The sequence below is a fragment of the Macrotis lagotis genome, chromosome 1, assembly GCF_037893015.1.
Source record: "Macrotis lagotis isolate mMagLag1 chromosome 1, bilby.v1.9.chrom.fasta, whole genome shotgun sequence".
Classification (NCBI taxonomy): Eukaryota; Metazoa; Chordata; class Mammalia; order Peramelemorphia; family Peramelidae; genus Macrotis; species Macrotis lagotis.
In genome coordinates, this window is record NC_133658.1 from 45,059,889 (window position 1) to 45,131,149 (window position 71,261).

A 71,261-nucleotide genomic window follows, 5' to 3' on the forward strand; every position below is an offset into this window, starting at 1 on the left:
GGACTTACCATAAAGAATGTAATCCACCCGCGACAGAGCTGGAGGCACTGGAACACAGACTGAAGCACATTTTTTTATTATTATTTTTTTGGGGGGGGTTGCAGGGCAAATGGGGCTGGGTGGCTTTCCTGGGGCCGCACAGCTGGGTGATTGTTGGGTGTCTGAGGCTGGATTTGGACCCGGGTGCTCCTGGCTCCAGGGCCCGTTCTCTATCCACTGTGCCACCTTGGCTGCACCTATTATTATTATTATTATTTTAATTTTAATTTTTTTCCCTTTCCTTTACTTTATCGCTCATACGGGTCTATATTTTTTTGGGGAGGGGGTATTATGTTTACTCTTAAGCAAGAATATTTTAGTAATGTATAAAAACATCATTTGTGCAAAAATAAGAATAAATAAAAAATAAATAAATAAACAAAGAAGTCTTCTGATACCCTCACCATCTGGATGGTGAGGTAATATTTTATGAAAACCTTTTATTCTTCTCTTTGTTGCTGGGTAGATTTTTCACGTAAAGATTGTAACTCTGAAAACCTTAATCAATCAGATTGGAATAAAGGGGGCTAGGGAGGGAGGAATTGTGCTAAGTCATATAATCTTGCTTGACTGTCACCTTGGGGCAGCTCCTTGATCTTCACTACCTTTGTGAGACTTGGAGTGTGCCCTTTTCTTGAGAAAAGCCAAAATAGGGGTGGCTAGGTGGCACAGTGGATTGAACAGTGGCCTTGGAGTCAGGAGTACCTGAGTTCAAATCCAACCTCAGACACTTAATAATGACCTAGCTGTGTGGCCTTGGGCAAGCCACTTAACCCCATTGCCTTGCAAAAACTAAAAAAAAAAAGCCAAAATAAACTTTCCTTTTTGCTCAGAGGAGTCTCTATATATTTTTTTAAAGTGGATTCTCATCCCACATAGTTTATGGTGGGTTGGCCGGGTATCTTATCCCCCTCCCTGAGACTCTCTTGGGCATAAGCACAAGCAGGTACTATGCTGGAATGTTACCAGCAGTTTGTGATTTAGTGCCCAGGCAGATCCCTTGAGGAGTGAAGGAAAGAACCCTAAGAGAGACTTAGCTTGAGCAAAACCAAAAGCCAGAAGACCTCTGGAGGCAAGACTCCTAGGGGACAGCATAGGAACAGATCTGAGGATGGCACCAGGTTCTATAAGTTTGTGTTCAGGAGCCTAGCAGGTACTAGGTGACTCTATTCTTGTCGCTTCCAATAAGGGATCCAAATCTGCAGGTTGGGTTCATTTGGGGCAGAAAAAAGGACAAGAGTGGAAATATTCCTTTTGAACTCAGGTACTCCTGACTGCAGGGCTGGTGCTCTATCCACTGTGCCACCTAGCTTCCGAGGTCTTCTATTTAAGAAGAAATTATATACGTAAATGTAACACAAGCATGAATAAAAAATGTACACTGGGATTTTGAAATTATATGTATAATATATATATATATATATATGTATATATATATGAAATTCATGGAGAATCTTATTTTCTTTGTTTTGAAAATAGAAGTGTATTTGGAAGAAGAGATAATAAGCTTATAAAGCACAGATTTAGAAGAGATTTGTGTGTAAAAGATACCTAATTATAATTTTAACTTTACAAAACCCATTGTTTTGTTTTGCTTTAAGAGAATGAGATGTCAGCATGAAAACTTTATGTTTCACACAGGTTAAGGATTTTTTTTTTTTTAGGTTTTTGCAAGGCAAATGGGGTTAAGTGGCTTGCCCAAGGCCACACAGCTAGGTCATTATTAAGTGTCTGAGGTTAAGGATTTAATGTTTAAATTTTAAAGAAGTAAAATTGCAGATTTCCTCCCCCATGTTAAATGCACATTCAGAAGGATAGTGTAACTGCAAGATACCCTTTCCAATAATGTTGTATAAATGTGAGGGAAATGGAAATGGAAAATGATTAGGAAATTAAAAATTATGTAACCCTCATTAGATGACTTATCAATAAAGTTGTTGAAAAGTGTTATCAAATGTCATCTACTTTTGGAAATACAAATTATTTTACTGTAATGTAGTAAAACCTGGAATTTATGGTTGATTGCTTTGTAGGAATAATGAGGGAAGCTATCAAAGACCCTCTGGTTCCCTGAAATATTTAAATAATGTGTCAGACCTTGCTCTAGAAGGTCCAGGTATAAATGAAATAATGGAAAGATTGTTTTGTGAAATCTAGTTCTTAATGTGTTACACTTATCACAATTTTGCTAAATTTAAAGATATTCTAATGGTTGAATGAATTCTGAAAAATAATAATTTGTATTTCACACATGGCTAATAATTAAACAGGTTTATTATAGAGAATTGTTTGCATAAGAACTTGACAATTATATACATACATAAATTGGAATTTTTGCGGTAATGTGTATATAAATATATATATATATTTATATTTATATTTATAATCTCAAAGTTGTGGTTGTTTGCTTTGAAGTAAAAGCACCTAAGCAACATGGGAAAGAAAATAATGATAATAATTTATGATATTTTGGTGACGGTCTCTGGCTAAATGTGAGAATTCTTAGAATAATCTCCTAGTTGGGGTGGCTAGGTGGCCCAGTGGATAGAGCACTGGCCCTGGAGTCAGGAGTACCTGAGTTCAAATCTGGCCTCAGACACTTAATAATTACCTAGCTGTAAGGCCTTGGGCAAGCCACTTAACCCCAATTTGCCTTGCAAAAACCTAAAAAAAAATCATCTCCTAGTCAAAGGGGGTGTTTATTTGTTGTAATACAGCAGGCTAGCCAAGAGACCTCTAATATACGATCTTTGTCCAGTAATAAAACAGATATGATTTCAGACAAAAGGATGTGGGTCTGCAGATTAGAAATTAGTGCCACCAGGAGGATAGACCTTCTAGCTGAATTATGAAACATATTTGTGGAGAAGTGTGTTTTTTTTTTTTTGTATGTCAAGGATACTTCAGATGCTGGGGGAACTCAACTGCTTTTTGAATGTTTAGAAAGTCACTTTATTTAATGTATCCTGATGACAGGGACACTCAGAGTAGATAAAGATGATATATGTGTAGGGAAGGGGACTGATTGATTGTGACCCCTCCTTCCCCAATCTAGATTAGAATTAGCATTTAGCCCTTGTAAAGTTGATTCACTTGGAGATCTAATTAGATGGAATTACTATTTTAGATCATGGGACTTTTGATTGGCTTTTGTTTTGTGTCTTACATCAGGTATGATCAGCAAGGGAAGTGCTGTTGAGTCAATGCTCTTTTGAAGTCTGGAAGCCCGAAGGAGGTTTGGACACTATACAGGTGAAGCCGAAGGGGCGACTTTTCAGTGTGACCTGAGGTTGGACCCTTTTGACTTCACTTCCCGAAATGTGACATTTGAATAATTTCTCACCAGATAAGATCTGACTATGATTTGACTTAAGGCATTTGACTATCCATGTGATCTCTGTCTGGAAATTGACATTCAAAATTATGTCTATAAAGGAATTTTCCTTTGATTTCCCAGATCTTTATAGTAAATCATTAAAGTCAATCTGATATAGAAATTTTAGGGCAAATGAAAGTTAATAACTAGATAGGCCAGCATGCAGTTTTAACCTCTGCTTTTAGCTGTATGTTTTGAGAAGAATTAAGATTCTTTTATTTTATTTTGTGCAAGGGAAAGGATAATTAGGTAAGAAGAATAAAGAAGGTTATATAATCTCAAGATAGTAGCAGTTTCAAGTTCTAATTTGAGAAGGGAATGTAAGTCAGTTGAGTATATCAGGAGAAGAATCACCTATAGTTTAGTTAAGAGACATTTTGGGAAGAAAGAAGAATTTATTTTAGTTAAGGATACTTGAGTTATTATTTTAATGAAGAGCAAGAGATTAAGGCTATTTGTATGTCCCTTGCTGGACACTCTGTACAAAGATGGTCATCTAATACAAATGGTATAAGCTCAAGTTAACTTGATAATATTTTTTATTAAAGATATTATTTGAGTTTTACAATTTCCCCCCCAATCTTACTCCCCCACCCACGTAAAGCAATCTGACAGTCTTTATTTTGTTTCCGTGTTGTACATTAATCTAAATTGAGTGTGGTGAGAGAGAAATCATATCCTTAAGTAAAAGACAAAAAGTCTAAGAGATAACAAGATCAGACAATAAGATATCTGTTTTTTTCTAAATTAAAGGGAATTAACTTGATAATTTTCAACATATTCATTTGTGAAGCAAAAAATTACGGAAGTTGCATTTTTGTAAAGTATGTATATCAATGTGAAATGTGAATTTTAATAGCTTTAGAATTTTATAGTCTGATGATGAAAATATGAATCTGTTTGATAAGATGTTGTGTTAAGAAGTTCCTTTACAAGAGGAGGAGATCCCAACAAGTCATCCAAATTGGAGATTGGAATGGACTCTGCAGATACAGAAAGATATTGAATGTATCCAGGGGGAAAAAGAGAGAAACCCAATGAGTTCATCTTCCTCCCTTGTGTCTATGATATGTGTGTATGGGTTGTTTGGTCAGGGTTACAAAAAGAAGATGGGTCGCAAGTGGACAGGAAGAGAGAGAATAGAACCTGAGAGGAAGTCCTCTCAGGGTTAAAAATCATTAAAACAAAGACAGACTATTACTCTTAGACTATTATTAGAAGAGGGAGAGAGGCCTTGCACTTGCAGTCAGACACCCTCCTGTTTCTGCTAGGGAGTGAAACAGTGGACTCTTTCCAGAAAGACCTTGCACTGAGTCTGTTAGGGAGGGAAATAGTGGAATACTTCCAGAGAAGAGACCTTGCAGTCTTAGTTAGCCACCTGTTTGATAGTAGACTGTGAGAACAGTAGCCTGTCTTCTCTTATTTGATAAGTGCTAGTAGAGTCCCTTAGAAGGCCTTGCATACTCAGACATTAATTCAACAGAAGGTCATTAGAAATCTTCTGATACCCTCACCATCTGGATGGTGAGGTAATATTTTATGAAAACCGTTTATTCTTCTCTTTGTTTACATAAAATTGTAACTCTGAAAACCTTAACCAATCAGGTTGGAAGAAAGGGGGCTAGGGAGGGGGGAATGGTACTAAGTCATATAATCTTGCTTGACTGTCACCTTGGGGCAGCTCCTTGATCTTCACTACCTTTGTGAGACTTGGGGGTGTCCTTTTCTCGAGAAAAGCCAAAATAAACTTTCCTTTTTGCTCATATGAGTCTCTATATTTTTTTCAAAGTGGATTCTTATCCCACACACTATATGCATATTTTGTTCTTTGCTTCATTGCCCATATATTTGTTCTCTTTATTCTTTATGGAATTAAAATTTGTTGTCAGGGGCAGCTAGGTGGCACAGTAGATAGAGCACCAGCCCTGGAGTCAGGAGTACCTGAGTTCCAATGTGACTTCAGACACTTAATAATTACCTAGCTGTGTGGCCTTGGGCAAACTGCTTGACCCCATTGCCTTGCAAAAAACCCCCCCAAAAAACTTTGTTGTCATTGTTTATCTCTCACAACTTCTGTTATTACTTTCAGATCCCATCCCTTGTTTTCCCACCCCTGGGAATATCAATTCCTTCTGGAGATAAAGAGGATTCTTCCTCTGTCCCTGATTGTTTAGTTCATTATTGATCTTTGCCCTACTCTTGGTCATTTTATCTTAATTTGCCCCAAAGTTTCTTCCTTGGGTCCATGGCTTCCCAATCTTTCAGATGTCAGTTCTCTGAGCTCGGATTTCCTTACTCCTGACCCAGGATGAATGGCCAGAGCACCAAATCCTTGCAAATAATATCCTTTGTAAATGGATAAAATTCCTACTCTTCTCCCGTAGCCCTCCTTGGTGATATTCCCTCCCACTACTGAAACAAAGTTTCCCACATTTCTTAAATCCTCCCTTTGCCTCCTTGTCCATTCTCCTGTAAGGTTTCTCCTGAAAAACCAGAACAGTTATTTGCCTTTGATGATTAGGGAACAGCTTTATCTCCTTTCTCTTTCTTTTTATATGCCCTCTCATTTTGTTATTAATTCCCCACTCCTAACCCCCCCCCCCAAAGACATTGTTTGCCTGTAGGTAGGGTATTGTAAGGTTTAATTTATAACATTTATAACATTTAGTTTATAACATTTCAGGATGGTTTCTCCATCACTTCTCTGACTTCTGTTTTCATCCTTGTCGCCTCCTGTTCATTTAGAAAGAAGTCTCCTCATGATCACTCCTTTGTTGTTATTTTTGGTTGCTGTATTTGTTTACACTTCTTATATTTTATATTTTAAAAACAAATAATCTCTTTAGGTCTATTTTCTTACTAAGAGTGTTTCAAATTTCCATTTATTATTGAACATTAATCTTCTAAAAAAATTATGATTAAGCTCAGATTTGAAGGATAGGTCACTGTGGGCTGCATCTTGAGATCCACTATTCTTTGGAACACACTATTCACCTTATTTTTTTTTTAGGTTTTTTTTTTTTTTGCCAGGCAAATGGGGTTAAGTGGCTTGCCCAAGACCACACAGCTAGGTAATTATTAAGTGTCTGAGGCCAGATTTGAACTCAGGTACTCCTGACTCCAGGGCCGGTGCTCTATCCACTGCACCACCTAGCCACTCCTGGAACACACTATTCCATTCCTTTGGCAGCTAGATGGTGCAGTGCCAGCCCAATTTGACCTCAGACACTTACTAGCTGTGAAACCCTGGGCAAGTCACTTAACCATTTGCTTCAGTTTTCTCATCTGTAAAATAAGCTGGAGAAAAAAAAATGTCAAATCACTCTAGTATCTTTGCTAAGAAAACACCAAATGGGATCATGAAGAATCAGACACAAATAAAAACTACTGTTACAACATTCTAGTCCCTCATTTTTTTTAGAGAGTGCAGAATAGAATTTGAACTTCTTTTCCTTTACATTTGAAGGTCTTTCTCCTAGTTTGAAGAATCTGTTGTTTTTCAATGGAACTATTAAATTTTGCCTTGTTTTGTTTCTTTGAGTCTATAGCCTTGGTTTTTTATTTTATTTGATGATGTTGATTTATGGTTGGCACTTTATTTTCTGTGTTCAGAAATTCTTGGAAGTTTTCCTGTATGATTTCTTGTACTATGGGGTTAAGATTTTTGGATATGCCACATTCTTCCAGGAGACCTTAAATCCTTAAATTTGCTTGTATAAATTGCTTTCTTTTCTTGTTAGTGTTTTTTTTTTTGCAAGGCAATGAGATTAAATGACTTGCCCAAGGTCACACAGCTAGGTCATTATTAAGTGTTTGAGGTCACATTTGAGCTCAGGTCCTCCTGACTCCAGGGTAAGTTCTCTATCCATTGCACCCCTACTTTCCTTCAATGCTTTTTGCTTCTATTCTTTCCGATTTTCTTTCACTTATACGTTTGCATTCCCTATCAGTTGCACTTTCTTTTGTTTCTTTTGTGAGATTTAACACTATGGATTCAAGATTTTCTATTATGCCAGTTATTTTTGTTGTGTTGGCCTTAAATTTTACTCTTAAAAATTTTCATTTCTTTCAAACAATTCATCAGTGCTATGCAGTGTTTCCACAGCCCTTTCAACATCCACATGGTCCTCTACCAAATTTTCAGGTACCCTGAACACTTTTACTAGTGTTTTACTAGATCTGGAGGCTATATTTCCTTCTGCTAGTAGAATTTTCCTTGTTAGTTTATCTGCTTATGCTCAAGGTCTTTTGAGTTTTCTTTCTCCTAAGATCTTTGATAATTTGTCTTTTTTTCCCCCCATTAATTTTTTTCTATTGTTCATTTTCTTACTCCCTCCCTCCCTGCCTCTGTTGGTAGTTTCCCTGCAGGGGTGAGTGGGGAATCTCAGAGCATCACAGTTTCTTCCTCCTTCCTTCCAGTCAATTTATGAATATCTCAGCTCTCACTGTTCTCACTTCCATCACCCCAACCATATCCTGCACAGTTCCCTCTGTTCCTCAGTTCTCTGGCTCAGTGGCAGAGTACTGCCAAGCCGTTACTAGAAATATATCCCATTGTGAAATTTAATCCTCCCTGTCATCAGAAGGATGAGGCAAGAGGGGTAGGGATCTGAGCTTCCTTATAAGCAGGTGCCCTGTTCTTTTTCTCTACTCTGGCTAAGTTCTTTTGTGGCCAAGAATCCTGCCATGGAGTTACCATCTGGGCAAATTTCTGCATTTGGAGTTTGGCTCCCTGAAGCACCGAGAAGAAGGGAGTGGGGTGGGAAGAGTTGTATAGTTTCAAACACATGGGTCAACTTATGCAGTTCACTTGCTAGGAGAGGAAGTCTGGTAGTCAGTGGGGCAGGGGAAGTTGAATGGCATTTGTTAGGAATTAGGGGATGTTGACCTTCACTGATGGAGTTTTTAGATTAGTGTTTAGATTGTTTAGATTATTTAGTGTCTTAGATTGTAGAAAACAGAAGCGATTGTTTTATTTCTGGCATACAGTTTCTATTTTGGAGAAGGATGAGAGATTAGGAGGATCAGAAAAATGTCAAGCCCTTTATCTTTTTGGTCATGTAACTTGGGCATCCCTAATATCTTCTTTTAATGTTTTATTTCTTTTTTGAACCTTTTTTTAAACTTTTTAGTTGTTGTTTTGTCATCTACAAGGAGTCTAGAGAATCTTCTTTTTAAAATTGGTTCATTTTCCTTCATAGTGTAATACAGGTTCGGTGTTCTGGCTTTACTTTATATCTGTATGTGTTCTCCATGCTGCTGGGTGACAGAAAATGGCTCCCCAGTTTCATTTAATCACTTAATGTCAATTAGCTTTGTTTTTTTGGGTTTTTTTTTTGTTTTTTTCAAGGCAAATGGGGTTAAGTAGCTTGCCCAAGGCCACACAGCTAGGTAATTATTAAGTGAGTGAGACCGGATTTGAACCCAGGTTCTCCTGACTCCAAGGCTGGTGCTTTATCCACTACGCCACCTAGCCGCCCCATGTCAATTAGCTTTGAAGTGGGTATTCAATTCAAAGTTATAGCAAGAACAAAAGTACAAACATCTTGACCCAAGAACTCCAGGGCAGGCCCTACTTGGAGAGTGGGATTAACAGATTTAATCTGTAAAACCAAAGCAATGGTTTTACTACAATCATGTCCAAATGTGGCACTGCTTCCAGATAAGTCTTCATCTTAACTACCACTGGACTGGCTGGAAAAAACAACATGAATTTAATTCCTGGAGCCTGGACACAGACTCTTGGTCAGCTTGTTCTTCTGACCTTTGGAAACTTGCAAGTTCAGAGGATCCAATTTCTTTCACCTAATGAGATGACTCACAAAGCCACAGACCTCCTTTATTTTAGGACTGAATGCTGAAGAGAAAGAAGTCAAGCCAAGAGAGAAATGGATGCCCATATTTGCTCATTTTTCCCAGCCGATTTCTTGATTTTCCACACTAAATGGAGCTCTGCTTCCCAAGTGGATGGGGTCACAAGCTTCAGGTTTTTTGGTGCAGGTATTTTCAGTGATAATTCTGGGCACCTACAAGTTTTCAGTTCTTCTAAGATGGTATGATCTAGGGTAGAGCCTGTGCTCTGGTCTTCAACTATAAACACTCTTTTTCCTGGAACTGTAACAGGGGTGCCCACTCCCCTGTGGTTACAAGTGCTCCTTGCCCTGGGACTGAGAACCAGGACTGTAGAGCAGATTCAAATATGGGCAAAGCAACAGAGTCCTGCTCTTGGTGCCAGTGAAGAAACCCCTGTAATCTCCTTCTGACCAGTTGTCTGACAATCATTTGAGCCACATGTGGACGGAGAGGTCCAGAAACTGCTACTGCCACCACTGACTCAGTGTTCCCTGAGTGTACTGTTAGTTTGCTGGGGCATGGCCTGCAATGGACTGAGCTCCACTCTCACCTTGAAGCAACAGGCTTTTCCTGCTGACCTAAGTTATTTTGGGCTGGAAAATTGTTTCACACCATTCTTATGAGTTCTGCCACTTCAGAATTTGTTTTAGGCAATATTTAAAGTTTTTTGGAGGGGTTTGGGGGAGAGCTCAGATGAGTCTCTGCTTTTTCTCTACATTGACTTTGCCCCTATAAAGTTGTAGTTGTCAGCTAAATCCTTTTGAATACCTCCTAGGTTCTGATTTTTGTAACTACAACCCCAAAAGAAGCTGCCATTCAACACCTGGGATTGTTGATAGATTGGAACCAGTTCTAGATCTGTGCTGATGCTCCAAAGTTTCTTCTGTATGTTCAATGATTATGTGCTTCACTCTTTGGTTCCTTTCCAATTTGGTTTGATGCACAAATCAATCAAGCCTTTATTAGGAGCCTACTAAACTAGTGATTGGGATAAAAGTATGAAGAATAAAACAATCTCTACTCAGAGTTTACATCCTAATGGGGGAGATAACAAACACAAACAAAATTATATATATAATATAAAATAATTATAGTTAATAAATACAGATATGGTAAATATAAGGCAGTGTAGGAGGGAGGGAACTAGTAGTTGGGTGAATCAGGAAAGACTCATCTATAGAGATGACAATGATGCTTGTCTTGCTTCTTGAAGAGAAATAAGAAGGCAAATGTAATACCATAGAGTGCAGGATGGGGATAATGTCCAGTGATGCTGGAAAGACAGGTTGGTCAGGTCTTGAAGGACTTTGAAAGTAAACCATTTATAGTTAATCATAGAGGCAGAGTTGATTAAATCAAGGTAGTTGAAGGAAAACTTTGACAACAGTGTGAAGAATAGAATGGAGGGAGGGGAGACTTGAGGCAGGGACAGGTGAATTAGTAACTCTTATCTAGGCCAGAATTACTGAGGGCCCAAACTACAGTTGGTAGCTGTGTAAGAGGAGAGATGGGGTCAGATTGGGAGAGATTTATGAAGATTTATGAAGTTAGAAACAGCAAGATTTAGGAAACATTTAAATATGTAGGGAAAGGGAGATTGCAGAATTCAGAATAATGCTGTCATTCAAAGTTGTTTTTCAGTGATGTCCAACTCTTTGTGACCCCTTTTAGAGCTTTCTTGGCACAGATACTGGAGTGATTTGTCATTTCCTTCTCCAACTCACTTGACAGAAAGGAAACAGATGAACAGGGTTAAATGACTTGCCCAGGGTCACACAGTCAGGAAGTGTGTGAGGTTGGATTTGAACTCAGAAGGATGAGTCTTCTAGACTCCAGGTCCAGTGTTCTGGCCATTCAGCCTTCTAATTATCCCATGCTGAGTTTACAAATCTGGAAAACTGAAATTAAGATGATTGATACCTTGGATAGCAAGAGACAAGTTTGGAAGAGAGGTTGCTCTAGGACAAATTATAATACATTTGGTTTTAGCAAATCCTTTTCCTTTCTCTAATTTTTTAGTTGCATGTTTAGTTCATTGATTTCCTCTTTCTCTAATTTATTCATGTAAGCATTTAAAGATATATTATACACCCTGACAACTGCTTTGGCTGTATCCCATAAGTTTTGTTATGCTGTTTCATTATTGTCATTATATAGGATGACATCATTTTTTCTATAATTTGTTGTTTGATCCATTCATTCTTTTCTTTTTTTTTGAAAGGTGATGGGATTAAGTGACTTGTGGCAATTATTAAGTGTCTGAGGTCAGATTTGAACTCAGGTACTACAGGGTCAGTGCTCTATCCTCTGCACCACCTCTGTGCCACCTAGCTGCCCCCCCCCAATTCTTTAAAATGAAGTTATTTTAGTTTCCAATTAGTTTTAGGTCTATCTCTCTCTGGCCCATTATTTCATGTGATTTTTATTGGATTATGATCTAAAAAGGATGTATTCACTATTTCTGCCTTTCTGCATTTGATTATTAGGTTTTTATGCCCTAGTATATGGTTAATTTTTGTGTAAGTGCCATGTACTGCAGAAAAAAAATGCTTCATTATCTATGTAGACAAATCTTTTTTCACAGGCACATGTAACTTCTAGTTGCCTCTTTGCTATGCTGCCTCTTTCTTTCACATTCACACTCTTCGGTTGTTCTCCCTTTCATTCTCAAGGACTGGCAGAATCTATCAGGTGAGGGAAGGTTTAAGCTAGGCCACTCACCCCAGATCAGGAGGCAATTCTTGGTGGGTTGGTTGTTTGTGTTCACTGCTGAGTGATTTCTAAAGTAAGAACCCTAAATGGAAGCTCTAAGTCTTCAAGTTTGCCTCTAGTGTTGTGATGTTGTATGATATGATATTATATGGTATCTAGTGATATTATATTTGGGTTTTACGTTACATTATTGTTGACTTCTTATCCTGTGGATCCAGCTTTGGTATTCTACAAATTATACATAATTTCTTTTTGTGAAATAGATTGGAGATGACTTAGAAAAGTGACTGCTATTTTCTCCTGTTTGCTTAAAAATTATTTCAAAACATGTGGCCATTTTTGTATGACAATGCAAGTTACTCTGAGTCACAGCATCCTCCATTTTGCATGGTGACTGCAGAAGAGCAGTCACTATTATCCTATTCATTTGATAATTGGTATACAATGGATACTTTGTATTTTCAACTTTTTTAAATTTTAGAAAGGTTTTATTTATTTTATGATTTACAATTGTCCCCCCAATCTTGCTTCCCTCCCCCCAACTCCCAGAGAAGGCAGTTTGTTAGTCTTTACATCATTCCTATAGTATGCATTGATCTAAGTTCAATGTGATGAGAGAGAAATCATATCCTTAAAGGAAGAAACATATAGTATGAGATATAGCACAATTACCTAATGAGACAATTTTTTTTAAAATTAAAGGTACATAGAAAGTCTTTGTTCAAACTCCACAATTCTTTCTCAGGATACAGATGGTATTCTCTGTGGCGGATATCCCAAAATTGTGCCTGATTGTTGCCCTGTTGGTATGAGCAAGTCCATCAAGGTTGATCATCACTCCCATGTTGCTGTTAGGGTACAATGTTCTTCTGGTTCTGCTCATCTCACTCAGCATCAGTTCATGCAAATCCTTCCAGGCTTCCCTGAATTCCCATCCCTCCTGGTTTCTAATAGAACAATAGTGTTCCATGACATACATATATTACAGTTTGTTAAGCCATTCCCCAATTGATGGACATTTCCTCAGTTTCCATTTCTTTGCTACCACAAACAGGGCTGCTATGAACATTTTTGTACAGGTGATTTTTTTTTTTTGAAAGGCAAATGGTGTTAAGTGGTTTGCTCAAGGCCACACAGCTAGGTAATTATTAAGTGTCTGAGGCCAGATTTGCAGTCAGGTACTCCTGACTTCAGGGCCAGTGCTCTATCTACTGCGCCACCTAGCCACCCCACAGGTGATGTTTTTACCCTTTTTCATAATCTCTTCAGGGTATAGATCCAGTAGTAGTATTGCTGAATTAAAGGGTATACACATTTTTGTTGTCTTTTGGGCATAATTCCGAATTGCTCTCCAGAAAGGCTGGATGAGTTTACAGCTCTACCAACAATCTATTAGTGTCCCAGATTTCCCACATCCCTTCCAACATTAATCATTGTCCTTTCTGGTCATATTGGCCAGTCTGAGAGGTGTGAGGTGGTACCTCAGAGATGTTTTAATTTGAATTTCTCTAATGATTAGTGATTATGACTATGGATTGCTTTGATTTCCTCATCTGTAAATTGCCTTTGCACATCCTTTGACCATTTGTCAATTGGGAAATGGCTTGTCTTTTTAAAAAAAAATATGACTCAGTTCTCTGTATATTTTAGAGATGAGTCGTTTGTCAGAAACACTAGTGGTAAAAATTGTTTCCCAATTTGCTACATTTCTTTTGATATTGGTTACAGTGGTTTTGACGGTGCAAAAGTTTTTTTTAATGTAATCAAAATTATCTAGTTTATTTTTAATGGTGTTCTCCATCTCTTCCTTGGTCATAAATTGTTTCCCTTTCCATAAATCTGACAGGTAAACTAGTCCTTGTTCTTCTAGTTTGCTTACAGTATCATTTTTTTATGTCTAGATCCTGTATCTATTTTGATCTTATCTTGGTATAAGGCGGGAGGTGTTGGTCTAATTTAAGTTTCTTCCATACTAACTTCCAATTTTCCCAACAGTTTTCATCTAAGAGAGAGTTTTTATCCCAATAGTTGGACTCTGGGTTTATCAAACATTAGATTACTATAATCATTTCCTGCTATTGCACCTAGTCTATTACACTGATCCACCACTCTATTTCTTTTTTTTTTAAATTTAATATTTATTTATTCTTATTTTGTACAAATAATGTTTTTTATACATTAATAAAAATTCTTGTTTAAGAGTAAACAAAATACCCCCTCCCCCCCAAAATATAGACTTGCTTGAGAGATAAAGTAAAGGGGAGAGAAAAAAATTAAAATTAAAAAGAAAAAATAATAGTAATAATTGTAGGTATGGCCAGGTGGCGCAGTGGATGGAGTACCAGCCCTGGAGCCAGGAGCACCTGAGTCCATATGGATCTGGCCCTGTATACCCAACAATCACCCAGCCGTGTGACATGTAAGCCACCCCAACCCCAATGCCTGGCAAAAACCAAAAAAAAAAAAAAAATAAAATAAAATAGTAACAATAGTAGGGGTGGTTGGGTGGCGGACAGAGCATTGGCTCTTGAGCCTGGAGCACCCAGGTCCAAATCCAGCCTCAGACACCCAATGGTCACCCTGCTATGCGGCCCTAGGCAGGCCACCCAGCCCCATTTGCCCTGCAGCCCCCCAAATAATAATGATACTAATAAAAAATGTGCTTCAGTCTTCGTTCCAACACCACCAACTCTGTCGCGGGTGGATCATATTCTTTATGATAAGTCCATCACAGAAGTTACTTCCACATTTTTCCACCATTGCCATTGCTGATCACAATTCCCTCCTTTCATATTTCTCCACTACCATGTACTATATTTTCTCTCTCCTTTCACTCTGACTCTGCTGTAGGGTCGCTGAGTGGCACAGCAGACAGATCCCTGGTCCTGGGGCCAAGAGGCCCTGAGCCCCCATACCACCCCTTAGGCCCAGCATCCACCTGGCCCTATAGTCCTGGACAGGCCTTCCAATCCCAGCCCCTTGTAAGAAGTAAAAAAGAAAATGTGTTATATCTGACCACTCTCCCCCCATGGTCCATCCTCTCCTCCTTTATTCATATCCCCACCCCTTCCCCCTGCTCCCCCCTCCTTCTTACTCCAGATGCCTATACTCCACTGAGTATATATGCTGTTTCCTCTCCTAGCCACCTCTGATGAGAGCGAAGATTCCCTCATTCCCCCTTGCCTTCCCCCTTTCCATATCATTGCAATAGCTCATTGTAATAAAGAAAAATCTTATTATATGAAATATCTTAGCCTATTCCTCCTCTCCTTTTTCTTTCTCCCATTACATTTCCCTTTTATCTATTGACTCCATTTTTACACCACAATATATCTTCAAATTCAGTTTTCTCCTGTGCTTCAGCTATAAAAGCTCCTTCTACCTGCTCTGTTAATTGAGAAGGTTCATACGAGTATTATCAGTGTTATTTTTCTATGCAGGAATACATGCAGTTCAGCATTATTTAGTCCCTCATATTTTCTCCTTCTCCTCCACTCTCTATGCTTCACCTGAGTCCTGTATTTGAAGATAAAACCTTCTGTTCAGCTCTGGCCATTCCAACAGGAACATTTGAAATTCCCCTGGTTCATCGAAAGTCCATCTTTTTCCCTGGAAGAGGACATTCAGTTTTGCTGGGTAGTTGATTCTCGGTTGCATTCTAAGCTCTTTTGCCTTCCAGTATAGTATATTCCAAGCCCTTTGAGTTTTTAATGTAGTTGCTGCTAAATCCTATGAGATCCTGATTGCAGCTTCTGGCTGCTTGTAATATTTTCTCTTTGACTTGGGAATTCTGGAACTTGGCTATAATATTCCTGGGGGTTGGTTTTTTGGGATCTCTTTCTCGGGGTAATCGATGGATTCTCTCCATTTCTATTTTGCCCCCTGCTTCTAGGATATCAGGGAAATTTTCCTGTAGTAATTCTCTGAAAATGATGTCAAGGCTCTTTTCCTGATCATGATTTTCAGGTATTCCAATAATTTTTAGATTATGTTTTCTAAATCTGTTTTCCATATCCATTGTTTTTTCAATGAGATGTTTTGCATTTTCTTCTTATTTTTCATTCTTTTGGTTTTGAAGTACTGAGTCCTGATTTCTTGTAAATTCAGCAATCTCCCTGAGTTCTATTCTTTATCTGAAGGATTTGTTTTCCTCAGAGAGCTTTCTTATCTTTTTTTCCATCCGGCCAATTGTGCTTTTTAAAGCATTCTTCTCCTCAATAACTTTTTGAACTGTTTTATCCATTTGACCTAAGCTGGATTTTAGCATGCTATTTTCTTCAGCATTTTTTTGGATTTCCTTGACTAAGCTGCTGACTTCATTTTCATGTTTTTCCTGCATCTCTCTCATTTCTTTTCCCAGTTTTTCTTCTATCTCCCTCATTTGATTTTCAAAGTCTTTTTTGAGCTCTGTCATAGCCTGAGCCCAATTTCTGTTTTTCTTGGAGTCTTTAGATGCAGGAGCTTGTGCTTCCTCATCTTCAGACTGAGTGTTTTGATCCTTGGACTCACAGGCAAAATATTTCTCAATGGTGTTCCTCTTGTTTCTCTGCTTGCTCATTTTCCCCAGCCTTAGCCTGTTTTTGGGGGTGCTTCCTGAACTTTTGGGACACTCCCACAAGGATCTCAGTGTGTGAGGCCTTGTCCTCCCTCCTGGTCTGTGAATGACCATAAGCGCACCACCTCTGCCATGGGGCTGAGGTGGGGGGGCCCTGCTGTTCTATGGGGGGGCCTAGACTGTGATCAGGTCCGAATGTGGTCAGAACCCCAGCATCCTATTCCAGGGACAGAGGACAGAGCTTGGCAGTCTCTCTCCACTCCCCTCCCTAGGTTCAATGGGTTCATGCCCTGGGGGCTCCTGCTTACCGGCTCCACCTGCTTCTGTTTCTTGGATCTGAACTGCTGCAAGACCACACCATCTTGCTCTCTGTGTGCCTTGAGGGCTCGGCTCCATGTGCTCACTCTGACCGAGGTCCCCCGCTGTTCCCCCAATTTATGCGCTGTTCCCCCAATTTGTGCCCGGTGCTCCCCAGGGCGTAGCTCAGGAAACTGCCCTGCTGCTGTGAGCTGCTGGCTCCCAACGCCCTGGGGCTGCCTCCAGGAGGCTGAAGTTCTTTCGCTCTGGAGGGCCACCCCCTCTGGTGGGTCGCCCCTCCAACCCCAGGGAGTAGAGCCTTTCTTCTCTTTTCCAGGTTACCTTGAGCAGGAGAACTGCCTCACGGGCTCCCTCTGTGGGTTTTGTCTCTCCCACCACTCTATTTCTTAGCCAGGTTTTGATGACTGATGCTTTATAATTTTAGATCTGGTAAGGCTAAGCCACCTTCTTTTGCACTTTTTTTTCATTAAATCTCGAGATTCTTGACTTTTTATTTCTCCATCTAAATTTGCTTACAATTTTTTCTAACTCTAAATTTTTGGAATTTTGATTGGTAGGGCACTAAATAGGTAGTTTAATTTTGGTAGAATTGTCATTTTTATTATATTTACTCAACCTATCCATGAGCAGTTGATATTTGCCCAGTTATTTAAGTCTGAGAAGTGTTAAGTGTGAGAAATGTTTTGTAGTTGTTTTGAAAAGGTTTCTGAGTCTGCCTTGGCAGGTAGACTCCCAGATATTTTATATTGTCTGAAGTTACTTTGAATGGGATTTCTCCGTCTTTCTGCTGCATCTTGCTAGTCATATATAGAAATCTTGAGGATTTATGAGGGTTTATTTTATATCCTGCGACTTTGCTGAAGTTCAAAATTATTTCTAGTAGTTTTTTAGATGATTTTTTTTTGGATTCTCTAGGTATACAATCATGTCATCTGCAAAGAGTGAGAGTTTTGTTTCTTCCTTCCCTGGTCTAATTCCTTCAATTTCTTTTTCTTCTCTTATTGCTGAAGCTAACATTTCTAATATGATATTGAATAGTAGTGGTGATAGTGGGCATCCTTGTTTCACCCCTGATCTTACTGGGAATGCCTCTAGCTTATCCCCATTGCATATAATGTTGTTGATGGTTTCAGATAGGTACTGCTTATTATTCTAAGGAACAATCCTTTTATTCCCTACACTATTTAGTGTTTTTAGTAGAAATGGGCACAGTGTATGTCAGGCTGAGAATCTTCTTTCTGGGGCAGGCACAGAATCTTTGAAACTGTGGAAATTGTTCAGATCATGTCCCCCTCCTTCTGTCTCTTATCCCTTGAACTGCCCAGAATTTGTACTGCCCATCTGTTGGCTGTCATACCTGGCCTAGAAGAGCACTACCTGTCCCCTGAATCCTCACTATTCTAGAACAGACCTGCAGAGCACCTGGAGTTTTCTTTTTCTTGATGAGGAAACATAGGTGGGGCAGCCAGGTGGCACAGTGGATAGAGTACTGGCCCTGGAGTCAGGAGGACCTGAATTCAAATCAGGCCTCTGATACTTAATAATTACCTAACCACGTGACCTTAGGCAAATCACTTAAGCCCATTGCCTTAAATAAAAATAAAAAAAAGATGAGGGACCATAGGAAGGTGGTGAGAACAGTGTAAGAACTCTGATGACAGAGCTCTGGTGGCCCCATGTTAGGTTGCAGCATTCATTCACCAATTCTGGGGTGCTCTTCTCCATAAACACCAGATAGGAATCCAAGAGATGGACGGGGGGCACTTTCAAGACACAAAAGCTCAATTGTACAAATGTTTACTAGTACCTCCCTTGTAGGAAGCAGTATCATAAGAAATGACTTTTAAGTCATTCATAAAGTGCTTTCAAGGTTCCTAGGTGCCTCACAATTATTCTAGGAAGCAGAGGGATTAACCCCATGTTACAGATGAGGAAAATGAAGTTCAGAGGAAGTGAAATGACTGATTGGTCCAGGGTGAGACTGGAGCTAAGTATCAGGGCTAAAGGGCCAGTTCTGTGTGATACTAAACAGTCTAACTGGCTTCCAAGTAGGAAGAGTCGGTGCCTCAGGAGTGACTGGGTCTCCATACAAAAACCTTTCTTGGTCTGTTTTTCCATGATTCAACAAAGCTAGCAGGAAAACTGGATAGCAGTATCAAAAAAAAAGTTGTATCTATACTTATTATCAAAGACTCTTAACTGAGTCAACAATATAAACATTAAAATATTTTTTAAAGCATTAAGGCCAGACATTCTCTAGGTCCCTAGTTATGCTGACTATAGGCTCAGATATAATTCCTTTATTTGTGGGTGTAATAAACTTGTTCTACATTCCACATTCATGTTCTCTACCCAGATGATTCTCAAATCTTTTTATCCAGTACTAAGGTCTCCCCTTATAATTAGACATCTGGAACTAGATGTCCTATAAACATCTTAAACTCAACCTACCTACCAAACTGATCTCGTTCTCTTTTTCCTAAAACACCCCCCCCCTTCCATATCTATTATTGTCAAGAGTAACACCATCCTCTCAGCACCCAAGACTCACAATCTAGATGCCATTCTTGGCTCTTCCCTCATTCTCAGACCTCACATCTAACTGGCTGCCAAAATCTGTTGATTTTACCTTTCTACTATCACCCTTTTTTCTCCCTTGGACACCATCACTACCCTGGTACAGGCCCTAACCTCACACCTCACACCTTCATAACCTGGGTCCATTCCACCTTTCTCATATTAATATTTATTATCTTTTATATACTCTGTGATACCACGACCCCAACCTTTGTTGTTCTTTGCTCACAACGTGCCCATCTCTATATTGTGCTTCCTCTGGCTGTTCCCCAATTCTGGAATGCTCTCCTTTGTCTCTACCTTCTGACATCTGTGGTTACCTTGACTCCTATGATTTCCTTCAAGTTTCAGCTAAACATCTGTTACAAGAAGTCTTTCCTGGTCTCCCTTATTGATGAGTCCTTCTGGGATCAACTTAGATTTGTGCTAAATGTACAAAGTTCTGTGCATGTCACCATTACCTTGTGAGCTCCTTAAGGGCAGGATCTGCTTCTGCTTTTCTTTATAAGTCTAATAATTAAGGGTAATAGTGCCTACACATAGTAGGTGTGCAGTAAATTCTAACTGACTTGAAGCCAATGCCTTGAGAGAGCCTCAGAAACTTTTAAGGGAACTGAATAATCAGCAGGAAGGAATAGAAAGGAGTTAAATTCAGATAATCCCAGGGTATGAGTTCTGGGGAATATAAACCACAGAAATTACAATTTGAAAAACCTTCAGGACTAATCTGATCAATGTGATCTCAGAGTTATGGGTTGAGCCTTGAGTTACCACATTATTTTGCCTTTTACTTTTGCATCTGAAAAGAGATCTAATTGAAGAACTTGAATGCTTAGAGATGTTGGCTCCCTGATCCCAAGATGTTTATAATTGTTCCTTTTTTGGGCAAGTTTTTAGCTAACACCAGAATATCTCCTTCCCAATGGAAACCACCTGCCACAAGAATGACTGCCTCACAATATGGTCTTTTTTTTTTGCCAGGCAATGGGGTTAAGTGGTTTGCCCAAGGCCACACAGCTAGGTATTAAGTGTCTGAGGTCGGATTTAAACTCAGGTACTCCTGACTCCAGGGCTGGTGCTCTATCCATTGTACCACCTAGCCACCCCCTGAGGTCAGATTTGAACTCAGGTCCTCCTGACTCCAGGACCAGTGCTCTATTCACTGTGCCACCTAGCTGCCCCTACTATGTGGTCTTGATAATGAAGAAGACACATGCTGACTTCCTCTGTGACATGTCTTTGATAGTTGCTTATGTCATAAAGCAAACCAGAATGACCCAAGTTTGAGGGAGAACACTTCACTTTTCCATGAACAAAACATAGCCATGAGGCCATATGGACTGAGAGCCAGGACATATTCATCGACTACATGGAGAAAAAGGTGATTAAGATAAAGCTAAAACTGACCAGTTATAGCTGAGATTGGGTACTCTTAGTTCTCTTGTGGTAGAGCAGAATTAAGAAGCAAGGAAGAATCCAGAAGGGATTCAGAGGGACTAGGAATGAGTAATTAGTGCCTTGTTCCAAGGGAGAGGGAGTGATCTGGGAAGTTGTGATCAGATATGGCTGGGTTCAGATGTTCTCAGCCAGTTCAACACAAAATCTCTGGGGGAAGGGGATAGAGAAAGGGTGAGGGTAAGGATATTGACCTTGACATTTGAGAGAACATGTCTTTTTGGACCTGACAGGTTTTCTAAATTCTGTAGATTTTTTCTGGAAAACAAGACAACACTATTCTTCTTTCTGGCATTGCCATCAGCAATCATCATCCTGTTCTTCCAACTCCCTGGCAATGGCAGAAGTCTGAAGAAACCAGGAGAGGTGCAGGTACTGATCCTGTCTTCATGGCGCTCTGGGTCCTCCCTTATGGGGAAACTCTTCAGTCAGCACCCAGATGTCTTCTATTTGATGGAACCCTCCTGGCACGTGTGGCAGACTTTCTCTAGGAGCAGCACTGCTGCACTGCAGGAGCTTGTGCAGAGCCTGGTCCGTTCCATCTTCCTCTGTGATATGACTGTCCTTGGGAGCTACTTGACCCCTGGGTCCAGGGGACAATCTGACCTTTTCATGTGGGAGACTAGTAGGGCCTTGTGTTCTCCCCCTGCCTGTGGTGCCTTTCAACGTGGAGCCATCACTTCTGAGTTTGAATGTAGGGCTTTGTGCAATAAGCAGCCCTTCAGTGTGGTAGAGAAGGCCTGCAATTCCTACAGCCATATAGTGCTCAAGGAGGTTCGATTTTTCAACCTCAGGGGCCTCTATCCCCTGCTGACTGACCCTGCACTCAACCTGCACATTGTTCACCTGGTCCGTGATCCCCGGGCTGTGTTCTATTTCCGAGAGCGCACAAAAGGTAAACTGATGTTGGATGATCGTATTTTACTGGGGCAGCAAAGGCACAGGTTGAAGGCCAAAGACCAGCCCTATTACTTGATGAAGATAATTTGTGAAAGCCAAAAGGAGATCTATGAGGCCGTAAAGCAACTCGATGGCTATCTGCAGAGACGCTACCTCTTAATGCGCTATGAGGATCTAGTCCAGGAGCCCCTGGTCCAGGCCTCCCAGCTATACAATTTTTCACAATTACAAGTCTTGCCTCACCTCCACACCTGGATTCAGTTCATTACTCGTGGGCGGGGTTTGGAAAAAGATTTCTTCTACCCAGATTCCAGGGATGGCCATGTTTCCCAGGCATGGCGCTGGTCACTGCCCTATGAAAAGGTGACCCAACTGCAGGTCATCTGTGGTGATTTTATGAGACTGATGGGCTACCAACCAGTTCTGTCTGAGCAGGAGCTCAGGAACTTGTCCCTGGAACTTCTATCTTCCCTGAGACATGCCCAAGAACTGAATGAAAACCCAATTCTATAGAGCAGCCTCAACCTCAGCTAACTGGATGCTTCACAGGCTGCAAGAGTCCATGGATAAATGATATAGAACACCACACCACAGAGAGGTATGGTAAACAAATTGGACCTTTCCACAAGATAGACTCCTTGTATCCACATGTACCAGGCATTTATTTTTTGAAACCCAATCATTTTCTTTAAAATTTTTTTTTACAAGAAATCAAAAAAATCCCCGCAAAATTCAGGTATGCCTTTATGAACTAACATGTTTCTAAAAAAATACATCTCAGGCTATATTCATATCCTATTTTGCTCTTTTACTTTCTGTAACCTTCAACTTGGGATACAGGAGGACAGGGGAGCCTACAGACCTTTGGAGTTCCCCGCATCAAATCCTTCCAGTTCTCAATGCCTTGGGAGAGTGGAGACTTCTGAAAAGATAGACTGGAACATAGGGTTTCATTTTGCTATTAAGTTGTTATGGTCTAGGCAGACTTGGGGGGGCAGAAGAGAGGGGGTTACAAATAATAGGTAGCATTTAAATAACCCTATTTTGCAAATATTTTCTTCTTTGATCCTTCCAACAACCTAGGGAAACAGATGCTCTTGGCAAATAGAAGTGACTTGTCCAGGATCACACAGCTAGGAAGTGTCCATTGTCAGATATGAACTTGAGTCTTCCTGACTCAGGTCCAATGTTCTACCCACCTTGGTAGAGCATGATAAGGTTAATCTGTAAAAGTGTGGTATAGCAAGTGAGGAGCTAGTTATGATTAGATAGCTGTCTAGATCGATAGATATGTTTGTCATGAATTCATTTAGCAAGGGGTAGAACTTTCTCCAGAAGGGTTCAACAGCATATATGTAGGATTAGTCAAATGATGACTGTAAACCAGGTCTGGTGTTTGTTGGGCATGACTAACAAATGGACAAGAGAGCCAAAGAATACCTCGCATCCAAGCTCACCCTCAGCTGACCAAAGGCAGACATTGATTACTGGAAATCAAAGGATAAGGGATGTGGCTGATTAACTAGATCAGAGATTGCTGAGAGCTGATTGATAGGAGGAAGCACTAGGCTACAGAAAATTCCTCCTGCTCTATATTCCTAGGTTTGATCATACTTTGGAAAATGATGTTATAGTGGCTTTATTTATCTTAGTTTGGAGGCCAGTTATCCACTGTGTCATTCTACCTCCTAAAAGTGCATAGATATGTAAATAGACATTTACAGCAATAAGATTCCACTTGTGAGCCATAGTGATAACACAGAAACAAACAGATGGCATTAGGTCCTTCTTTCCTTTTTTCTTGACCTTCTGCCCTCTCTGAACTTAGAAATAACAAGAAGTAACTGGGCTTCTGGAAGCAGAATTTCTACTGACTCAACACTTTACTGAATGCCCATGACCTCTGCTGTCAACCTCCATGCCTTGGAGGGGGAGTGAAGGACTCACCTGACTTGGCTGATAAGAAATTCTGGGCAAAGAAGCCTTGGGCTTGCTTATTTAAGAGTCAGAAGAACTTGAAGCAGTCTCCTTCTCAGTCTCTGGCTCTAGATGGGTAGCCTATGTCCCAATTACAAATTAGCAATCCCCACCTTAGCAAATTACACCTGTTAATAACAGCTGGTCTGACCTTAAAGATAGAAATATCACCCGGGCCTAAGTCATGTCATGCCCTTCAAGCTAGGAAAGTGCCAGAAAAGGGGTTTTCTAGAGCCCTTTCAGTTTCTAAAGTTCACAGACAAATAGGGTTTGAGCCTGAGGTGCTTTCTGCTCAGTCCTTTTAATGAATGGTCTGGCTTCCAGATTGCATAATCTAGTGTCCTCTACTACAATATTCATAAAATATATACTGGGATTATTTTTTTAATCTTAAACAATTTTACTTGGAGTTTCTCCTCTTCCTGTAAGGCGATTGTCTTTTTTCTTTGATTCCCATATATTTAATGCTATATTCTTCCTTCCAAAACCGTAGTTTTCTTCTATATCTATCTACTATTCATGTATATTTAGGGAAATAGTTTTCTCTCTAGAAAATACCAGTGTTTTCATAATCTTTTTTTATACAAAGGAGGAATTCAGTTTTGTATTAAAGGCTATATCCTTCTTCATACAAACAACAACTGCTACCATGTGTTTGTCACTTACCCTTCTCCTACTCCCTTGGCAGCTAAGTAGTACCATAGTGCCCAGAATGCTGGTCCTGGAGACAGAAAATTGGAGTTCAAATACAGCTTCAGATAGTGACTAGCCATGGGATCCTAGGCAAGGGGCATGATCCCTCAATGGTAAAATGGACATATGACAGTTCCTACCTCCCAAGGTTGTGGGGAAGGATCAAAAGAGCTGAAATTTGCACTGTGTCTGATATACACTAGGCACTTCATAAATGCTTGCTTGGGTTCTTCTTTCATTCCTATCTCCCTGCTCTATGAGGATGAAACTTGGAGATGATGTAAAGTAGGTGAAGTTCTGCCCTATGAAAGCAGAATCTGACTGATTTTGAATGGCTCTTGGGAGCAGAGCGAGGACATCACCAATGGAGGCAATGGGAAAAGCTTCCTGCCTGTCAAGACTGCCCAGAAGTGGGGCGGTTTTCTCTGGAGCTGCTAAGGTCTTCAAACAGAGGCTGGAGCTCATTTGATGGGGATGCTATTCTGGGAATTCTTATTTCGAGAAGGGTAGGTCACTGTCTCTGAAATTTGGGGATTCAGAATTTCAGATAAAAATATTTATTAAAATATGTAATAAAACTTTATCCTATGATGAAACTAATACATTACAACCAATTAAAATGTAAAATGACATCTGCTGATTTACCAATATACATCAATGAGAAAAAAAAATATCACTGGTGGGAAAAATTTTAAACACACCCTAAAACTTCAATTCAGATGCCTTGTGACTGCTCTGTTGGTGCTCAAACTGGAGCTGCTGGCTCCCTCACACTTGGTGTTGCATTTCCAGTCCCTAGGCCTCTGCTCCAGCTCTTGGACAGATTCCCTCTGACCTCTGCCTCATGGATCATGAGGCTCCTTCCAGGTGTGGCCTGGGTACTATCTCTACCAGAAAGCATTTTGCCTTCTAGTAGAACAAACCTCCATCCCTTATGGTTGGCCTTTGTATCACCAGGCCCCCAGCACAGGCCATGAAATAGGGATTCAAGAACTTCTTGATGAAGTGAACTGGATTGATTTGGAATGGATGCTTGAGGACAATCCTGCCCTGTCTCAACCAAGGCCCAGAGAATGGAGATCTTACCTGAGGCTGTCACACTGCAAGGAATAGATCCGGCCTCTATAGCCAGGCTCCAAATATCTTCCTTTTTCTACCTTGCCCCAACTCCTGGTGGATGTACTCTGCTTTCTTGAATTTTGAAAGGCAGCATTGCATTCCCAGTCATACCTCTTTATAAAAAAAGGACCACTGGTCCTTCACGAGTCTAAGAGAGCACTGAATTGACTGGAATGAGGCCTTCCAAGGTTGGGGGGAAATGAAGTAGAGCAGAAAAAGACAGACAGGATTTACTGGGGGTTGAGATGCAGGAAGCCGTTCCCAAGGGGTGCTTCATATCAGTAACATCTTCTAGAACAGGACCCTGGAATTTATCTTTGAAGAAAGAGTCTGCTTCTTTCTTGTCCTTGTATCCCCTAGCACAATATTCATCCATCCTAAGCGCTTAATACATATTTGGGGTATGGCCTGTATGTGAATTTTTTTTCCAAGGTCAGGAAAGATAGCCAAGTCACATGGGTTACACACTAGCTGAAGGTGACAAGAGACTGTCCTTCTGGCAAACCAGTGATGGCTGGATTCTCTCTCTTGTTTTCTGGTTTCATAGCAGGAAAGAGAAGAACCTCCTAGAGGAGAGAAATGTGTGCTCTACTTAGGAAGCTGTGTGTAAACTCTTCCACTATTACCATCCCAGCTTAACATTTGTCTCCTCCTGAGAGGAAGGCTTCCCAGGGGAGGGGCCCAGAGACCAGACCTTAGCAGAAAACAAAAATAACCCAATTTTTCAGTCTGTGGCTGTTACTCTAGAAGGTTGGTACTATCCTGAATCAGAAATTGTCACAAAGTGGAAAGGACAATTTTTTTTCTTGTTATTATGCTGCTTTATAACTAGGGAAATAGAGAACTTAAGTTTCTTAAATCTCACTTAGGGCAAAAAAAAAACCCCAACCCATAGAAAATTTGTCCTTTTTCAGGAATATAAGGCTCTCTAGAATAAGATAAAAAGGGGCAGCTAGGTGGCACAGTGGATAGAGCCCCTGGAGTCAGGAGGACTTACATACTTATAATTAACCTAGCTGTGTGACCATGGGCAAGTCATTTATAAGCCCAATGTCTTGCAAAAAACAAAACAAAACAAAAAGTAAGATGGAGACAGTCAGCTATTTACCTTAATATTATTGGAGTTCGTAAGGAGCATAGCAAGTCTGTCAATGCCCATTCCCCAGCCAGCTGTTGGTGGGAGCCCATACTCTAGAGCAGTGCAGAAATTGTCATCCATAATCATGGCCTCATCATCACCTGCAGCTTTGGCCTAGATGAGAGAAAAAAGGGGGAGCCTTTCAATGTCAAGCTGCATAGACATTTTAGTATCCATCTGTACAGTAATGTGCCCAGAGGACCTACTATTCTACAATCAGACTGTATTATGGAACAACATTTTCCTATAATTTCTAGATGTATTCATGGAAGAAGTCCATTTTTGGATAAACATGCATTTCTCTGTGAAATAAAATTGCCTATGGCATACAGAGGCAGGGGTAGAACAGGACTTTCTTCCAGGGTCCCATGCTGCCCCCTGCACCCCTTATTGGTCTGTCAAAGTCTAGAACAGATCCACAGTTATGTGCTTAGCTTCTTATAGAATTACAAAGAGAAGCAGACTTTAATCTGAAATGTGTCAAGGTCCTGATGCTATGGACATAACTGAGCAGGTTCTCTTGGTTGTTCATCTGGTACCTTGGCCTGCTCTTCAAAAAGCTGCCGCTGCTGCACAGGATCATTCAGTTCTGTATAGGCATTGCATACTTCCTTCTTCATCACAAAAAGCTCAAAGCGCTCGGTAAGGCCAACCTTGGAGCGATGCCTGGACAATGGAAACCAAAGGACAGTGCTGAACTTAGAACTCTGAGGCTTCTTGTTGGTCAGGTAACTGGTCTTCAGAGGTCATCTAGATCAGTCCTTTAAGTTTACAAATGAAAATGAGACCAAAGAAGTCCATACAGGTCACAATCAACGGTCTTTTTCTCTTGCCCCATGAAATGGAGATTGAAGTTCCATTAGTAATTCTGCAACTAGTAAAAATGTTCAACTTCAGTTGATAAGACTTGGCAGTCAGAAAAGTAAATACACAGAGATGTGCCACCAAATCTTGTAGAAAAACCACATAAAACCAAGGATGCAGAGATGTGACATATTTTAAGCTTAGTCTCTAGACAGTGAGGATAGCAAAGAAGCTGTCCTAGCATTCTGGGGAAGACTATGGAGCATGTTTTCTCAGAACCATGTTTTTCAATGCAGAAAATGAAATGATAGGATTATAAAGGAAATCAGTTAATGTTGATATATGGTTAGCAGAATATGTAACAAGTTCATGGTCCCTAGATCAAGAACTTTGTTCTTGCCCTTGGGAGCAATAGGTGGTCTGTTCTAAGGAGGGACTCCCAAGTTATTTCAGATCCTCAATGCACCACGCATGCATGCGCGCGTGCGCGCGCGCGCGTGCGCGTGTGTGGCCTCATTATAAACTTAGGTTATCTAATCCCACCTCAGTTCCCACTACTGTCTGTCAATTCTTTTATTCTTTCCTGAATTACTATCCCTCTTCTCCCTGAGGCCTCTTGGACTTGTTCTACTTCTTGGAGAAAACCTAGCCTTCCCTTTTCCAGTGCATACTTCAAAACCCTTCTTTTCTTTGCTCCAGTTTCTAATAAAGAGGCAGGCATTCTCCTTCTTATACTTCTGATCCTACCCTGTCCCAGTTCCCCAGGAGCTTGTTCCTGCATCATTTTCTCTTTTCATCTTTAATCTCTTCCTGCCTCCTGCAAACATCCCTAAGTCTTCCATATCACTAAAAGTCCTCCATTTGACTCTTTCACCTGATACCTTTTTATCTTTCACAATCTAATCCCAGGTGAAAGGTCCCATGGAAGCTACATAGAGCAGCACTGTTCTGATACACACTTGCCAAGGACTTTGGGGGCAAGAATTTTCTTCAGGGGCTTTGGTACCTGTAGAAACAGCTGCCAAGCTACCCCTCCATGATGACTGAGAGTTCTGGACTGGAAGCACTATTATGCCCAAAGGTTAGGTTCAGGGTCCTGGGTTGTCTTTATCAAGGTCTGAGAGGATAAGGGAGCGAAGGTGGAGGTAGTGGTTTGACTTGAGTGGCCCATGCTGTTTCTTGTCTCTTCCTCATGGAGTTTTGTTGTTTCACTTCTCTGCCTGCCATGTGACTGTTGTTTGGCAGTTAATAGGGATGGACAACTTTGTCCAGTTGTTTCCCCTGATAATGGTCATTTTCCCTCAGTAAAACAGATCTCGATGTGGCTCCCCTCTGACAAGGTCTACAGTTTGGCCAAGAAGACTGGGAAGTGGGGAGCCCTGCCATCCCAGGGGTCCTTGGGCAGCTCTACACGGGAGGCAGGAAAACTAGGCAGGCAGGGAACAAGAGGGATGCCCTTTTGGGAATTGTCTGAGGACAGAGAGCAGAAAGGATGCTGCTTAATACACAGACCTTCCAGCCCAGCCTGACTGCCATCACCTTGGCAGAGTCTGGAATAGCCTTCTAAATGATCTATCTACTTCTCATCTTGTTCTTTTCAATCCACACAGGCTGTCAAATTTGTGGTCCTTAGATCTGACCAAGTCACATGTCTCTCACTAAAAATCTTCAGTGGCTTCCAGTTGCCTCTGGAGTAAAATGCAAAATTCTTACCTTGACCTTTAAATGTGTTCCAAAAATCTGGCTCCAACATCCCTCTCCAACTGTATTTTCTATGATCCTCCTTCCCATAGTCCCTGTTTCCAACTGAGTAACTCTCCCCATGCCTGTGATATTTCCCTCTCCTCAACCTACTATGTGGCAGCACACCTAAAATATGCCTCCCTCTTTTAATTCCACCAGGGAGCCTTGCCCACCTTTTTCAAAGCAGAGCTTCTGTGTTACCACCTCTATAAGGCTGCTGCTGATTCCCAGGTATTGGCCCTTTTATCTTTATGAAATTCCTTTATATTGACATATCTGTATACATGTTGTATGGTACAGGGTTGTTGTGAGGAGCCGATGAGATGACATTTGTAAAGAATCCAGCAGTCTGGAGTATCTTTCCTCAACCTTCCCTCTGCTCCCCCATTTCCTCCCATAGAATGCAAGCTCCTGAAAGGCAGAGACTACCTCTTTTTTGTGTCTCTGTCCCCAGTTCCTAGCATATAACTAGTCTGGTATGTTGTAAACTCTTATAATAAATGAATTTGTAGAACATATCCTCTCCAAGAGAGCCAGGCTATCTCTTACCACTTGGCCAGTGGGCTCATTATCTGTGGATGGTCACAGATGAAGGTGGGGTTGATGCAGGTCACTTCCAGGAACTCACCTACAAGCTGAACAATAAAGGACACATTGCTAGAGAAGGAGTTTGAATGATGCTTTCCTAGTCCCAATCCTAAATCACCACCCAAAGGAAGGCTTCAAAATGCCTGAATATTTGGCTCATGCTTTTCCTACTATCTGGTTTGAGTCCTCTGAAGACTGAGCTGGATTCTTTTCTCTAACAGCAGCCATCCATCCTTGGACCCATGGGACCAGAACTTCGAGATCACTTACTTTGTCAAGGAGCCTCGCTGTAGTTCGGGGAGGGGGACACTCCACATCTCTTGCCACACAGATGTCATCAAGAATATTACGAGTTTCTGTAATCCAAATATACAAAATTAGGGGGAGAGCTCCAAAATCCCTGTAGAGGGAGAGCTCCAGGGCTTTGTAAACCTTAAAGCATTGACACTTTAACAATGACATCAATACAGGTTCTGATCTGATGATCAAGGTCAAGAAGAAACATAACCTGGGATAATATCTTTACCTTCTGTTTCAAAAAGACTGGTCTCAGGAAGCTTCATCCCAAGAGCTTTCTCTAGCTCCTCCACCATGCTGATTCTCCGGAAGGGTGGGGTGAAATCAATCTCGTAGGCCTGGCCCTCTGGACCATCTGGGTGATAGGTGACCTTGTAACTTCCTGTAATGGTCTTCACCATTCCTGAGAGAGAAACCTACTCCTTAAAGAGGGTCTACCAAAATCCCACATACCCCTTCTCCCTGAAATGGGGTATAAACCCTTGAGAGTGACCTTGTAACTTCCTGTAATGGTCTTCACCATTCCTGAGAGAGAAACCTGCTCCTTAAAGAGGGTCTACCAAAATCCCACATACCCCTTCTCCCTGAAATGGGGTATAAGCCCTTGAGAGCAAATGCCAAAGGCAGCGGGGAAGGTTACCTGAAACCATCTTCTCGGTGATCTCCATGAGATCATGGTAGTCTGCATAGGCCATGTAGAACTCACAGGTTGTGAATTCAGGATTGTGAGTCAAATCAATTCCTTCATTCCTGAACTGTCGTCCAATCTCATAAACCCGGTCAATGCCGCCAACCACTATCATCTAAATCCAAAGGAAAAAAAGTCATAGGAAGGCTTAGTTAGGAGGTTGTAAAAATTCAACCAGGAAATTTTCAATAGAAGAAACGAATTATCAATGATGATGATGTGAAAAAACATTCAAAATGCATAATTGTTTAAAAAATGCAAATTAAAACAATTCTGAATGACCATCTTATATCCTTCAAGGTGGAGAAGATAATAAAAGATGATAAGACACAATGCTTGTGTGGTTATGAGACAAAACCATGTATTGATATATACAATTCTGGTAGAACTATGACTTAGTGAACTTTTCAGAAAGATAATATGAAATTATACAAGTAAAGTACAAAAATATTTATACCTACTCATCTAGTTTTCTCATTAATTATACTCCAAGGAGGTACAAAAATATTTTGCCATTTGTAACAGCAAGAAATATGGAAAACTAAAATGTGTCCTATTGTTTGTGAAAAAGCTGATTCTTCCCTCTCTCTCAATCCCCATATCTCATTAGTTGCCAAGTCTTGTCAGTTTTACCTCCAGTATACCTTTCATATCCACTCACTTCTCTCTTAATTGCAGTCATACCATCAGTTTAAGCCCTCATCACCTCTTGATATATGAATGCAATGGAATGTTGCTATGATGCTATACTATATGAAATGATAATGATGAAGAATTTTTTTAAATGGCCAGATTTATGTGAAAAGATGCAGAGTGAAAAAAAAAGAAACAAAAAAATTATTCAGAAATTATGCAAAGAAAGTCAATACTAGCAAGAGAGAAAAGAGAGGAAAATGCAGAAAAGGGAACAGAAATAACAGTCTTATTAGTATTGTATTAAAGTCAATAGACATCTTTAAAAACAATTGGTAATTCACAAAAATTTATGGCTAGCTGTACAAGAGTTTTGTTTATACTGTTTTCTTATTTTCTTTTTTCTTTAAATATTTGAAATCTCATTGTAAATGTTGGAATAAAATTGATTTTCAATAATTAATAAAAATCTTCCATGCATAAGCCCCACTCTTGCTTATAAACTCCAGCATAACTATAAGTAGTATTTCAAACACCTAGAAGACTACTGTATGGGCACTGAATCAGTATTTGATATGTATCATCCTTTTCTCTAAAAATGCATGCTGAATTGAAGATATTACCTAAGATGATAAAATACACAAGTAAAGGCAAATTCCCCACACAAAAAAACCCAAAATAAGCTCTAAGGAAGGAAAAAGACATAGCAGCAAACATGTGCATTTCACATTTAGTGTCCACAAAGACAAGAGAAGGAACTAAGCTATCAAGAAAAAGCAGCAGCACCAGATCTTAAGGAAAAAACCATAAAAGGAATTATCTTTCTTCCTCCTTCCTCTAGACATCATTCTCTTGTCCTCACTCTCATTTTCTGTTCGTTCAATGAAACAATCAACAAGAATTTACCCAATAACTTTAAATTTTTTTTAAATTTTATTTAAGGCAATGGGGTTAAGTGGCTTGCCCAAGGTCACCCAGCTGGGCAATTATTAAGTGTCTGAGGTCGCATTTGAATTCAGGTCCTCCTGACCCCAGGGACAGTGCTCAATCCACTGTGCCACCTAGCCGCCCCTATCTAATGGTTCTTGTGAATTACAATATGAGGTTCTGAGGACTCCTAAACAAAAAAACTGAACAGGCTCCGTCCCCAAGGGACTGAGATTTTGTCAGGAAAAATACCATGTAGACAATTAAATGTAAAATACAGACCTGGTAATTGGGGTGGAGGAGTAAGGCAGAAGCCAGAGAGCCAGGATACAGATGAAGAAAAGAAGGGGATTCTGGGCCTATGCAGAGACAAGATGGAATGTGGACAGTGAACACAAAGTCAGCAAGTTGATTGAGAGTCAAAGAATGGGTGAAGGTGAGTCATGTGTGATGAGCCTGGAGAAGGTAAAGGACTTTAAATGCCCCGCAGAGTTTTCCTTTTATCCTGGGGCAATATTGAATCACTAAGTTTTCTGAATGGGGGAGTAACGTATATTTAAGAAATATCACTTGATAAGTGTGTGGAAGATGGATTAGAGAGAAGAGACTTGAAGTAGAGAGGCCTATGAGAAGGTCAAGAAGGCCCAAATCAAGGAGGAGACTGTATAAACAGAGGTGCACAAATGGGAGAGAGATTTGGAGGAAGAATTAAAAGACTTGACAACTGATTGGATTCTGAGGTGACAGAGAATATCTTTAAAGTAATAAATCTGCATGCTTGAAAGGATGCTGAAATCTTCACAAGAAATAGAGACTTCAGAAGAAGGGTGAGCTTAGGATGAAAGATAATGAGTCCTGTTTTAAACATGTTGAGGTGCATAAGTGACATCCATTTGAAAAGTCCATGAGGCAGTCAGTGATTCAAAATTAAGCTCAAGAGAGACAAGAATGATGGCAATACAGCTCTGGGAACTATCTGCATAACTCCAACCCACTCTAGTCAAGCTGATTTCTATCATGAGCTGCCCAGGACTTGCCAATCCTTTCACTAAAGAAGGAGGGTGATGTTCTTCTGACCTTGTGATAGAGCTCTGGGGCAATTCTCATAAACAAGTTCATGTCCAGTTCATTGTGGTAGGTGACAAAGGGTTTGGCAACAGCTCCTCCTGGGATGAAGTTCATCATAGGAGTTTCAATCTAGAAAGAGAAAGAGAAACTTGATCACAGTACAAAGCAGAGCACAGGCAGGTACCATTTGTTATTATTCTAAGCTTATCATTCCTCGAGTTAGGAAATAAAAATCATGATCCAAGCAGAAGTGTTTGTCATAAGATTGTGGTTCTTACTTCCTACTAAAGGGCTACAATGCCTCCAACCTTACAGTAAGGATTGCCTATTCCATGAGACAATCAGGCTAAACCATTTACCATGACCATTAAACATCTCCTCAAGGCAGCATCCCTACTCCCTGTGTGACTGCCTCTCTGGAAGTCACAGGACAATGGCAAAGAAGGGAAGATATTCACCTGGAATTAGGGGTTACTGACAAACAGCAACTGTCATGGAGGAGTAGGGAACAGAGGGGAATGTACTCATTGGGAATGCCTGAATACACAATACAAAAACTTCTTCCTTACCTCCAGGAAGCCCAGCTCATCTAGGAAGCTCCTTATGTAGGTAATTATTTTGGAGCGGATGATGAACTTCTGTCTCACAAAGTCATTCAGGATCAAATCTAAGTATCGCTGACGATAACGTGTCTCCTTTAAGAAACAAACACAGAAGTTAGGAAGCCACTGTATCCTGATACATGATATGCACATGTGAGACCAAAGGTCAAAGAATGTTAATACTGAGAGGTGGTAAAAGAACAACATAAGCCTTAAAAAGAGCTGGATTTGGAGGAAGAAGACACTAGGATCTCACCTTGTCTTTGAGGCCAAAATGAAGTTGAGGCAACATATGAAGACAGGGTGACAGGAGTGTAATCTCATAGGGAATGATGCTCAGCTCTCCCTTCTTGGTCTTCCCTGGATTCCCCTGAACCCCAATAATGTCTCCCCGGCGAAGTTTGCTATTTATGTGAAAAAATTCTTCTTCTGATTTATAATTCCTGAGGGGAAGGGAGGACCAATTCAGTACACAGTAGCCCAATTCAAGATGACCTGTGTTCTCACCCTGGGTTTCTCAGTAAAATTCTAAAAAAAAAAATAAGATTGCAACCTTGGAGCCTTTGCAAAGCCCTTTATAAAACTTAAAATGCTATATAACTGTTAGCCATTATCATCATCAAAAACCAGCTGAGGGCAGGATTCTTTTTTCTGCAACTATGATCTCTCCAGCTATGCATCCCAGAAATTCTAGTTAAGTGAGTGTACCAAGCTCTGCTCTCCTCAACCCCACTCAACTCTACCTTACCATAGTTTTGGAGAACAGGACTGGGAAATTCATGAGCTGGGCTGGCAGCTTCACGTACCCGGATGTGGCCTTGACCTGTAGTTTGACTCCCTCCCCTCGAATATCATAAAAGACAAGCCTTTTCCCTGCAGACCGTTTTGCGTGGACACGACCTGTAAGTAGCAAAAACCCTGTTGTCTCACTCCCGCCTGCCATGTGATCTTAAAGTTAAAGGGTCAGAGCAAGGCCCAGAGGGGTGAGGTACCAGAGGAACATTTTCCCTGAGAGGTGTGAGGTGATACCTCAGAGATGCTTTAATTTGCATTTCTCTAATCAGTAATGATTTAGAACAATTGTTCATATGATTATAGATAGCTTTGATTTGTCTGAGAATTACCCTTCCATATCCTTTGACCATGTATCAATGGGGAAATGACCTTTTTTTAAAAATAAATTTGACTCAGTTCGCTATATGTTTTAGAAAGGAGCCCTTTGTCAGAAACATTAGATATAGAAATTGCTTCCCAACTTATTACATTCCTTTTCATCTTGGTTGCAGTGGTTTTGTTTGTGCAAAACCTTTTAAATTTAATGTAATCAAAATTATCCAGTTTGTTTTTTAGTGTTCTCTATCTCTCCTTTGGTCATAAACTGCTCCCCTTTCCATTGATCTGACAGGTAAACTATTCCCTGTTCTCCTAAATGGTTTATAATATTACCTTTTATGTCCAAATCCTGCACCCATTTGCACTTTATAGGGTGTGAGATGTTGGTCTATTCTTTTTTTTTAATATATATATATATTTTTTGCAAAGCAATAGGGTTAAGTGGCTTGCCCATGGCCACACAGCTAGGTAATTATTTAGTGTCTGAGGCCAGATTTGAACTCAGGTACTCCTGACTCCAGAGCTGGTGCTCTATCCACTGCACCACCTAGCCTGCCCCCAATGTTGGTCTATTCTTAGTTTCTGTCAAACTATCTTCCAAGTTTTCCAGCAGTTTTTATTGAAGAGTGAATTCTTGTCCAAGAAGCAGGATAGTAGATCATTATAGTCACTTCCTGCTGTTACTTTTGCACCTTGTCTATTCCACTGATCCACCACTCTATTTCTTAGCCAGTACCAAACAGCTTTGATGACTAATGTTTTATAATATAATTTTAGATTTGGTAGGGCTAGAACTTCCTTTGCATTTTTTTCATTAATTCTCCAGATATTCTTGATCTTTTGTTCCTCCAAATGAATTGTTACAATTTTTTTCTAGCTCACTAACATAATTTTTTTTGAAGTTTGATTGGTAAGGCACTAAATACGTAATTAGGTAAAATTATCATTTTTAGTATTGCTCAGCCTTCCCATGAACAACTGACATTTGTCCAATTATTTAGATCTGATTTTATTTGTGTGAAAAGTGTTTTATGGTTGTTTTCATAAAGTTTCTGACTCTGCCTTGGCAGGTAAACTACCAAGTATTTTATGTTGTCTGAAGTTATTTTAAATGGGATTTTCTCTTTCTATTTCTTGATGTTAAATCTTGTTAGTAATATAAAGAAAGGCTGAAGATTTACGTGGATTTATTTTATATCCTGAGACTTTGCTAAAGTTGCTAATTGTTTCTAGTAGTTTTTTAGATGATTCTCTAGGGTTCTTTAGGTATCCCATCTTGTCATCTGCAAAGAATAAGAGTTTTGTTCACTTCTGATTCTTTCAATTCTTTTTCTTCTCATATTGCTAAAGCGAACATTTTTAATATAATATTGAATAATAGTGGTGATAACAGCATCCTTGTTTCACTCCTGATCTTACTGGGAATGCTTCTAGCTTATCCCCTTTGCATATAACACTTATTGATGGTTTTGGATAGATACTATTGCTTATCATTTTAAGGAACAGTCCATTTATTCCTATGCTCTCTAGTATTTTTAGTAGGAATTGGTGCTGTATTGTGTCAAAGGCAATAATCATATGATTTCTGTTAGATTTGTTATTAATATAGTCAATTATGCTGATAGTTTTCCTAATATTGAACCCAACCCTGTATTCCTGGTATAAATCCTGCTTGATCACAGTGTATTATCCTAGTGATAACTTGTTGTAACTGCTTTGTTAGTATTTTATTTAAAATTTTTGCATCCATATTCATTAGGGAAATTAGTCTACAATTTTCTTTCTGTTTTGACTCTTCTTGGTTTAGGTATCAGCACCATATTGGTGTCACAGAAGGAATTTTGCAGACTTCCTTCTTTACCTATTTTTTCAAATAATTTATATAGAATTTGAACCAACTGCTCCTTGGATATTTGGTAGAACTCACTTGTGAATTCATCTGGCTGTGGAGATTTTTTCTTAAGGAGTTCATTGATGGCTTGTTGAATTTCTTTTTCTAAGATAGGGTTATCTAAATATTTAATTTCCTCTTTTAACCTGAGTAGTTTATATTTTTGTAAATATTCATCCATTTCACTTAGATTATCAAATTTACTGGCATACAGCTTGGCAAAATCATTCTGAATTATTACTTTGATTTCCTCTTCATTGTAAGTGAATTCATCTTTTTCATTTTTGATATTAGAAATTTCTTTTTTTTAACAAATTAACCAAAAGTTTATCTACTTTATTGGGTTTTTTTTTCATAAAACCAACTCTTGGTTGAGATCTCTCTTTCACAGACCTTTTTTCACTTCTCCTACCATCATCTGATATCTCAGCATTCCCTTTTCTTCACAAAGAAGAAGAAGAGGGATGTTCCTAGCAGACAGCTAATTTCCCCAAATTAGCCTTTATACGTAAGGGGCTCTCTAAGGTAGGGACATTCTCTATTGTGTCCATTCTATTGGGCCACTGCAAACTTTATAATGAAGAGGGAATAAACCTTATATAAACCTATGATGTATCAGACCTTGTGCTAAATGCTTTTCCATAAATATGACCTCAAGAATGTCCATCAATTGCAGAATGGCTGAACAAATTATGGTATATGAATGTAATGGAACACTTTATTTCTATAAGAAATCATGAGGGATGGGACTTCAGAAAAATCTGGAAAGACTTTGTTGAGTGAAGTAAGCAGAAGCAGAACAACATAATACATATTAATAGCAACACTGTGAGATGATCAACTATGATGGACTTGTTCATTTCAGCACTGAACAACACTAAAAGACCTGGAAGAAAAATACCATCCATATCCAGAGAAGCAACTGTGGTCTTTAAATACAGACCAAAGTTTACTATCTTCAATTTTTAAAAATTGTCTTAGGTATTATATCATCATTTTCTCTCTAATGTTTTTTTCTTCCATTTGGATTTGATTCTTCTTTCACTACTTATTAATATGAATCTATGTTTAATATGATTGCATATGTAGAGTCTATATTATTTTCTATTGCGGGGGAGGGAAAGGAGGGATGGGATGAAGAAAAATGCAAAACTGAAAACCTTGTAAAAAAACATGATTGGTGAAAATTACCATGTTGTTGAAAAACAAATAAATAACAAAACCAAATATCACCTCATTTGATAGTGAGCAAGGTATTACTGTTATCCCCATTTTACAGTTGAGTTAGACTGAGGCAAGCAGTGAACTTCCTTAGGGTCACAGTGCTAGTAAGTATCTGAGGCTGGATTTGAACTCAGATCCTCTTGATTCCAAGCCCACTAGTATGGGCATTCTCTAACTAGAAGCTTCCAGAATGGAAGTGTGTACTGTGTGTACTGTGACCTACCTGCCACTGTCAAGGTGATATCAGTCAGGTGGTCCCCTGGTTGTAAATGATTATACTGCTTGATAAAGTGGGTGAGGGAGGTGTCCACATGGAACTTGTGGGGGTAGGGGTTGTCTCCCCTCATCTTCAGCTGCTGGATGGCCTGGCTGCGGATCTGGTAATATTGCTGTGATGAAGCACATCAGAGGGAGGAGACAAAAGAGTGTTATTTATGGAGAAAGAACATGAAAAGGTGTGATGTGGTAGAAGACTGGAAAGGTTGGGAGGAGCCAGATTTTAGAGGGCTTGAAATGTCAGACTGAGGATTTTGTATTTAATGCTACAGGCAAGAGGGCACCCAAAGATATCTAAATAAAGAGTGACATGGGCATTGTCTTTAGGAGAAAACAGAAGTTGCTCCATTTGGCACCAGAAGCCTTTCCCAGGCATCTCCACCCATCTTTCCAGGCAGCTGCACACTCTTCATCCCTGCCTAGCCAACCTGGACCCCTCCCCTCAAGGCATTCTACCTCCAGCCTCCACACCTTCACAGAGACTGTTTTCTCCCTTCTTTTTTTAGTCCCTTGGAACCCCGAGCCTCCTTCTAGCCTCATCTAAAATGCCACTTCCTTCAAGGCCTTTCCCAATTCTCTTAATGTTAGTACTGTGAAATATGAAATAAGTCTGTACATACGGATGTCTGTACAGACATACGCATGTACAGACACATTTCATATTTATCCATGTTCTACTTCTCTGAGAACACATATTTTCAATAGATGAAGCACTCTTTGAATGGAGAAACTGTCTTACTTTTGAATCTCTATCCCCAGTGATCAGAATATATTAAGTGCTTGTGGAGTGATTGTCTTAGGAATAATGTGCAGATGGGATGGTGAGCTGGTTGGAGAAGGGACTAGAAGCAGGAAGACAATCAAGCCATTCAGCAGTCCAGGTGAAAGGTGATGAAGGCCTGAATTAAGGATAAAAACTGTCCCTACTGAAGAGAACCCAGTTCAGTTACCTTTATTCAAATCAAATTTCATATCATGAGTGATCAATAAACAAATACTACCTAAGTTTCTACTACATACCAAATGCTGGGGATAGATATCAAATCCAAAAGTCAGGCAGTCCCTGCCCTCAATTTGGTTCTATTCTAGTAGGTGTTCAAGGTCTCTATCTTCTTCACCATCCACATTCATGGGGTCATCAAAGAATATATTATTTTTTAAAAACAATATTTTTATTTCCTCCCAATTACACATTAAAACATTTTTTAAACATTTGAATTTGTTTTTAAGTTTTGACTTCTAAAATCTATCCCTCCCTCCCCTCTCTCTTCCCTGAGACAGAAGGCAATTCAATATAGGTTATACTTGTACAATCATGTAAAACATTTCTGTTTTAGTCATTTTGTACATGACTGGGAAGAAAGAAAGAAAGAGTAAGGACAAAGAAGAGAACAAAAGAGAAATACAGAGAAAAAGAAAGAAGAAAGAAAATGAGAGGAAGACAAAGAGAAAGAGCAAAAGAAAGAGAGAGAGAAAGAGAAAGACATTCAGTTCTTCAGCTCTTTCTCTGGAGGTGGATAGTATGAATCCTTTGGGATTGTCTAGGATCCCTGGATTGCTGAGAATAGCTAAGTCATTTTCTGTTGATGATCATACAATATTGCTGATACTGTATACAATGTTTCCTGACTCTTTTTTGCAATAGTTCATGTAAGTCATAATTTTTGAAAATTGTCCTGTTTGTCATTTCTTATAATATCATGGTACTCCATCACATTCATGTACCATAACTTGTTCAGTCATTCCCCAATTGATGGGCATCCCCTCAATTTCCAATTCTCAGCCACCACAAAAAGAGCTGCTATAATTACTTTTGGACATGAAGGGTCCTTTTACCCTTTTTGTGTTTCTTTGGGGTTCAGACCTAGCAGTGGTATTGCTGGATCAAAGAGTATGCACAGTTTTAAAGCATTTGGGGCATAGTTCCAAAGATCAGCAATTCTTGGCTTCTTTCTCCAACAGATGACTTTGGGCATGCTTTCAGATTTCAGGGTCACTGTTTCAGGTCTAAAACGTATAGCCTTACCCTGCTCCTTCAGCTTGTGTTTTTCCCCTTTTTAACTTTCTTCTCTCCATCTTATATGTACATTGCCAGTCATTTTCATTTTTTGGTCTTGAGATCTTCTACAAATCACTGGCTCACACTCTGAAAAGTTCTTGTGTCTTGGTTCATTTATAGAACTATTTCTCAATATATAGGACAAGAGAAAAACTGCCTACACTCATCTTTTTAGAGGAAAACAGAGTTAAGTTTATTCACATGGAACTCAGTTTGTGTGGATTAACAAAAATATTTTGGAACATCATTTTTTTCGGCTAATTACTACAGGACACAAACACTCACACTCACACACAGACACAAACAGACACATAGACATACACACTGCAACTGTCCTCTTCTTTCCAATAAAATAAACACCATTGTCCACATTTTACTTTAGTACAAGACTTGTCACATAACTGTGTCACATAACTGCTTAAAAATGTGCATTAATTCATTTAATCAATCAATCAATGCACTTAAAAATACCACAAGGGACCAGACAAGTCAAAAAGTTCTTGTGTTGCTTATTTCTCTGAGCCACTCTTCACTAGGATTTCTCAGAACAGATGAAAAGAACTGTATTCTATTGTTTATCCTGCCTCATCTAGCTGACTAGGATCAGAGAAGTGGCCGGCTTGAACACTGGTGAGCTGGGGAAGAGGAAACTCACATGTGGATCCAGGCTCTCCTCGTCAGTGGGCACCCCATGCTTGGTACAGTGATTGGTGGCTGGGCCTGGCTTCAGCTGCTTCTCACTGAGCTCTGTCTCAACCTTCAAATGTCTCTTCAGCTTGCTGAGGAAAGGTGATAACAAAATTCACTGTGACAGCTGTCCGGGAGAAGTGAGCCCTGAGTATCTCCCTTACCATACTCTGCTCTATAGCTACTTCTCAGGCACACTCACTCTAGCAGTTTTCCACCAGAAAACTTATCACTTGACAATTTAGTCACTTAAGCACAATCTAGACCAAACAAGCAGTTGGTTAAAAAAAGCAAACACACATAATGATTTGGAAAATACAAGAAACTACTTAGTTCTCAGCACCTATCAAGAAAGTAAGGTAAAAGGAACCTTAGGGCTGAGTTTGAGGTCCGCTCCCCCCCAAAAAAGTTTCTCTTTTGATCAATCTTCAAATTGGTTCAAACCAAGAATACTTCTAATAGGTTCTTTTCTCCTATATTCTCTGAAAGGAAGTTCTCTCCACTAAGAAAAATAGGATATTACTCTTAATTCCATCCTGTCTGCAGAAAAATCCTAGTTAGAATTCATATTTCTTTCAAAATCACAGAGAATAGGGGGCGGCTAGGTGGCGTAGTGGATAAGGCACCAGCCCTGGAGTCAGGAGTACCTGGGTTCAAATCTGGTCTCAGACACTTAATAATTACCTAGCTGTGTGGTCTTGGGCAAACCATTTAACCCCGTTTGCCTTACAAAAAAAAAAAAACCACCTAAAAAAAAAAATCACAGAGAATGAGGTCCTCCTTTAGAAGATCATTTTAGCCTTCAACTATAGTAAGACATATTAATTCAGGCTTGCAGTGTTAAACTGTAGGGTCCAATGATTGAATCTATATAATCATATCATGCTGACCTAATCTACCAGAGAATATTTATTGTACTGTAATTTTTTAATTACATGCAAAGATAGTTTTCAACACTCATTTTTTTTGCAAGGTTTTAAGTTTCACATTTTTCTCCCTACTACTTTTCCCTTCCCTCTCCCTTTACAGAAAACAATCTAATGTAGGTTATACATGTATAATAACTATGTTAAACATGAAGCCATATTAATCATGCTGTGAAAGAAGAATCAAATCAAAATGGGAAAAAAAAACATTATAAAGAAAAAACCATAAGACAACTTTTAAAAAAATTAAGACAGAAGTATACACTTTTTAGGTGAAGAAGCCTGAGTCACAAAATTAGTTAGAAGATTAGAAAGAGTCCAGCATAATCCCTTCATTTTATAGATAAGGAAAGTATAGCAAGAAGTAAAGTGACTTACCCAAGGTTTTATGGCAGAAAAAAGTCATTGGTTTCAGTTTTTCTGAGTATTCTCATCTGAAGTCTGTGTTTCTAGCCATTAATTTATTGGCTATACCACATTAGCAATTTTCTCAAAACCAGGTGTGGTATTCTATGACACTCCATTTCAAACAACGGCAATTTGGGTTAACCAATTTTTCACAGGTTAGGGGAAAAATTTCATTTTTTCTAGTTATTTCTCTTTAAAACTACATCAAGATACTCCTAAAGACGTCCTTAATGGTTTGGCAATAGGATTAGAAACATAATGTCTAAGCATGAGAAAAAGAAGTTCCTAAGTAGCTGCTCAGAAAAGAAAAAGCCACAAACACTTGCTCCTTCTAGGGACAATAATGATCACAGGGCCATTATCAAAACAAAACTTTGTGTAGTCTCAAACTGCTAATTTGGGTCCTGGGAAGAAAGGGAATTTGATTTCCTTAAGTGATAGATGAGAACTAGCTCCTAATACAGCTAACAAGACCTTCTTTTTCTAAGGCAAGGGGCCTATAGATGGCTTTGACTTCCCTGAATCAGAAAAGATAAGTTTTAATCATAGGAGAGGAGGTAAACAGCCACACCTACCTCCTTTTCTCAGAAAGGGCATTGTCCTTGTGAAGTGATGTGACAGGTACAAGATGATCTAGCTGAAGTTCCCTCCAACCCCACTTGGACCAGCAGGCTTGGCGCAAAGGCCCCTGAATAAGCTTAACCACAGCTTGCCTCAACATGGTAGAACAGCTTCTGACTAATGATTACTGTACCTAAAGGGAAACAGACAGACTGGTCAATGTGTAAACAAAAAGTCCCTTTCTGGTCTGTGGGGACTTTTCTTGCCCCTCATAGTACAACAATTCCATAAGTGACAAAGGAATTTTCAGTCCTAGACTTTTGAGGGAGGCCCATTTATAGCCAAGATTCAGGAAAGTTATAGTTCAGTAACAATTTGAAGATGAGAAAAATTTGAAAACTGTCTTCCTCCAACACCCTGGGGGGGTTGAACTCAATTGGGCTATGATAGTAGTTCATTAAAGTCTCATTAGTACCATTTTCTCCCCAGATATCAAATCTCTGGGAGAGAGAAAGGGGAATGAAAACTTCATTATGAATTTTATTTCATGGACCACTACCATAACTTTAAGTTAAGGCTTGGTTAAGCCTTAGAAATCTACTAACTTCTCTCCTAGGAAAAAAGAGGGAAAAGAAAATTTTAGAAAACAACTAAGAATGATTTAGATCAATGTTACTATTAATGCCATAGAGAGAAGTAACAAAGCTTGGGGTCTAGGTTTGCCCAGGAGCCAAATGAGCAGGAATCTTTTTGGTCTTTTGAGCCATCCCAGCTGGTGCTTGCTGAATAGTATATAAAATATACAACTGGGGGATTCAGAGAGGTTTTTGAGAAACAGATTAAAAACATGCTGTAATCCATAAGTTTCTCTGAGGAGAGACTAATTAGGAGAGACAACTGCCATCATGTTCTGGGGATTCTGCAAGAATAAGAGAATAAATCTGAGAAATTCAGATCTAGTTAAAATCCCTCATTTTATAGACAAGAAAACTAAAATCAAATCAAGAGGTGAAGAACTTAAGATCATAGTTAGTTAAAAGGCAAGAGTTTAATGAGATGAACTGAGCCTCAAGCCTATGTTTTCTGACCTCAAAGCCAGAATCTGCTTTACTCTGACACTATGAGATTAGACGTCATTCACTTTACAAACTGCCACCTGCTATAATCAAGCTATTTGAAGCCTTCCTCTTCCCCAAGGCATCTGGCTGTATCTAAAAGTTAAATTAAATTCTAAATTATTCCACTCCATGACTATCAAATGCAACATAAAACATGACTATCAAAAGTCATTCGCTAGTATGACCAAATTTAAGAGATGGATGATGTTTTTCACCTCAACCTCACCAGAATATCTTTTCATCTCTAAACCAAAATTATTTATAACCTTAACCTGCAGCCTGAGGAACCCCAAATATATTCATAAGACTTCACAGTATAGTAGACTCAGTTTCATTAAGTTAGTAGTTTCAGAGTAAGAAGAGTGCCCAAAGACCTACAGATTAAAGTTTTATTAGAAAAGAGTTTAGAATTTCCCCCTTCTCATTTTTCTTGAATATGAGTAGTTTTTCTTTGATCTTGATGTAATCAAGAATAAATTTCTAAAGAACAAGTTTGTTAAAAGAACTGCACAATTCCCCAAAAGCAATCCAGTCCACTCTCTCCTCCTAAATCAATTCTAGATTTAGATTGCAGTGTCTGTTCACTGTAGGCCTATTTTTCATTGAAATAAAGGAGTATTGGGGTGGCTCGGTGGTGCAGTGGATAGAGTACTGGCCCTAGAGTCAGGAGGATCTGAGTTCAAATCTGACCCCAGACACTTAATAATTACCTAGCTGTGTGACCTTGGGCAAGTCATTTAACCCCATTTAACCCCTAACCTAAAAAAAAAAGAAATAAGGGAGTATTAAAGTATTCTGATTTAATTTTTTTGTTTTTGTTTTTTTTTGCTAGGCAATGGAGTTAAGTGGCTTGCCCAAGGTCACACAGCTAGGTAATTATTAAGTGTCTGGGGTCAGATTTGAACTCAGGTACTCCTGACGCCAGGGCTGGTGCTTTATCCACTGCGCCACCGAGCCACCCCTATTCTGATTTAATTTTGAGGGTCTTCAGTTCTTAATGGAATTTCTTTACATCCTTATCCTCAGAGACAGAAGGAGGAGCACAAAGTTGCACTTTTTTAAAAAAGAGATGATCAAATAAATTATCATGAAATATTTCTTGTTGTTTCTGGATGCAGGATAAAATCATTTCTTTGTACCAGGGAATGCCTCTACCTCAACACTAGGTTACCTAATTTCTCTGGTAATTAAAGAGAATAGGATATGTAAGAAAACTTTTGTCGACCCAATTTATGCAAGTTTTCTAATTTAGTAAAGAGCAGTCAGCCAAAGTGCTGGAAGCACACTCAAGGGATCTGCTTAAGTTTGGATGTTTGTTTGGGGAGTTTCTCTCCGTTTGATACCTATTAACACTCAAGCAAGCAGCAGTGAGGTGGCCAGAAGACAGAACACTGGTCTTGGAGTCAGGAGGCCCCGAGTTCAAATCCAACCTCAGTCATGTAATAATGTTCTAGCTGTGTGACCTTGGCGAGTCATCGAACTTCAATGCTTTGCAAAAAACTAAAAAAAAAAAACAACCCAGCACTCAAGCAAGAAAAAAAGTTATAGTGGCTACTGGTGAGTGAAAGATAAACTGAGTTTACATGTACAGCTCGGAAATGCCCATGCGAATGAGGCTGGGAGGCCAGCACAAATTATGAATGGCCGGGGGTTCGAGTCATTTACAGTTGTTAACGAAGGGCTGTTTGGAGAAAGACAGAATTGAGTCTGCTGTGCCAAGTTTACCGTGCAGTACCTGAGGCTTTGTTTTAAGGGGAATGCTGCCCAGATCCTCGGGGGAGCAGGGATGCCTCCAAAGCCCGGCCTTGCTTGGGTCTGCTACAGACGTTAACCTGCCAGGGCTTAATGACCAATTCCCAAGCTCTCCCCCCACCACGCCGCGGGAGAACACGGAGAGACCGGGCTGGAGGCAGAGGAGCCCCAAAGGGCATCTCCTAGGGGGAATTCCGGGAGGCGAGCTGCGCCCGGTGCATCGCGGGAATTGTAGTTTCCGGGCCTTCTTCCAAGCACGCCGCGTGTCTCAAGCTCCGGTCCCCGTGGCCCTCCCGGGCGTATCCGTCACCATCCGTCCGCGGCACTTACTCCCTGCATTCCTCCTCTGTTTCGTTCCGTGGCTGACTTCGGGTTACAGGGCCGTCATCTTTCCCCGAGAGCCTGACGGGAAAGGGAGAAGGGGGGGAGGGTCATCAAGGAGCCACTTCCGGGTCGCTCTCGCCACGCTTTCCACTTCCGGGTGGAAGGTTCTCCGCTGTCAGCCCGCAGTGGCGCGCCCGCAGTAGCGCACGGCGGGCGCCCCTCTCCCCCTCTCTCTCGAGGCCAGCCGGACCGCAGCGGGGAGCTGGCCCCCTGGGCATCGGGTGGCCCCCTGCCTACTGCCTCAAGTTGTCCATCCTGAGGGCTTGAGGCTGCTTCCTCGGGCGGGCCCGGTTGGGGTGCGCCGGGTTGGGGTGCCCCGTGGAATCCAGCGGCGCTCTCCTGCCGCAACGTGGGCCCGCAGGTGCAGGGGCGCCTTGTGAGGGAGGCCGAAGTAGCCGGGAAGACGCATGCGCAGAAGAGCCGCCGGGCCCTGACGCGCCCCCCGGGATGCGAGGCCTCGGCGCCCCTGGGGTCAGAGGGTGAGCGCAGGCGCAAAGCCGCCTCCGCGCCTTGGCGGGCTGGGCCCGCGGCCACCCGCGCGTGCTCGCGCCGCCTCGAAGGCCCGGCGCCGAGGCATGGCCGACAGCCCGGAAGCGGGCAAGGACCCCAGCGCCCCGACCCACTCGCGGACGCTGTTCGTCCGTGAGGATGGCAGCTCCATCAGCTTCTACGTGCGGCCCAGCCCCACCAAGCGGCGGCTGGCCACGCTGATCCTGCACGGGGGAGGCACCCTGTGCCGCGTGCAGGAGCCCCAGGCCCTGCTGCTAGCCCAGCCCGGGGAGCCGCCGGCCGAGGCCGCGGGGGACTTCATCTCCACGCAGTACATCACCGACTGCGTGGAGCGCAACGAGCGCCTGGGCCTGGACGACTACCGCCTGGGCAGGCCGCCCGCGCCCAGCGAGCCCGAGAGCGGCCCCGCGGCCGGCCGGGAGCCCGAGGCGGAGGCCTACACGCAGGCCGAGGACCGGGCCATCCTGAGCTACGTGCGGGACCACGCGCGCTCCCCCGGCGCCCTGATGGGCTGCGGCCTCTGGAAGGCCCTGGAGAAGGCGGCCCTCACGCGCCGGCCCTGGCAGTCCATGCGGGACCGCTACCTGAAGCACCTGAAGGCGCCGGAGGGGGAGCAGGCCGCCAGCCCCTCGCAGAAGCCCAAGAGGAAGGCGGAGGAAACGGAGCCAGCCCTGGGTGGTAATGGCTCCGGCCCCGGGAGCGGGGGGAGGCAGGGCCCCGGGTCGTCCCTGCCTGGGACACCGCGAAAAAACCTCATATGTATATATGTGTGTGTATATATATATATATATGCGTGTGTGTTATATATAATGTACACACATATGTATATATGTGTTATATATAATGTACACACGTATGTATATATACTTCTAGATAGGATGTGTGTATTCTAACATACACATACATATATATGTATTTTCATATCATATATTAGAATATTCTATCTATGGATATGGAAATACACATATATATATATTTATATGTGTGTATACAGATTTCCATATCCATAGGTAGAATATGCATATTCTAATATATACACACATATATAAATATGTATATATATATATATATATATACACACACACAGATTTCCATATCCATAGATAGAATAGTCTAATATACATGTACATGTGCATATATTAGACTGTTCTATCTAGGGATATGGAAATATGTATATTTATATGTGTATATATTTCCATATTCATAGATAGAATATGCATATCTATGAATATGGAAATATACATTTATATGTATATGTGCATATGCATATATATGCATGTTCTATCTATGGATATGGAAATACATATATATATATATATTTATATATGTGTATACATATATGATTTTTTCTTTTCTGACATCTGGAAAAATATTTTGGATCTTTGTATGAAGTCAAGTTTTCCCAAGCTCCTCATGTTCCTTTGCACTCATTCAGATGATTTCCCCTCCCAAAAACAAACTGGAAAAAAAAAAGGTGCCATAAGTAATCACTTTGTCAAAAGAGCTTGTGTTAGATAGTTCACAAGAGGCAAAGGAACTCTTCCCTTGATAAACTTGCAGTATAATTGGAGAAGAGGATGAGATATGCTTACAAAAATATGACTCCCAGAAGATAGGAAAAAATGTAGTTGATGGGAGGATTGGATGTGGAATCCAAAGGCCTGCTCTGCCACTTTTACTATCATGGTGACTTCAGACATCCAACTGCCTAAGAGTTCCCTTTTAGCTAATCTTCTCCCTTGTCCAGAAATGACCTACGAGGGAACCCCCTTATATATTTGACTTCAAAGCACCAAAGGGCTGCTTAGACAGTCATTTTACTCAAAGGAAGCTACTAAAGTAACAGCAAGAGTAGAGTCAATTCTGAATTTTTAAAAAAAATTTGAATAGGGCAGCTAGGTGACACAGTGGATAGAGCACAGGCCCTGGAGTCAGGAGGACCTGAGTTCTTTTTTTTTTAGGTTTTTTTTTTTTGGCAAGGCAAATGGGGTTAAGTGGCTTGCCCAAGGCCATACAGCTAGGTAATTATTAAGTGTCTGAGACCAGATTTGAACCCAGGTACTCCTGACTCCAAGGCCAGGTGCTTTATCCACTATGCCACCTAGCCGCCCCAGGGCCTGAGTTCAAATGTAGCCTCAGACACTTAATAATTGCCTAGCAGTGTGGCTTTGAGTAAGCCACTTAACCCATTGCCTTAAAAAAAACAAATATATATATTTTAATAACTCAACCTTGTAACATTTGTTGATTTTCTTTAGTGCCTTTTGATGATGTTCATCCTTCCTAATTGAAGAGGACCATAGCCATTCATAAGCCTAAAATTAACTCACTGGTGGAGTTTGTGGAATGGTGGAGTATTTGTCCTTTTTAGATCCCATGCACCAGATTAACATCCTCCTTATTTCTCTAGGGGGCAGGGAAAAAAACTTGGCAGGGAAAGGGATATAATTGAGAAGGAGAGGAGAGTCAAATTGTGGATACTGAAAGTTTAATTCGCTTTTAATGTGTATTTATCCACTTGACATGAGGTAAAGTGGACAGAGCACTGCTTTTGGAATGGGCAGATTTTGGTTCTCTGCCTGTGAGTTGTGTGATGTTGGCTAAATTGTTTAGCTCCTCTGAGCCATCATTTCCTCATGAGAAAAACACTTCTAAACATGCCTGTTTTGCTTTTTTGAGGGGTTTATGATGATGAAATGATGTAGCATATGCAAAAGGGTTTTTAGAACATGGGGCTTAATGTAACTCTATAAGATTATATTTTTACTATTTTAACTTCTCACCCAAGAGAGGTAGTAACAAACACTAGGGTCTCAGGATTAAATTCCCCAAGTAAAAAATTGCCAAACCAAGCTTTCTGACTCTTTCACCAGAAAAGGGAAACTTATCTTCAAGTTTTAAAAGCTGCGGTCTCTATGCCTAAAAGAAGACAATGATGATAGCATAGCTCTTATGTGTTTAAAAAAAAGCTACAAGGATTTTTCATTTTTTTTGAAGAATCTTTTTTTTTTTTGACCAGGAAATGGGGTTAAGTGATTTGCCCAAGGTCACACAGCTAAGTAAGCATCAAGTGTCTGAGGCCAGACTTGAACTCAGGTCCTCCTGTCACCAGGACTGGTGTTCTATCCACTGCACCACCTAGCTGCCCCGATTTTTCATTTTTTAAAAAAGAATTTCTAATATGTCTACATTGCTCAATAGTTTGAGAAGATTTGGAAGTCACTTGTTCTTAGAAAAGCCTTGATTTTAAAATTAGATGATAAGCTTTTAAAATGTCATTGGTGGCTATTTTTTTTTCCAGACACAAGAGTAAAGGTTCTTGTTCTTTTGTGTCTTTGCTTCCTTGGGTGTCAGTTGAATCCAAAAATGTATTTATGATATTTATATTTATATAAATCTTTGAATCCATCTTTGAATCAAAGCAAATGGAGTAGAAAATGTATTCTCTTTTTAGTCAAAAGAACTCATACTGGATGCTTATTTTTGTGGTGTGTTTTGCTTTGGTTTTTTTGTCTTTTCTAGAGCCACAGAAGAAAAAAGTCCTTGATATGCCTGAGGAAGATAAGGCAGAGGAGCAAGTGCAGGAGAGAGAAGCAACAAAGGAAGATGTTTTGAACCCTGAAAACCAGGAGGTTGAGGAGAGTGAGGTTTGTAGAGAAGGTTTTCTTAACTACTTTTTTCCTCCTCCCAAGTCATCTCCTCTGATCTACCTGCTTAACCCAAACCAGAGATATAGACATAGAGCATAATTGAAGGTAAGGAGTCCCTAAGAAAGGCCTGGGCAGATGGTCTGTTTGAACTTGTAAATGGAACTATTCCAGTTAAGGAGGGAGAAAAATATGGTAGATAGGCTCATTTATAAATTATAAAATACATCTCCTTTAGGCACTAGTCCCAAACTCATTTTACTTGTTTATTTATTTAAATTGTGGTTTAAGTTTTTAGAAAAATTTTAATGGATTTCAGAAACGTAAGTTTAGCTTTAAAGGAAGAAACTATATATACTTTTTTCTTTTTATCAGATATAACTGTGTCTCTATTCTCTGTCACATTCAGTTCAATTTCTAACTTTTTGACATTTCAGATTGAGTGATAGTACTGGAAAGAATTGGAACATGAAGCAGATCAGGGACAGGAATGAGGATTGGACCTGAGTTTCATGGCATAGAGAGGTCTACCCACATAAATCATCACTTTCTTAAGGGCTAACTTGAGCATTTAGAAATTTGGTGACTTGCTCAGAGTCCATACAGCCAGCATGTGCCAGAGGTGGGACTTGAATCCAGGCCTTCCCCACAGGCTATCTCTCTTTCCACTATCCCACACTGAAGATTGGTCATTAAAAATGATTCCCATTAGTTTGTTTTTGAGACATGACAAGAAAAATGGTATTATAAATATCTTAAGATTAATTTTAAAAAGTAAGCGAGTCTGTGCCAGCCAGTGATCAACATTTAACTTTAGCTTAAATTTCTACTGGAGAAGTGCTTAACATTCTTCCAACTATGTGGTTTATAGGAATTTTTCTATCATATGGAGTGGATGGGAATGTGTTCAATTTTAGTCTTATCAGACTTTAAATGTTGAACTGGAATTAGGAGAATCTTCTCCCAATTCTGTTGATAATAAATGACCTGGAGTACACTTTGCTATTGTGAGCTTCATCTGTAAAATCAGAAGTGCACCAGGTCTCTAACATTCTTATAACAACTACTTTGGAGTTTTAATTGCCTTTCTCCTTTGGTTGTTTTAGAAAATATGAACTGCTTCAGTTTTCTGATTTCATTACTTTTAGGTTCTTGATCAGACCCCTGACCTTGAATTGGCTGTGATTAAAAATGGAGAGCTGACCAGTCCTGGAAAAAGTAACTCCAGTTTGAAAGAGACTCCAAAGCTCAGTGAGGTCTTAGAAGACTCTGTTGTGTTAGAAACACAACCTGAAGTGGAGGAAAACAGTTCTGGCTCTTCTCTTTCCCCTGAGGTGGGAGCTGCCATCAAAGTCATCAAACATTTAATGGAGGAGTTTTGTGTGGATCTAGCCACAGTCACCCAAGCATTTTTGAAAAACAGTGGAGAACTGGAAGCCACTTGTTCCTTTTTGCAGACAGGCCAGCGATCTGATGGCTATCCAATCTGGACCCAACAGGATGATAGAGATTTGCAGAAAAATGATGAGAATACCAGAAGTAAATTGATTAAAAAATTTGGTGATACAAATGTAGCGAGGAGACTTGAATTCAGAAGGAATTAGAGCAAGATATTGGGGGTGGGCGGAACAGCTTCAAGGTTCAAAAAGTGCTGCTTGTCCATTTCCTCTGATTGTTTTCTCACTTTGGTTGTGTGAGGTAGAGACTCTAAGTTATCACTGAAGAAGAAATTGAAGGTCAGAGTAGTGTCTTATCCACCCACTTAACAATACTCAGATACTTGAGGTGGGATTTCAGCCATGTTCTTACTTGGCTTCTATGGCCAGGTTTCTTCCTGCTTTGTTATGCTGTCTTCCAGTAATTGTTTGAAATGTTTATTAATGTATAGTCTTAAGTCAAAGAATTCCAGTTCATTTACCCTATGATTTCTGTTCCTCTGGCAGTAAGCTAGTGATATTTCAGAGGTGGGAAAAATATAAATTTATGTTTTGCATAAAAAATAACAATTAAAAGCCTCTAAACTGTTAGAATGCATTCTGCCTAGACAGAGATATATAGGATCATAAATTTAGAACTGGAAGGGACCTCAAGTATTAGTCCCTTCATTTTACAGAAGAGGAAATCAAGGCACAGAGGTTAGGTGATTTTTCAGATAAATTCCACACCTATTAAATGTCTGAGAAAAATTTGAATCCAGTTCTTCCTAATTTTCACTTAGGGTGCATTACTCATTTTGTGGTGATGCTCCCTCTAAAAAAATGTTAACAGGGAGCAGCTAGGTGGTGCAGTGGATAGAACACTGGCCCTGGAACTCAGGAGGACCTGAGTTCAAATATGGCCTTGGATATTTAATAATAACCTAGCTGTGTGACCTAGAGCAAGTCACTTAACCCCATTGCCTTGCAAAAACAAAATAAAAAAGTAATGGGCTACAGGGGGATGAAAAAGCCATCTCTCCCATCATGTGATTCCTACTGCCCTTGTTAGATGTAGGACTTGAAAAAATCCAGGGGGATTTTGAATCTCAGAGGCCATCTGTTTCAAAGCTCTCATTCTGCACTTGAGGAAACAGCCCTAGGTATATTATTAAGTAAGGCCTTACAGGCTTAATAAATGTCAGAGGTGAGATTTGAACTCGGGTTCTTTGATGCTAAATCAGTGTTCCTTCCAATGTACCATGCTGTCACTTGACAAAAAGCAATGTAAATTGGTTGAGCTTGTGAAAATCTAATATAAAGCCTTTTAAAACTGCTTGGTTTTTGCAGGATTCCACGAAGTGATAGATACCAGGAATTTTGAACTCTTTTTGTGGCATGAACTTCTTTGAAAGTCTGGTGAAACCTTTGAATCATTTTTGGAATAATGTTTTTAAATAATTGAAAGAAAAGCTAAATTTCATTTAGAGGTTAGTGAAAATGTAATTTTTTTCACCATTCAAGTGCATAGATCATCCCTGAAATCAGTCCATAGACCCTACCTTAAAAACCTTTGATAAAGACTTAATTAAACTCATACTTCTTGCTAATCACCAAAGAAAACAACAATGAAATTTGATTTTTATGAATTCTTTGAAAATGACCTACCAAGCTATGAATTGATACAGCCATTTTTGATAGCATTTTTAGAGTAATACGAAGAAGATAGCCAAAATGTCCATACTCTTTTACCGGTGGATTACATTGGTAGCAATTTACTGTGAATTGAGTGAAGTAGCATATAGTAAGAGCCTACTACTCTGTGCTAGGCCTTGTGGTAAGTTCTGGAGATAACAAGAATGTCAAAGGACAGTCCTTAACTCTCAAATAGCTTATGGTGAAAAAGATAAAGACACCATATAGCAGCATACTCTGTAGTAGCAAGGAGCAAGAAACAGATGCCCATCATTGGAGGAATGACAGAGAAACCTGGTAAAACTGATAGAGTAGAAAACATAAGTAGGAAATTAATATACATGTTGGTCACAGTAATGTAAACTAAATGATGAACAACAAAACCATTGAATCTGAACTCAATTTAGAATTGTTATGACTATGCTAGGCCTAAAAAAAAAATTATCTTCCTCCCACTTTTCTTCAAGGAGATGGGGGACTATGGATGTGGAACACTGTATATAATGACAGATTTTTTTTTGTTATGTTTAGCTTGATGTTTTGTTTTTCTTGCTCTCTGTTATGAAGGATATCTGTTTGGAGTGAAAAATAAAAGTGACAGAAACAAAAGAAATAAATTTATTTTAAAAAAACTTCAACTTCCCATGCCTTTTCTCTTTCTCTGTAGAGACTACATTTCTTACTTATAATTTGCTTTGAGAACATGTTTATGACACTTGATATCTCCCTGCTCTGCTCAGTTGTACTTCCCATCTGTCTCCCTAATCATAAGACAGTCTTTTACTAATGAGAACTCAAGACCTTAATTGAATTTCTCTTGTTAATGATTACTAATAGATTTTTGTTGAAGATAATTTGAAACCTAAAATTCATAAACAGAATTTTAATTTTTTTTGCTTTGACCTTCCTTTCCCTTATTTGAAATAGCTTTATACCTAATTCTTGTTTACATGCATTATGCATTCTGTTGATTTTAATTCACACGAGTACAAAAAACTTTTCCTAAATAGGTTTTTAAGGGTAGTTTTATTCTACTAATATCAAGGTTGATATCATTCTGAAGCTGAAAAGTGATTTTCAAAGGCTGGTTTTTAGGATACGAGTTGAGTATCTAGGCTGATGGGATGCATCACAAAGAATGAAGGCCATAAATGTAGGCAACAGCCTGGTTTTTATAAAAATATCTTTCCTTTTACCCTGTTTTTGATGATAGTTACATGAGAAGAAGCCCATGGGCATTATGAAATGAGAGAATTTGATGGCTGAGCAATCTGTCAGCTAAGGGTGTATTTTTTTTAACAAGGCAGTGGGGTAAAGTGACTTAACCAAGGTCACACAGCTAGGTTATTAAATATCCGAGGCCACATTTGAACTCAGGTCCTCCTGACTCCAGGGCTAGTGCTCTATCCACTGAGCAACCTAGCCACCCCTGGGGAACTAGTTTTTTTTAAATCATTCTGTAGTCAAAAGAATGTAAGTTTTTTAATTGATATTTTATTTTTCCAATTATACGATATGAAAGTTTTTCAGTATTCATCCACTTGAATATTTGTAAGTCCATTTTTTTTACCACCCTCCCTTCCCAGTCAATTACCCTTAGGAACAAACAGTCTAGTAAAAATTGGACGTGTTCATTTGTGGTTAATGTACTTACATATTAGTCATTTTGTATATGAGAGTAAAGAAAAAAACTATATGATAAGGAGAAACGAGAAATTTTTTAAAAAGTGAACATAGTATCCATTCAAACTGTGGGTTGGTGGCTTTGTTTTGTTTTCCTCTCGATGTGGATGGTGTCTCTAACAGGTCTCCCAGAGTTGTCCTGTATCTCTGTGAACTCCTGAGAGGAGCTGCATCCATCAGAGTTGATCAATTCATAATGTTGAGAATATATGTTTCCTATCAACATTTTCAAATTGTCAGTTTCTCCTTTTTGTCAGCCTATAGATTGTTTTTAACATTTTATTCCCCCCCTCCCCCTGTTCCATGCAAAGACAAGTTTCTTTTTTTAATTTTAATTTTTTAAATTTTATTTTTTATTCTCATTTTGTACAAATGTTTTTTTTTACATTAATAAAATATTCTTGTTTAAGAGTAAACAAAATGCCCCTCCCCCATGAATATAGACTTGCTTGGGAGATAAAGTAAAGGGGAGAGAAAAAAATTAAAATTAAAAAAAAATAATAGTAATAATTGTAGGTATGGCCAGGTGGTGCAATGGATGAAGCACCAGCCCTAGAGCCATGAGCATCCAAGCCCACATCCAGCCCCGTAGACCCAACAATCACCTAGCTGTGTGACATGCAAGCCACCTGATCCCCACTGCCCTGCAAACCCCCCCCCCCAAAAAAAGACCCAAAATAAAATAAAATAGTAACCATAGTAGATGTGGCTGGGTGGCAGACAGAGCACTGGCCCTTGAGCCAGGAGCACCCAAGTCCAAATCCGGCCTCAGACACCCAAAGATCACCCTGCTATGTGGCCCCAGGCAGGCCACCCAGCTCCATTTGCCCTGCACAGTCCCCTAAATAATAATAATAAAAAATGTGCTTCAGTCTTTGTTCCAACACCAACAACTCTGTCATGGGTGGATCACATTCTTTATGGTAAGTCCATCACAAAAGTTACTTCCATATTTTTCCAATGTTGCCATTGCTGTTCGCAACTCCCTCCTTTCTTATTTCTCCACTACCATGTACTATATTTTCTCTCTCCTTTCACCCTGACTCTGCTGTAGGGTCGCTGAGTGGCTCAGCAGACAGATCCCTGGTCCTGGGGCCAAGAGGCCCTGAGCCCCCATACCACCCCTTAGGCCCAGAATCCACCTGGCCCTATGGTCCTGGACAGGCCTTCCAATCCCAGCCCCTTGTAAGAAGTAAAAAAGAAAATGTGTTATATCTGACCAACCCTCCCCCCCGCCCCAGCCATGGTCCATCCTCTCCTCCATCACTCACGCTTCCCCTCCTTCCCCCTGTCCCCTCCTTCTTATTCCAGATGTCTATACCCCATTGAGTATATATGCTGTTTCCTCTCCTATCCACCTCTGATGAGATCAAAGGTTCCCTCATTCCCCCTTGCCTCCCCCCTTCCATATCATTGCAATAGCTCATTGTAATAAAGAAAAAAACTTATTATATGAAATATCTTGGCCTATTCCCCCCCTCCTTTTTCTTTCTCCCATTACATTTCCCTTTTTTCTATTGACTCCATTTTTACACCATATTTTATCATCAAATTCAGCTTTCTCCTGTGCTTCAACTATAAAAGCTCTACCTGCTCTATTAACTGAGAAGGTTCATATGAGTATTATCAGTGTCATTTTTCTATGCAGGAATACATGCAGTTCATCATCATTAAGTCCCTCATATTTTCCCCCTCTCCTTCAGTCTCTATGCTTCACCTGAATCCTGTATCTGAAGATCAAACCTTCTGTTCAGCTCTGGCCATTCCAACAGGAACATCTGAAATTCCCCTGGACATTCAGCCTTGCTGGGTAGTTGATTCTCAGTTGCATTCTAAGCTCTTTTGCCTTCCGGTATATTGTATTCCAAGCCCTAGGAGCTTCCAATGTGGTTGCTGCTAAGTCCTGTGTGATCCTGACTGCAGCTCCACAATATTTGAGCTGTGTCCTTCTGGCTGCTTGTAATATTTTCTCTTTGACTTGGGAGTTCTGGAACTTGGCTATAATATTCCTAGGGGTTGGTTTTTTGGGATCTCTTTCTCGGGGGGATCAGTGGATTCTCTCCATTTCTATTTTGCCCTCTGCTTCTAGAATATCAGGGCAATTTTCCTGTAGTAATTCTTTGAAAATGATGTCAAGGCTCTTTTCTTGATCATGACTTTCAGGTATTCCAATAATTTTAAAATTATCTTTCCTAAGTCTGTTTTCCATATCAGTTGTTTTTTCAATGAGATATTTCACATTTTCTTCTAATTTTTCATTTTTTTTTGTTTGATTCCTGATTTCTGGTAAATTCATCAATCTCCCTGAATTCTATTCTTTGTCTGAAGGATTTGTTTTCCTTAGAGAGTTTTCTTATCTCTTTTTCCATCTGGCCAGTTTTGCTTTTTAAGGCAATCTTCTCCTCAATAACTTTTTTAACTGTTTTATCCATTTGACCTAAGCTGGTTTTTAGCATGCTATGTTCTTCAGCATTTTTTTGGACTTCCTTGACTAAGCTGCTGACTTCATTTTCATGTTTTTTCTGCATCTCTCTCCTTTCTTTTCCCAGTTTTTCTTCCAGCTCCCTCACTTGATTTTCAAAGTCTTTTTTGAGTTCTGTCATAGCCTGAGCCCAATTTCTGTTTTTCTTGGAGTCTTTAGATGCAGGAGCTTGTGCTTCTTCATCTTCAGACTGAGTATTTTGATCCTTCTTGGGCTCATTTGCAAAATATTTCTCAATGGTGTTCCTCTTGTTTCTCTGCTTGCTCATTTTCCCAGACTGAGCCTGGTTTGGGGGTGCTTCCTGAGCTTTTGGGACACTCCCACAAGGGTCTCAGTGTGTGAGGTTCTGTCCTCCCTCCTGGTCTGTGAATGACCATGTGAGCCCCCCTCTGCCACGGGGCTGAGGTGGGGGGGGGGCCCTGCTGTTCTATGGGGGGGCCTAGACTGGGATCAGGATCTGAATGTGGTCAGAGCCCCAGAGTCCTGTTCCAGGGGCAGAGGACAGAGCTCAGCAGTCTTTCTCTTCACTCCCCTCCCTCAGCAAAATGGGATCGTGCTTGGGGGCTCCTGCTTACCGGCTCCGCCTGCTTCTGTTCCTGGTTCTGGGCTGCAGAAAGACCAAGCTGCTGGCTGTGTGCCCTGGGGGCTGGGCTCCACGTGCTCGCTCTGGCAGAGGTCCCCCCGCTGTTCCCCCACTTTGTGCCCGGTGCTCCTTGGGGTGCAGCTCAGGAGACTCCCCCGCTGCTGTGAGCTGAGACTCCCAGTGCCCTGAGGCTGCCTCCGGGAGGCTGAAGTTCTTTAGCTCTGGCGGGCCACCCCTCTGGCAGGCCGCCCCTCCGACCCCCGGAGCAGAGCCTTTCTGCTTTTTTCCAGGTTACCTTGAGTAGGAGAAACTGCCTCACTGGGTCCCTCTGTGGGTTCTGTCTCTCGAAAGTTTAGTTAGAGTCCTTAGTTTCGAGTTTTATCAGAGAGTGCCTAAGACTAGATCCCTTCTTGTCGCCATTTTGGTTTTCCTCCTGACAAATTTCAATATTCACTTCCAAAACCTTGAATTCCAAATTCTCTCCCCACTACCCCTCATTGAGAAAGCAAGTTACCTGATAAGGGTTAAAAATGTGTAATCATAAAAAACATTACCACAATAGTCATGTTAAGGTAAGCATAACCCCACCTCACCCCCAAAGAAAAACCTCAAGAAATATAAAGTGAAAACAGTATGCTTCAATCTTGTCATCTGTCTTTGGGATGGATAGCATTCTTTATCCTAAGTCCTTCAGAGTTCTCTTGAGTCACAGCATTGCTGAGAAAAGGTAGATCATTCACAGCGGATCATCCTGCAACATTGCTGGTACTTTGTATACAATTCATTTCTGCTTTTGCAAGTTTTTAACAGCATCCTATTAATTTTTTATAATAGAACAGCATTTCATCTCAATCATATACTACGATTTATTCAGTCATACCCCAACTTCAATCCTCTCTGCCACCAGAAAAGAGCTGCTGTAAATATACATATAGGTTCTTTTCTTCCTGTATTTTATCTGGAATATAGACCTAGCAGTGGCCCTGCTAGGAAAGGGTAGGTTTTAGAGCCCTTTGGGCATAGTTTCAAACTATTCTACAGAATTGTTGAATCATTTCACAACTTCTCCAACAGTGCATCAGTATCTCATTTTTCCTGCATCTCTTCCAACATTTGTTTTTTTCTCCTGTTTTATTAACCAATTCAACAATGATGTCTTTTGCTATTGAAGACCATGACAAGCATATAAATCGAATTTAAGTAAGGGGATGCTGGACTAAGTCACCACTCATTTTTGTCCTCCAGATCCAATGGCCAGATAGGAATCAGGATGACTGGATTTGGACCTGATGCCAGGCAGTCAGGGTTAAGTGACTTGCCCAAGGTCATACGGTAAGTGTCCAGTCTCTGAGGCCAGATTCCAACTCCTGTCCTCCTGACTCCAAGGTCAGTGCTCTATCCACTGCACCACTCAGAATTGTTTCAACCCACATTTTTCCTATTAAAAGTGAGTTATAGCCTCTCTTGTTCTTGCATAATTGCTTTGTCATTTCAGATTGAGAAGACTTAAATTAAAGCCCTATATCTTATCTGCTAAAAATACTGGTTTATTTAGCACTCCTGGAAACTAGATAAGGAAGCCAGTAATGTTCAATTGCATTTCCTCGTTTCCTAAATTATAGGATAATCATCCAAATATCTATTAAGCACCATCCTGACAGGCAGCTCTTTCCCGTGAGGAGCTCATATTCTATTACAGAGTTTCAGTAGATTCAGAGATGAGTAAATAGAAGACATTCAAAATATATACAAACTGTTGGAAGGAAGTTACCTGGGAGTTTCAATTCAGTCAATCAAGCATTAAATATCTACTATGTGACTTTCATTGCTTAGTGCTAGGAATACAAAAAGAGGAAAAGGACATTCCTAGTCCTCAAGGAGCTCACAATCTAATGGGATAACAAATATGTACAAATATGCTGTATATACAGGATATATATGAAATATGATAACAGTGAAACTTGGAAGTCTCTAGAATTAATATGGGTTGGAAAAGTCTTCATGTAGAAGATGGGATTAGTAAAGGCTGAATGAGATAATATTTGAGTTGAGCCTTGAAAGGAGTAAGAGTACTCAAAAGGTGGATGTGAGAAAGAAGAACATTCTAGGTATGGAGAATGTAAAGGCATAAGAGAAGCACATATATATGGAAAAATGCACTGATTGAAGCAGCGTGGGTGAGGGAAAGAAATTTGTAAACCATTTAGAAATATAGACCGAAGCTAAGTTGTGTAAGTCTTTAAATACCAAAAAATTAGTTGGTACTTTATCCTAAAGATAATGGGAAGTAATTGAAGCTTCTTGAGCAGAGAAATAATATGGGTAGGCTTAAATTTCAGAATTTCAAATTTGGCAACTTTGGAGAATGGTTGGAGAGGAGATTTGTGCAGAAAAGAAGTAAGAGGCTGTTGTAATAGTCAAAGTAAATATCAAAGAGGACTTGGACTGAATGGAAAGAAAGGAATAAGTGAGGAAATGTTGAGCAGTCTAAACTGATAAAACTTGGCAACTGATTGAATATGTGGGGTGAGAAGTGGAAGATGATGCTGAAATTATGAAACTGAGTAACTGAAAGGATAGTCACACTCATAGCATAAATGGTTGGTTGGTTGATTGGGTTTTTTTTTTTTTTTTGTACTTGAAGAGAACCAAAATGATATCACTAGTTTGAAGTCAAGGGACTGTGAGTCCGACTGTGGCTTATCAGACCAGTATGAGCTTTGGAGGATTCTACCACAGGTCAGGCAGAAACAATCCACATGAATGTTTGGCAGCATAAATAATCCACATGAATGTTTGGCAGGGAAATGTCTCTGTATTTGCATATCTTATATTTTTTTAAGCTACTGCAATTCTGCTTTGTTCATAGAGCACACCATGCTGAGCAGTCCTTTTGATAGTGTCTCTCATGTCACATAATCAATCTCAAAATTTTTTCAGAGAAAACTTGAGTGTGACTTTGTATTGCTTCTTCTGACTAGCTTGTGAGTACCTGCCTTACATGAGTTCTCCATAAAAGTCTTAGGCAAATATGTGTTTGTCATTTGAATACCAAGAAGTTTGCCATTTGAACAACATGGCCAGCCCATTACAGTTGAGTTGCACTCTCTGCAAGAGAGTTTGAATGCTTGGCAGTTTGGCTCAAGAAAAGGGCCTCATCATAAATAGATGAATTAGAAAGGAGAGTAGGGACAATGATCAGTTCTGTTTTAGACATGTCAAATTTGAGATGCCTATGGGACATTCACATGAAGATGTCTAGCAAGAAGGCAGAGATTCAGGATTGGAACTCAGAGCAGAAATTACTTTGTAATGTATACTTTTGGAAATCATCTACATAGGAGATGATATTTGAATCAGTAGGAACTTGATGAGATCAAATGTTGGAAGAGATGTAGGAAAAAAAACCAGTGCACTGTTGGAGTTGTTGCATCAGAAGAAAATAAGATGACCCCCTATGGATCTCTAGGTTACATATATTAGGACTGCTTATAGATGACTAACCTGCAAAGATAATGAGGAGAATCAAGTAGGAGGAGAATCACAAGAGTAGTGTCAGAAAAATGCAGACAGGAGAGAGTATTCAGAATATCTTTATTTTCCTGTAGCTGCTGCTTTATTTATCAGGCAAGGTCAGTAAGCACTGACAAATATGTACCATGCTCATTCTAGGTTATTTTTGTTTGTGACCATCGTATGGTAAGAAGCAGCTAGGTAGTGCTGTAGACAGAGCCCCAGACTTGGAGTCAGGAGGATCTGAGTTCAAATGAGGCCTCAGACACTTAATTCCTATTTAACCCAGTTTCTCATCTATAAAATAGGGACATATTGGAGAAGGAAAAGGCAAACTACTCCTATATCTTTGCCAAGAAAACTCCATGGATGATATCCCAGATGCAGATGTGACTGAATAAAAACTGTAGAATGTATCTTCCAGGCTATCTTCCACACCACATATAGTTCCTTTGTTAGGGAATTGTGGGAGAGGGCGTTGAAGGGAATAACTGGTAAATGCTAAATTCTTGAATGTTTCTTTACAACTTACCTTTTCTCCTTGACATAGGAAAAGGTTTCTAAGCTAACCCAGCCTTTTCTAATGTAACCCTTATATAACCTTTGTACTGGCAGAGTGGCAGATCGCTTTGTTTTCTAATTTATTTAAGGTAATGGGGTTGAGTGACTTGTCCAAGGTCACACAGCTGGGCTTAAGTATCTGAGGCTGGATTTGAACTCAGGTCTCCCTGACTCCAGGACCGGTGCTCTATCCACTGCACCACCTAGCTTCTCCCAAGCAGATCATTTTCAAAATAGTACTATTACTTCTTGTTTTTCCTGGTCCTTAGATTTAGTGTATCTGAAGCAGCCAAGTGGTACAAGCAGATGAAGCCTGCATTTGGATCAGGAAGAACTAAACTGAAATCCAGCTTCAGACCTTTGTGTGACTCTGGCAAATCATTTGACTGCCAATTGCCTCAGTTTCCTTCTCTGTAAAAATGTAAAACAATAAAAGTACTGACCTCCTAGGGTTGTTGTGAGGATAAACTGAGATAATATTTGTATTTTTTGGTTTTTTAAATTTATTTTATTTTTTCAATTACATGTTATATAGAAGTTTTTCAACTTTTCATCCACTTGCATATTTATAAGTTACACATTTTTCTACTACCCTCTTCTCCTATTCCCCTTCCCTCAATAGTGAACAGTTTGGTAAAAGTTGTATATGTACTTTTGTGTTGAACATATTAGCCATTTTGTGTATAAGGATTAGGATTGTGGTGGTTAGGTGGTGCAGTGGATAAAGCACCGGCCCTGGAGTCAGGAGTACCTGAGTTCAAATCCAGCCTCAGACACTTAATAATTAACTAGCTGTGTAGCCTTGGGCAAGCCACTTCACCCCATTTGCCTTGCTAAATCCTAAAAAAAAAAAAAAAAAAAGATTAGGATTAAGGAAAAGAAAGAAAATCATGGGATAGGAAGGAAAACATAAGAGAATTTTTTAAAAAGTGAACATAGTCCATTTGGATTCTGTGGGGTCTTTTGGTTTGCTTGGTTTTTTCCCTCTGGATGCGAATGGTATTGTCTCCCAAGATTGTCCTAGATCTCTGAATTGCTGAGAGGATCTGCATCCATCACAGTTGATCAATCCATATTGTTGATGTTAATGTGTACAATGTTCTCTTAGTTCTGCTCCCTTTGCTCAGCCATTAGTTCATATAATCCATTCCATGCTTCTCTGTGTTTTTTGGGTTTTTGTTTTTTGGTTTTTTTTGCAAGGCAATGGAGATAAGTGACTTGCCCAAGGTCACACAGCTAGGTAAATATTAAGTGTTTGAGACCAGCTTTGAACTCAGGTCCTCCTGACTCTGGGTCAGTGCTCTATCCACTGTGCCACCTAGCTACCCCCATTCCATGCTTCTCTAAAGTCTGACCACTCATGATTTCTTTTTTCTTTTTTCTTTTTTGTAAGGCAAATGGGGTAAGTGGCTTGCCCAAGGCCACATAGCTAGGTAATTATTAAGTGTCTGAGACTGGATTTGAACCCAGGTACTCCTTACTCCAAGGCTGGTGCTTTATCCACTATGCCACCTAGCCACTCCTGACTCATGATTTCTTTTAGAACAATAATACTCCATAACATTCATATACCATAATTTATTCAGCTATTCTCCAATTGATGGATATTCCTCAATTTCCAATTCTTTGCCACTTGAAAAAAACCTGTTATAAATATTTTTGAATATGTGAGACTTTTCCCATTTTTTATGATTTCTTTTGGATTTAGGCCTAGTATTGGTATTGCTAGGTCAAAAGGTATATTACTCTTTGGTCATAGTTTCAGATTACTTTCCAGAATGAATGGATTAATCGATAGCTCTCTATCAATAATACCTCAATGTCCCAATCTTGTCACAGCCTCTCCAACACCAATCACTTTCTGTTTTGTAATCTTAGCCAATCTGATAGATGTGAGGTGGTTCCTCAGAGTTGTTTTAATTTGCATTTCTCTAATCAATGATTTGGAGCATGTTTTCATATGTAACTTTCATATTTTTATATATAGCTTTAATTTCTTGTTTTGAAATCTGCCTCTTCATATCCTTTGGCCATTTATCAATTGGCCATTTATCAATTTAATGACTTGTAACCTTATAAATTTGATTCAATTCTCTATATAGTTTAGGAATGAGACCTTTATCAGAATCATTATCTGTGAAAATTATTTCCCTGTTTTCCTTCTAACCTTAACTGTATTGGTTTTATTAGTGCAAACCCTTTTTAATTTAACATATTAAAATCATCCACTTTGTAATTTATAATGTACTCTATTTTTTGTTTGATCATAAATTTCTCCCCTTTCCAAAGATCTGAGAGAATATTTCTTGATCTGTTAATTGGTCTATAATATTGCCCTTTTTGTCTAAATGCTGTATGCAATTTGACCTTATTTTAGTATAGGGTATGAGATGTGGGTCTATGCCTCATTTTTCCATAATATTTTCCAGTTTTTCCATCAGTTTTTGTCATATACTGAGTTCTTATCCCAGAAGCTAATGTCTTTGGGTTGTCAAATAGATTACTATAGTCATTTACTACTCTTTCTTTTGTACCTATTTCCATAGATTAGATAGAAGAATATTTTTTGCTCTATTAATTTTTCTATGGTATGACTCTTTATGTATAAATCCTGTACCCATTTTGACCCCTTTTTGATATAGGGTCTGAGATGTAGATCTATGCCTAGTTTTGACTATACTGTTTTCCGGTTTTCCCAACAGTTTTTGTCAAATAGTGAATTCTTATCCCAGAGGCTGATGTCTTTGGGTTTGTCAAATAGTACATTACTATAGTTGTAGTTTCTTTTGAACCTGTCCTAATCCACTGATCCATTACTCATTTCTTAACCAGTCCCAGGCAGTTTAGGGTGACTGCCACTTTACAGTATAGTTGTCAGACTGAGAAAGGGAGCCCCTGAGAAAAATAATTTCGAAGTCTTGATCAGCTCTTTGAAATCTTCACACAAATGAGGAAGCAGCTATTAAATGCTCAAAACCTTAGGGAATATTAAAAAGCGTGACTAATTTGGGTCTTACTCTTGTCTGAAATAAAAATTGGTTATCAGGAAGTAGACATCAAGTTGACAGCTCTAATTCCCTTCACATGCCATGGTACAAAAAAAAAGATTTCCTCCTTCAAAGAGAATATCTTCCTTAAAAATTACCACAATTACTCATTGCTAACTTTCATTTTGATGAGTGCTATGAATCTCAGAGAGCTCTCTCATCCCTTGACGTATGGATAAAAGGGCAGATATGTATGTGGTCACTTCTTCCACCAATAGAGATCACAACCACTCTGATATTTATATCCAACACCCTGAAATCAAACCTGCTGTTGAACCTGGGCTGTTTCCTAGCCTGTCACTGAGCCCCAGATCAGCCTTGGAGGGTGGGGGTGTCCCTAGACTAGAATTGTGCCCAGTTCTTTCTCCATTCTGTATTCCTTCATGATCTGGGCAAGTCAGTGTCTACCATTTATGGAACTGAAGGGAGGTTTGTTCAGTGTCACTGAAGCCCCCAGAGTCTACCTACTCTGGGTCTGGTTCTGTGTGAACTACTCATTTGTTTTTGTTCCTCCTGCTGGCATGAAAGAGGTTGGTGGAAGACGGGTGCATGAAGGATTTTATGTTAGTTCATAAAGGATTTTATGAATTTTATGAAGAGTAAAAATAGTGCCAGTGATTCTGTCTTCTTCTGTGGCTTTACCTGTAATTGCTTTATATGTGGGTTAATGATTTCTTTTGGGAGAGGGGGGAGTTTGTTGGAGAATTTAATTGGTTTTGAGAAAGTCACTAATTTTCCCTCTGCCATTCATGTGAGACAGATTCAATTCACTTGAACTCAAGATAACCAGCCCTACTGTACCCCCATAACCTGGACTGACCCACTTCCCTCAATGATCATACATTTCCAGTGATGGTCCTTATGCCACTGCTTGAGCATGTCGTTCTTCCTGAAAGATTCCAGAGATTTGAAAGGAGAAAATTTCCTGAGGAAAGGGAATTGTTGATGAGCAGTTATGTGTGATTTGTGAAACAGGGAATATGAGACCTTTCAGCAGCTCATTGCTTGAAACTGGGGAAACAGGGAACAAAGACTGTTTCGAGAGCTCAAATTCCATCCCAGGAACATGGGATACCTACATCAAGAGCAAAGGAACTGAGAGGGATGCAAAGGCAAATAACTAATCCAGGTTGGTTTCTTTCTGCTGGATTTTTTAAAAATTTCTACCAATCATTTGTTTTGCAAGGTTTTGAATTTTACAGTTTCCCTCCCTTCCTCTCTTCCTCTTTTCCCTCCCCCTCCCCCCACAGAAGACAATCTAATAATCTTTACATTGTTGCATGTATCAAAATTGAATGTATTGAGAGAAAAACATATCCTTGAGGAAGAAATAAAATATTAGAGATAGCAAAATTATGTAGTACATAAGACAACTTTTTAAAAATTTAAGATAATAATCTTTGGTCTTCATTTAAACTCCATAGTTCTTTCTCTGCATACAGATGATTTTCTCTATCACAGATCTCCTCAAATTGTCCCTGATTATTGTACTGATGGAGTGGGCAAGTCCATTAAGGTTGATCATCACCTCATTTTGTTAGGGTGGACAATGTTATTCTGTTTCTTCTCATCTCACTCTGCATCAATTCATTCAAATCTTTTCAGGCTTTTCTGAAATCCCATCCCTCAGGATTTCTTATAAAACAATAGTTTTCCATCACATACATATACCACAATTTGTTCAGCCATTTCCCAATTGATGGACATCCCCTCAGAGTTGCTATGAATATTTTTGTTCATGTGGAGTTTTTACCCTTTTTCTTGTTTCATTTTGTTTTTGGTTTTTTTTGCAAGGCAAATGGGGTTAAGTGGCTTGCCCAAGGCCACATAGCTAGGTAATTATTAAGTGTCTGAGCCTGGATTTGAACCCAGGTACTCCTGACTCCAAGGCCGGTGCTTTATCCACTATGCCACCTAGGCGCCCCTACCCTTTTTCTTGATCTGCTGTCCAACTTTGCCATAGCTTTCCTTCCAAGGAGTAAACATCTTTTAATTTCATGGCTGCAGTTGCCAAATGCAATGAACTTTGAGCCCAACAATATAGAATCTGACAGTGCTTTCTTTTCTTCTCCCTCTATTTCCCATAAAGTTATCCTTTTTTTCACCCTTATCAAGAGGTTTCTTAATTTTTCTTTACTTTCTGTTATCAGAGTGATATCTACATAATTGGGATTGTTGAATCCCAGTATTCTCTCAGTACAGTTTTTGTTTCATCTAGGCTGGAATTTTACATGATGTACTCTTTATATAAATTCAATAAATAAAATGAATATCTAACCTTGTCATACTCCTTTTCTCATCTTAACCCAATCACTTTTTCTCTGCTGAGTGCTAGCTGTTGCTTCTTGACCCACATACTAGTTCCTCAGGAGACAAGATAATCTTGTACTCCCATCTCTTTGAGGATTTGCCACATTTTGTTATGATTCACAGTCAAAGGTTTTAGTGTAGTGAAGCAGAAGTAGAGTTTTTCTGAAACTCACTTGCTTTCTCCATAATCCAATGATTGTGGATTTAGTTTCTAGTTCCTCTGCCTCTTCAAAAACCAAGCCTACATTTCTGGTATTTAAAATTTTTTTTTTTTTAGGTTTTTGCAAGGCAAACGGTGTTAAGTAGCTTGCCCAAAGCCACACAGCCAGGTAATTATTAAGTGTCTGAGACCGGATTTGAACCCAAGTACTCCTGACTCCAGGGCCGGTGCTTTATCCGCTACGCCACCTAGCTGCCCCTCTGGTATTTCTTGTTCCAAATATTGCTGAAGTCTAGTTTGCAGAATCCTAAGCATAACCTTAAACATAATCTGACATGTGAGATGAACACAGTTTTCAGTAATTTGAACATTCTTTGAGCCAGGGAGGTCTAGGAGTCAAAGATGACCAGAAGAATTTGGAGGATCCAGAGTGAGAGCAAGCAGAGTTAACCATCTCAACAAAAATTATGATAGGGGTGGAACCTGCCCTGGTAAAATACCCCAGTTTAAGAACTAATGTTGGAAAATCAGTAAATTAAAGAAAATATTCAAACTAAAAAAATTGTTGCAAATCTAGAGATTCCCTTTTTTCTTTACCTACCTCTCTAGCACCACCACACCACCAAAGGAAAGAATGAGTAACTTCATAAAAACTGAGATTCAGAGTTTCAGATGAAAAGATGGATTTTTCACAAGGACTACATATAATGTTGGTCTGGTGTTTGTAAAGACCCCATCAGTTTGCTAAAGTGGCATCATCCCTATGGAATGAGCTTAGAGAGTTGTTTCCAGTAGAATCATGAGAACTGAATGAACATTCTGCCTTTTTCCATTGGCAGCATTCTTAATTTTTTTTTTTTTTGGTTTTTGCAAGGCAATGGGATTAAATGACTTGCCCAAGGTCACACAGCTAAGTATTAAGTGTCTGAGGTTGGATATGAACTCTGGTCCTCCTGACTCCAGGGCTGGTGCTCTATCCACTGTACCACCTTGCTACCCCATTAGCTGTATTTTTATCTGAGAGATTAAGGTGACTCCTTTATTAGCAGCTTCATGAAAGAACCATGCTATAAGGGGAGGTCTTTGAGATCCCTCTCCACTTCCTATAGAAACAAACCTGATTCTTTGGTTTGGAGTAGAAGGACTACTCTTTTTTTAAACTAAGGAATTTCAAAGGTGGGGAGAATTAATACCAAGAGTAAAGGAATATGACTCAGAGCTTACATGGATGAAGTGCCAGTGGTAGGACTACTGGTGGCTACAAAAGCAGCAGCAGCAGCTTTGGGAGGTCTCAAGTCAGAGATGATAAGGACACCTGGAAATTTGTCAGAAAGGGATTACAGGGTACCCTATACTAACACTGGATACAGGACCAGACAATGCTTGGCATCTCCATTGCCTACCCATTTTTGTGGAAAAGAGAACTTTTGATCAAGAAAAGAATAAAAGCTATGAGATATGGTATCACCACCAGCCCCAAGAGATCAGTGACACTGAAGAACACTAGATTTTCTGGTTCCAAGGGAGGAGGAACCTTGAAGAGTAGTAACAGCTGTAATGTCATGGGATCAGAGTCCCTTCCTGGGTTGGACAAAAGCACAAATCAAGAGAGCAGTGACTACAATTCTCAGATCACATCATCTTGGAAGAACTGAAAACTCCCCAAAGCTCTGAAAACAGCAGAGTAAAAAGGCCTGAAACTTGAGATAATGCCCCTTCACCTCCCCACACCAGGAATAAAGCACAACATTAACACAAAGTTCCAAATCAAGAAACAGGTTGGAAAAATGAGCAAAAAACAAAAAGAGAACTTGACCATAAAAAGCTACTGTGGTAACAAGGAAGATCAAAACACAAATTCAGAACAAGACAAAGAAGCCAAAATAGCTTATAAGCCAAGCCACAAAGAAAAAAAATGAATTGGACAGACACCCAATGAAAATTCCTTAAAAAATTATTTTTAAAAACCAAATAAGAGTGGTAAATGAAAAATTAAGTAAAAAAATAAAAGCAAAAAATTATGAAAGAACAATTAATAATTTGGTAAAAAGAAGTACAAAAATACTAAAAAAAACCCACCTTAATTGAGCAAATGGAAAAAGAAGTACAGAAATTCACTGAAGAAGATAATTCCTTAAAAATTAAAATGGGGGGGGCGGCTAGGTGGCGCAGTAGATAGAGCACCAGCCCTGGAGTCAGGAGTACCTGGGTTCAAATCTGTTCTCAGACACTTAATAATCACCTAGCTGTGTGGCCTTGGGCAAGCCACTTAACCCCATTTACCTTGCAAAAACCTAAAAAAATAAATAAATAAATTGGGCAAGTAGAAGTTAATGGCTTCCTGGAGCATTAACAAACAGTAAAACAAAAATCAAAAGGATGAAAAAAAGAAGAAAATGTGAAATATCTCATCATTTAAACATCTGAAAAATAAATTAAGGAGAGATCTTTTTAAATTATTGAATTACCTGAAAACCATGATTCTGAAAACCTAAACATTAGATTTCTTTTTTTTTTCAAGGCAATGGGTTTAAGCGGCTTGCCCAAGGCCACACAGCTAGGTGATTATTAGGTATCTGAAAACAGATTTGAACCCAGGTACTCCTGACTCCAGGGCTGGTGCTCTATCCACTGCACCACCTAGCCACCCCCAAACATTAGATTTCAAAAAAATAATCTTGGACATGATCATTGAAAACTGCCTAAAACTGAGAATAAAATAAAAATTGAAAGAATCCAACAATCATAACTTTTTTTTGTTTTGTAAGGCAATGGGGTTAAGTGACTTGCCCAAGGTCACACAGCTAGGTAATTGTTAAGTTTCTGAGGCTGGATTTGAACTCAGGACCTCCTGACTCCAGGACCAGTGTTCTTGCACCACCTAGCTGCCTCAGAACAATCACAACTTGAAGGAGTTCCCAAAATGGAAATTCTCAGGAATATTATAGTCAAATGCCAGAGTTTCCAAGTCAGAGAGAAAAATATTTCAAGTAGTCAGAAGGGAATAATAAAAAATATTATGGAGTCACAGTCAGGATCACACAAAATTTAGTAATTTCCATATTAAAGGACTAATGGAATTAGCATATGATATTCCAGAAGACAAAAGAACTGGAATTACAACCAAGAACCACTTACCTGGCAAATCTGATTATAATCTTCAAGGAGAAAAGTGAATATTTAATGAAACAGAG

General features: G+C 39.8%; 3 protein-coding genes across 8 annotated transcripts; 2 read left to right on the top strand and 1 right to left on the bottom strand.

The window, feature by feature from the left end:
- Window positions 1-15,079: 15,079 nt before the first annotated feature.
- LOC141497149 (lysine--tRNA ligase-like) lies at window positions 15,080-46,583 on the bottom strand. 5 transcript variants are annotated; one of them, XR_012471239.1, is made up of 16 exons: window positions 46,408-46,583; window positions 43,222-43,400; window positions 41,281-41,404; window positions 38,514-38,679; window positions 34,869-34,962; window positions 34,319-34,505; window positions 34,030-34,155; window positions 33,470-33,589; window positions 30,785-30,947; window positions 30,374-30,547; window positions 30,118-30,203; window positions 29,809-29,894; window positions 27,252-27,378; window positions 26,683-26,826; window positions 25,542-26,140; window positions 15,080-24,483 (listed from the first exon to the last, which is right to left on the bottom strand). XR_012471239.1 is itself a non-coding variant. In XM_074199799.1 (15 exons), the coding sequence occupies exons 2-15, from the start codon at window positions 43,365-43,367 to the stop codon at window positions 26,042-26,044; spliced, it is 1,842 nt and encodes a 613-aa protein (XP_074055900.1). In that variant the 5' UTR covers window positions 43,368-43,400; window positions 46,408-46,583; the 3' UTR covers window positions 15,080-26,041. The 5 variants fall into 5 exon arrangements, 4 of the variants coding, with proteins under 4 accessions (XP_074055900.1, XP_074055908.1, XP_074055916.1 ...); XM_074199799.1 differs by having other exon boundaries at window positions 15,080-26,140; XM_074199807.1 differs by lacking the exon at window positions 46,408-46,583 and adding an exon at window positions 46,061-46,401 and having other exon boundaries at window positions 15,080-26,140.
- Window positions 20,707-22,368, top strand: LOC141497173 (carbohydrate sulfotransferase 4-like). Of its 2 annotated transcripts, none has more exons than XM_074199830.1 (2): window positions 20,707-20,811; window positions 21,119-22,368. In XM_074199830.1, exons 1-2 carry the CDS (start codon window positions 20,756-20,758, stop codon window positions 22,296-22,298), a joined length of 1,236 nt encoding a protein of 411 aa, XP_074055931.1. In that variant the 5' UTR covers window positions 20,707-20,755; the 3' UTR covers window positions 22,299-22,368. The 2 variants fall into 2 exon arrangements, with proteins under 2 accessions (XP_074055931.1, XP_074055933.1); XM_074199832.1 differs by having other exon boundaries at window positions 21,137-22,368.
- Window positions 46,584-46,612: 29 nt separating the features above from the next.
- Window positions 46,613-54,363, top strand: TERF2IP (TERF2 interacting protein). Its single transcript, XM_074199836.1, has 3 exons — window positions 46,613-47,649; window positions 50,494-50,618; window positions 51,767-54,363. The coding sequence occupies exons 1-3, from the start codon at window positions 47,037-47,039 to the stop codon at window positions 52,220-52,222; spliced, it is 1,194 nt and encodes a 397-aa protein (XP_074055937.1). The 5' UTR covers window positions 46,613-47,036; the 3' UTR covers window positions 52,223-54,363.
- The last annotated feature ends 16,898 nt before the right edge of the window (window positions 54,364-71,261 follow it).

Excerpts from the sequence above, each read along its gene's own strand:
- LOC141497149 (XM_074199799.1), bottom strand. The coding sequence starts at position 43,367 with ATGTTGAGGCAAGCTGTGGTTAAGCTTATTCAGGGGCCTTTGCGCCAA. Across the intron at positions 41,405-43,221 it reads GCCCTTTCTGAGAAAAGGAG|CAAGCTGAAGAGACATTTGA; the intron begins GTAGGTGTGGCT and ends ACCTTTCCTCAG. Across the intron at positions 26,827-27,251 it reads TTTTTGAAGAGCAGGCCAAG|GCCAAAGCTGCAGGTGATGA; the intron begins GTACCAGATGAA and ends TCTCTCATCTAG.
- LOC141497173 (XM_074199830.1), top strand. The coding sequence starts at position 20,756 with ATGAGGCCATATGGACTGAGAGCCAGGACATATTCATCGACTACATGG. Across the intron at positions 20,812-21,118 it reads TCGACTACATGGAGAAAAAG|GTTTTCTAAATTCTGTAGAT; the intron begins GTGATTAAGATA and ends TGGACCTGACAG.
- TERF2IP (XM_074199836.1), top strand. The coding sequence starts at position 47,037 with ATGGCCGACAGCCCGGAAGCGGGCAAGGACCCCAGCGCCCCGACCCAC. Across the intron at positions 47,650-50,493 it reads AACGGAGCCAGCCCTGGGTG|AGCCACAGAAGAAAAAAGTC; the intron begins GTAATGGCTCCG and ends TGTCTTTTCTAG. Across the intron at positions 50,619-51,766 it reads AGGAGGTTGAGGAGAGTGAG|GTTCTTGATCAGACCCCTGA; the intron begins GTTTGTAGAGAA and ends CATTACTTTTAG.